At 32.6% G+C, this 72089-nt stretch overlaps 5 protein-coding genes across 11 annotated transcripts in view; 3 read left to right on the top strand and 2 right to left on the bottom strand.

Annotated features, from left to right (window-relative positions):
• LOC130799555 (uncharacterized) overlaps positions 1-6754 on the top strand; it is an 11100-nt gene extending 4346 nt beyond the window's left edge. For 3 of the 4 annotated variants that reach the window (XM_057662680.1, XM_057662683.1, XM_057662682.1), the window contains 4 exons: positions 2871-3913; positions 3992-4141; positions 5160-5345; positions 6498-6754. In XM_057662680.1, the coding sequence (XP_057518663.1) occupies positions 2912-3913; positions 3992-4141; positions 5160-5345; positions 6498-6578 (1419 nt within the window). In that variant the 5' untranslated portion in view covers positions 2871-2911 and the 3' untranslated portion in view covers positions 6579-6754. Of the gene's footprint in view, positions 1-2809; positions 3914-3991; positions 4142-5159; positions 5346-6497 lie in introns of all 4 variants that reach the window. The other variant, XM_057662681.1, reaches the window with a different exon arrangement.
• A 14447-nt stretch (positions 6755-21201) lies between these two features.
• On the bottom strand, positions 21202-22285 carry LOC130799256 (uncharacterized mitochondrial protein AtMg00810-like). The gene is made up of 3 exons (XM_057662361.1): positions 22106-22285; positions 21405-22032; positions 21202-21353 (listed from the first exon to the last, which is right to left on the bottom strand). Exons 1-3 carry the CDS (start codon positions 22283-22285, stop codon positions 21202-21204), a joined length of 960 nt encoding a protein of 319 aa, XP_057518344.1.
• Positions 22286-31339: 9054 nt separating this feature from the next.
• On the top strand, positions 31340-33447 carry LOC130799554 (organic cation/carnitine transporter 3-like). The gene has a single exon (XM_057662679.1). It carries the CDS (start codon positions 31562-31564, stop codon positions 33143-33145), a length of 1584 nt encoding a protein of 527 aa, XP_057518662.1. The 5' UTR covers positions 31340-31561; the 3' UTR covers positions 33146-33447.
• Positions 33448-43606: 10159 nt separating this feature from the next.
• On the top strand, positions 43607-44332 carry LOC130799255 (uncharacterized). The gene is made up of 2 exons (XM_057662360.1): positions 43607-43726; positions 43838-44332. Exons 1-2 carry the CDS (start codon positions 43607-43609, stop codon positions 44330-44332), a joined length of 615 nt encoding a protein of 204 aa, XP_057518343.1.
• A 2503-nt stretch (positions 44333-46835) lies between these two features.
• Positions 46836-62644, bottom strand: LOC130799553 (autophagy-related protein 2). 4 transcript variants are annotated; one of them, XR_009039290.1, is made up of 15 exons: positions 62336-62644; positions 61834-62092; positions 60448-61502; positions 60080-60228; positions 58421-58596; positions 55157-58327; positions 54957-55069; positions 53907-54108; positions 53129-53242; positions 52683-52790; positions 52431-52563; positions 49191-49393; positions 48190-48386; positions 47929-48104; positions 46836-47092 (listed from the first exon to the last, which is right to left on the bottom strand). XR_009039290.1 is itself a non-coding variant. In XM_057662678.1 (14 exons), the coding sequence occupies exons 2-14, from the start codon at positions 62035-62037 to the stop codon at positions 48032-48034; spliced, it is 5898 nt and encodes a 1965-aa protein (XP_057518661.1). In that variant the 5' UTR covers positions 62038-62092; positions 62387-62644; the 3' UTR covers positions 46836-48031. The 4 variants fall into 4 exon arrangements, 1 of the variants encoding a protein (XP_057518661.1); XR_009039289.1 differs by having other exon boundaries at positions 62387-62644; XM_057662678.1 differs by having other exon boundaries at positions 46836-48104; positions 62387-62644.
• Positions 62645-72089: the final 9445 nt, after the last annotated feature.

Genomic DNA, 72089 nt, shown 5'->3' with positions numbered 1-72089 from the left:
AATAATATTTGCTTCGGATGAAAATATTGATGTAGTCCTTTAGTTACAATATTGGAATCTATACCCAAAAAGACTTGATTCTTTTTTTTTTTTTTTTTTTTTTTTTTTTTTTTTTTTTGGGTATCAAGAGAGAAAACTTTATTAGCAAGTTCTCCTAGTTGTGGGAAGACATGAAGATTACTTTGTGTTAAGCTAAAAAAAAATTTGATTTGCACGAACAGTGAAAACAAAAATATATGAATTCTAGAGTTGGGTAATGAAAGTTCCGAAACGGCAAATGAAGTTCTAAGAAGTTTTCAAAATGGGTTGTAGTGAAAAGGTTTTTTTATGTATCGGTAATCAGGATTAAATACATGTAACCAATAATAATAAAAAATAAATAAATTAATGTGAAGCGATATTTCAATACATATTCGATTCTGGATGAAGTCGCCACTAAGACTTGTATTAGGACATAGCATTTGGAGTTCATGTTATATACCATAGTCATTGCGTTAGGAGATAACCGTGATTTATTTGGTTAAGACTTAGAGTTTGATGACATATATGTTTTCTTGCTTATGACTCTGAAGTTAAGATTGAGTTGTTTTTTTTGTGGCTTGTATGTTTAAATGGTTTATCATTCTTGTATCTTTCTTCAAACCCAAGCGTTTACATTGGAATCACGATCCATGCTTAGCAAGTCGACCGAAGATTACGTGATGTCCGCCGTGATATTTTGTTAGAAGGCCGATGATGCCTCTTTTCTATTATGTTTTATTGATCGTCGTTTTTTTATAGGCGTCAAATTTTAGGGTAGATGCTGCCGAAATTCCCCCACAATCTTGTTTGGAGTTTTCTAATCCTTTTAATTAAATCAATCAAACTTTAACCATTTTATTTCTTTATTCATCTTATATTTTATTTTATTTTTAATGTAACACTCGAATTTCCTCCGCTCCCTTGTGGTTTTGGTTCCGTATGGAGGGTCGGAAATTCAGGGGTGTTACAGGTTGCTTTCCGCCACCCTCCTTCTCTACCGTCGAATGCTAGGTTCAGGTATCTTTTTGTTTGTTAACCTTTCTTCCCTTCTCTCTCAATCTATTTCCTTGCTCTATTTTTATTCATTTTTCCTTCACTGGGATTATATTTTTAAGATTATATTATTTTTCTATTGTAGAATGATCATCTTTTGTGAATGATTGATCTTCTTATTGTTGTTAAGCTTTAGATCTGATTAGCTTTGAAATATTGAAATCTACAGTGTCTACAATCCAATTCTGCAGTTCATAAATAAGTTTAAAGATTGTAAATTACTGGTCTATTAGAAATTTGATGATTAGTGAGATTTAATTGGTACCTTGTGTAGTTCAATTTATATTGTTGGTTGGTGAAGAAAATCATGAAAGGGATAGAAGTTATTTGATAATGGTACTCAACTATGCAAAATCCTTAGTCTGAATTGTACTATTGATGAACCAATTTCATGTTAATGAACTCATTTAGTTAAATTTAACCAGTTTCATTTAGATGAGCCAATTCTTAATCCTTAGGTATATTTAGTATTTTTAGGGTTTGTTTTTTTTAGAAGTTAGGGCTTTTGAATTTTGTGTTATTTTGATGATTATAGTATATAGATGATTGATTATAGATGTATTATTCAAATTCGATGATATAGTGATTAAATAATACTCAATTAAAGTTTAAATTGTGATTAATTGGTTTGATGGTTCAAAGGTAGAATTATAGTTTCTTTTTTTAAAATTTTTAAGGGTTAATGTAATTTTTGTTACACACTTTAATGTAATTGTTTTAATTATTGACATAGCTTTTTTTTTCTTCTGTTTTCGCCCGCGGTAATAGAAATTTTGATTTGATTTAATTTTACAGCCCGTCTTGTATAAGACTGTCTCACGGTGAGACGACCTCTAAACAAGAGGCACATAAGCTAAAAGCTCCTATTATTGGGCTATTTAAGGCAAATATGAGGCATGTCTCACGGTGAGATGGTCTCATACAAGAATTTATGTTAATTTTATTGTGCTAGACTGCTAGGTAAATTAAATGCATCATCAATTTGAAACAATCGCTATGTCTTTTTAATCTTTGATTTTATTTGATTAAACTGTAACAATGGAGATATTTCTATTTTAACTTTTTTTGTTTAATAATATACGTGACTTGAGTAATCTAATTTTCTTTTCTCTAAATTGTTGACTGCGCTTACCTTTTTTTTTTTGTTTTTTTTGAAAGTGCCACCGTAAACAACAACAACAATAATAATTTAATTAAAAGTCTCGCTTCAATTTTCATTGTAAATGAAACATCATCCAAGCTAACATGGAAATAATTGTTCATCAGAAGACGAATTTAAAGCGAGTAATGTAATTTTTTTACTTGTGATACAAAAGAAGGAACTTTTTAATGTGATTGAAAGTAATGTAGATTGTTAGGAATTGGAAGAATTTGTGATCTACTGTAAATGACTTTACTCTAAAATTGACGCCTCCAGTCTTCACCACTCCATTAAATATCGTACAAAAGCATATTTTTTAATTTGTACTTCCTTTTATGCTCTACTAATTACCAATGTATACTTGGATAGGCTGTGATGTTATCTCAAATAATTGAAATAATTGTTCAATCTATTGAATAGAAATAGTGAGTGTAATTGTCATTTTGCAAATTGATATTGTTCTTGTTTGAGCGCATTTTCTAATTTACAATTCTCTGCCCAATTGGGCCCGTTTTCTTTGACCCCATTGTACATGCTTAAGTGAGTTTATATCTTTGTAACTGTTTGTAATGAGTTAAAAGTTCTTTGTTCTAGCCAGGTGAATGCTTTCAGTTGCTTAACTGTTGTGTTGGGCTTCTTTGGTGATAATTTTCAGATAATTAGGGGAAGATCTGATTTGCTTTGGTTTAGAGGAAAATGAGAGGAAGAATTGGTTTTTTTATTAATCCTAATGGTATAGGAAACAAAACAATTGGGAAGACAAATAAAATTCTTTCGTCTTCAGCTTTTTGCTCTTCTTCGGGTGGGGATGACTCTAGAGGAGGTCGAGGTCGTGGTCGCGGTCGAGGTGCCGCTGGTTCATCTACACCAAACTTTTTAGCTAGTGATCCTAGAAATAATGATTCAATTGAGAGACCTGGTGTAGGACGTGGCCATGGCTTAAGTAATCCTCTACCTTCTAGCCCCTTTCTTCCATCATTTAATTCATTTGTTGCGCCTAACCCATCACCAAAGTCGGGTTCAAATCAGGGTAGAGGTAATTCAAATCAACAACTCTCAGAGGCGGGAAATAGAGAGGTTTCGCAGCCTAGGAAGCCCATTTTTCTTAAGAAAGATGAATCAACGGGAATTAGCTATGAAGTTGACTCAGTTGCTTATATACCTAATCAACCCATTGGAGAAAAAAATCTTCCACAAAAGTTATCCACTGTGCTGATAGGAAGCACAGGGAGAGGAATCCCTGAAAGGAAATCAATTCCCGAAGATAGATTGATGGAAGAGAATAGGCATCTCAATCCAAGGCGAGTTGGTGCTCGTGCCATTGCGTTTGAGAGAAGGGGAGATAGTTCTAGTAAATCTGACACTGCCTCAGCAAGTGTAAAGCCTAAGCTTAGCTCTGAGGAGGCTGTGAAAAAAGCCATAGGTGTCTTATCTCGAGATAAGGGGGCTCGTAATAAAAGAGAAGGTGATCGAAGACGTAGGCATGAAAGAACAGGTGGCTCGGATGATGAGGATCGCGAGGAGGATGTGGATAAATTACTTGGTGTCGGTGATGATGCAGATGGTGAGAAACTCGCCAAGTTACTTGGGCCCGAGAAGATGGCTTTACTAAATGAGGCCTTTGAAGAAATGAGTTATGATGTTTTGCCTGATCCCGATGAAGAGGAACAAATTGAGGCATTTGATACTAATTTGAAGGTAAATGTCCATTTACTTATCCTTTTGTATATTTTTTTGGATGTTATGTGTCATTTTAACTTTACCATTGGGTAATAGATTGAATTGGAGACTGAATACGTGATGGGAGACTTCGAGAGAAATCCAGATATGTATGAGAAACCACCTATTCCTCTTCGTGAAGCTCTTGAGAAAATGAAGCCTTTCTTGATGGCTTATGAGGGAATAGAGAATGAAGAAGAGTGGGAGGTAAGTGCTCTTGTACTTAACCTATTTGCTTCAGAATTATATTGAGTGTTGTATAAATATATACATTGTTGTTTAGAGGAATAAGTTTGTAGCTTGGTCTTGTGTCTTATTATCCATTTTTCTTGTATAGAATGTTTGGTGTTGAAATATTTTTCTTAACTTTTTTCGTTGTTCTGGTATTCATTGTTCATTGTACAAAATGCATGTTAGATGAAAAAGTGTGGGTAAATTTGCGTTAGAATTTAGGACTAGTACATTTGCATGCACATAACATGTAGGATTTGATTATGTGACAAGATTCATTTTAATGTGAAGAATGTGAAGCCTTTTGGGACATAAGATGATTTCAGTTGGTTGACTGAATTATTTGTTCCAATTAGAGGAAAATGACAATGGATCAATTGTTTGTTACTTTAGGTCGGTATAAGTACCCTGTTTTTGGTGACCAGGGTTTTTTTCACCAGCAATGCTGGGCCTGTTAAGTTGAAGGACCACAGGAACATAGGCTATATATCCAATCCTGTTTTTGTCAGTTTGACTCTTTATTTTGTATTAGTTGACCGTGCAACTATGTAGGACACTCGTCACTTATTGTTACATTGATGCTTCTATCGTCATGAACAAACCATAGATAAAAAACATCAGAGGAGAAGATAGATATCATGTAATATATGTCACAAATAGGCATGAGATGCTCGTGAGTGTTGTGTGTGAGTGTAGGTATATTTTAGTCTATGCTCTTCTGTGGCTTGTGTGTGTATTTGGGTGCGATATTCGTTCTGTTTGCATTATCACTATTTAATCTAAATCTTTTTTACCATTGGTGATGAATGCACAGCTAAAATGTGCCTTATTTATCATCTCTTTTTGATAACTCCTTTCAGATGGCTGTTTCTCATGGCTTATAGTTCAGATGATTATTTTCTTGGCGTGTAGTTCAGATGGTTATTTTTCTCTTCCTGGACAATGCTCATTTTAAGTTAGGAATTCTAATAAGAGTATTTATCGCATTTACCAGGAAGTTATGAAGGAAACAATGGAAAGGGTTCCACTTTTGAAAGACATTGTGGATCATTACTGTGGGCCTGATAGGGTTACTGCAAAAGAGCAGCATGGAGAATTGAAAAGAGTTGCAAAGACCCTTCCAGCTAGTGCACCTAATTCCATGAAGAGCTTCACTGACCGTGCTGTTCTCTCGCTTCAGGTTAGTTTTCTCTCACAACCTGTCTTTCTAGTGTAACAGTTATGAGGCGATTTGGTGGACAGTATGGTTAGCCTTCTAGTTTCTACTATTCAAATGAAGTTAGCCGCTTTTCACCTTGGGAGGGTGTATGGAGAAAAGTCGGTGGGACCAAAACTTAATAACAGTTGAGGTCTTGAGAATATAAAGCATTGAAACAAAGCATTTGAGGGTCAACGTTTTGTTATTGCATTTATGAATGAAACCCATGTAACTTGAATTTAATATCCTTGGTTAATTTTTTTTTTGTTTTAATACTTTATTTTCTTAGTTAGAATTTTTGTGAAAATATTGGTCCATATATTAGAATAGTGAGGTTTTGATATCTGAGTGATTTGATTTATTCCCCAGACATCTATGGATGAGTGAACACCCGCAAAGCAATGCATAGTAGTAGTAAAGTCGATCAATTTACTGTATTCATATTCAGGGTGTACATGTACGGATGGACATTAGTTGTGTTTGTTTGTAGCTGTCTAATTAGTGGTATTTTTTTAAAAATGGTGGCTAAATCAAAGTCCAAGAAAATTGATTCTGGAAGTAAAGTGTGTTGAATTGCTGCATGGCCAATACATAATCAAGAAAGAGGGTTGTGATTGATTCAGTTGATGTATCCAATGCACACAACATTTACAGATGTTAGTGTTGTTAAGAAACAACGTCGATTTTGAATACTAAATAATGTTATGTTTGTGTTGGTCTTTTTTCCTTCAAATACATGACGCTGCAGCGGGGAAGCATTGTGCATCGAATATGGTCTTACATTACCTGAAACCTACATACTTTCTGACCTGCATTATCAAATACATCTTGAAGACTATTTTCACCTTTTGTTCTTGGAACACTGTTTATTTTCACCCTAGATACCTTAATCTTAACAATTCTATGGTGAATGTCCTCACTGTAGCGCATTCCTCAAAAACGTTTTTTTTTTTTTTTTTTTTTTTTTTAATTAAATTTTTTTTTTTTTTTAACATAGGTCTAATCCATGAATGACCAAGTGTGATGGTTTTGCAAATATTACGTTGGTCATTCCATCAATCCATGTAATGCAAAATTTTATTTAGCAAATTGGTTTTAGATTTCATTTTCTTATAGAACTATTATTTGATGCAGAGCAATCCAGGGTGGGGATTTCATAGAAAATGGCAGTATATGGACAAGTTGGTAGCTGAAGTTTCCAAGTCCTGCAAATGAGAAGATTAGTGAGGCTTAATCTATATTTTGTGCGTTTGTACTCTTCAATAAAGAGCATGTTCCCAATAGGTATTTTGTTCAATAAGGGTAAAATCAACGCGGCTTTCTTAGAGAACCGGATAGAGTATTTTTAATTACCATGGCCCTTTCTCTTAGGGGAATTTCACAACCATTAATATTGTTTTTGTTGCTTATTAGATGGATTATTAAGTTTTGACATTGTTGTTTTTTTATGATTAAATGGACTTGATAGTTCATATCAAAATTCGTAGACTTTAGGTGGTTATTGTATTACTATGTAGCTGTTAGAGTTAAGCATTGTATTAAAATCAAACTGCGATCAAAAATTATTACCTTGCATGAAAATGAATTGTAATTTACTCCCTCCACACCAATATAATTGTCACATTTTCTTATTTGACAAAATCATATCAATTGTCACAATTCTATTTGTTAATTTTTTTTACCTAAATATCCTTAGTTCACACAAGTAATTACGAATATATCCCTATATACATTATTTACCCAACTACACTTTACTACTCACCCTTCACTAATTATCCTTCACTACCTATCCAACTACCACCTTTTTAATGGATCCCAAACCACTCTTAATATTCGTGCCGAAGCAAATGAGACATTTATATTGGTGTGGACGGAGTATTATTTTAAATAATTTCACACTAGATTCGAAAATAATCAAACTTGAAACACCTAACTAAGATCCAACCTGATTTAATTTTTTTTGGTAAAGTCTCATGATCAATTTACGTTGGGGTTTTGCTATATTACGAGTCTTAAATTTTTCTTTCTGATTTAATTAGAATTGCATAATTGGAGAAAAGTTTGGATTATAAGCATTATATACAAAAGATTTGAGACATGGAGTATTTAATTTCAAATATGAAGTTTTATATGGATTGTAATTTGTTGATAATGCAGTTTGTTTTTAAAAATGAAGGTTAAGGGATTGAATATTGTTATTTTGACTTTTCAAATTTATTTATTATTTATTACTTCATATTGAAGATTATTTGCACTTAATTTCATAAATTAAATCAATTAGGACCTTATTATATGTTTCTTATTAATTTTATTTAAACATGTTTTTAATGGAGGAAGTAATTAAATAACAAATAGTTAATTATACTTTACGAATAACAGCAAAAGGATGAAATTAGTGAATTATTTATAGTGACTTCTAAAACCACTTAGTGTGAAAAATGACTCATCGTATTCATACTTTCACATGGAGGAAGTCAATATAAAATATAACATATAATTATTTCTATTGCTAATTTTATTTTTCTTATAGTAGGAATACTTAAAGGAATGAAAAAGTTATTTATTATTCAATAATCTATAATTAAATATTTAAGGAGAGAGAAAGTAAAAATTTTATTACAACCAAGTTTATTTGAAACTTTTCCCATAATATTGCCCAAAAAAAAAAATTAATTCCCACTTTGCATGAAATGGGAAACTTTTTTTCACAATACCGTCCACGTGGTACTTTTTTTTAAAAAAATTTTCCAAACAAAACCGCCATGTGAGATGGCGGTTTGCCTTAAGCACTAAACCGCCACATGAAGTAGCGGTTTGGTCAGGGCAAACCGCCATCTCATGTGGCGGTTTGCTCTTTGCCTGTGCAACGTTTTATTTTTTTCTTTCAATTCCCATAAATAGTTAGCGCAACCTGCATTAAACTAGTTCAATACCATCTATTCCATAATAATCAACTATGAACCAGCTTGATTTGAAAATATTGATTATGAAAATAATGCGAAGATATATTACAATCATGGAAAGTGATACAAGAAGTTCAAATCATATAAGTTGATACAAAGTTTGTTAAACTATAATCCCCTGCCCCTTTTGTTGTGCGCACCGGTCGATGATGATGGTGTATACTCGTCAACCTCTGCAATGACATTAAGAGCAGGAGCTTGTCGTTGAAGCTGGAGGAACAAATGGCGACATAGCACCGGATGTCGATGGATATCTGGAAGACCGACCTCGAGTAGATGAACGCTCGTGACCTCTTGTGGACTGCGTACTTGATCCTCCAGAAGAGCTACCTCGGTGAGCCGAACTCCGTGGAGAAGGAGTGTGGAATGTGTCATCTACCTCGCCAATGATTGGTGGAGTCGGAATGAGGTACTCATACCCCGCCTGACTCAATGCATCGGTCAATGACGCGTTAATGGAGCCAAAGGTTTGAGAACATAGCCGATACCCCACATCAACTGGCGATGTAGCGACCCCTTGAATCGTGTCATTGCACTGTATGAGCACCGATCGGATGCACTCAGCCTGTATGTTATCATTATATTGTTAAAAGAATCACATAAAAGTATTACTATTGTTATATGAGTGTTAAAAGAAGACGTACCAGTAACATAGATGTCGGATGGTAATGTGATCCTGGCTGCGCAAATGTGGTGTTGGTTAGGCGTAATATGGAGATACGCCTATACCAATTCATGTACGTACCAGAGCTATGACCGGTGTAGTTATCTCCTCGAACCAATTGAGATGCTCGGTCATTCCACGCATCTACATGTGATCTATGTCGTACGACGTAGTTCTTGTCCCCAGTCCTCCGATCAATCGCATGTAGTTGAGGTTGAGTGTCACAGGCATGCGGAATAACCTGCTCCAAACCGAATTGACGCATGACACGATCCGGGAGATGTAGCTCGACGATGTCAAAGCAAATAAGTGGACAACGCGATCTCCAAATCTCATGGCCCGATGTACATATATGTGGCAGAGCATCCATCTTAGTTGCTGTGTAAGGCTGCCATGTCATCTGTAATAGAAATCAATATACTCAGTAATATATACAATTTATTCATAACTAATACAAATAGTAAATGTTAATAATAATTTGCTCGTCCCGTTGTCGATCAAGTGCGTCTCTGTAGTAGACGAGAGTATGTGGGGAGTAGGACCTCGAAAGATATACGCGAAGCCAACTACAAACAAATGAACATTGTTTAATATTTTAATTTATCATAAAATAGTGAAATTTTGAATTTGAATAGTGAATTGAGTGTTGCTACCTTACTGCTAAAGGATCCATCCCATGACGATGCTGTGAACCTAAAACCGGTTCAAAATCCTCCGCGTCATCTTCCTGATCATGTTGCCGAGCGGGTCTTATCGTCCTAATTATAGGCCTCCCTATATGAATATGCTCTCACGACCATATCTGTAACAACATGAAGCAGCCTCCAATGTCCTTGGCACCCTTACGAGATGCTCGACATAATTTTATTGTGCGTCATTTAAGAGTGTTCCTAGGGATTACTCTATATTGTGGTTGTAAAGTTTTTCTAGTGTAATACTCGTACTCTCTACTTTCACCATGGTTAAATGGAAATTCATCACAAATTACATATTTAGAAAATTCATCAATCATATCATTACGATTATATTTAAAAGGCATACCTCCGCTGGGAATGTCCCACTATCAGCTTCCACTTGTGGTCCTGCTGCCGCTTGTTACATGAGTTTCTTTTGTGATTCCATACTTCTTTGCCAAATGTTTGTTAAAAGATCCCGTACCACCACCTAACACGTATTCACAAAACACAATAAATGAATTTTTAATACATTCTTGATTTATAAAATATAAATATCATGTAGTATAAAAACTTAAAAAGTATTTACCTCTGCTGAAATTGTATAAAACTAAGGGATTTACTCCTTGACTTTCACAAATTTGACAAGTGCATAAGAAAACATCCGGATTTTCGGTTGGTTCTTTTGTAAAATACGACCATACATATGAAACAACTCTACCACTAGGAGGAGGCATTGCCGGAAAAGGTTGTCTAACTGGTTTATCTTCATCTAAATTTAAATATAAAGACATACTCAAATACCACAATATATAAATAAATAATAATTTAAAATTTAATCAATTTGAAGAATAAAATTATAAAACCAACCGATACTTTGGAAATTGACTCGTTTACCACGAGCTTGTCTTTGTTGTTTTTGTTGTTGTTGTTGTTGTTGTAGTTTTTTTCTCGTTGATTCTTCATATGATCTCATTGATGACTGTCGAGATCTATGTATCCCAATAGGGGTCGTTGGTTCGTCTTCTTGTTCTTCTTCTTCAATTTGTATTTCTCTTTCCACTTCTTCTGCATAATCGTGTAATTCTTGGTCGTACCCTTCTGGATAATTTGGTTCAAAGTTATAATTACCCTTCTCATTGATGACTGTTGATACCAACGGTTCCGCGGTTCAGGCCGGTTCGGAACCTGTCGCGAACGGTTCCGGTTCCGGGATGGTTTCAAGCGGTTCGGGACCGGTTCAGTTCCGGATAACCCGCTCCGTGGCCATCATTAGATGTCTGAAACAATATAACTTTGCTGTTGTTGGATGTGTCAAACAATATAACATTGCTGAAGCTAACTATTTAGTTAAATGAAATCTTGTCTCTATTTTAAAAAATATATATAAAATATTTTCTCCGTTCTGAAATACTCTCAATATAATGATTAGTAATAGTATTCTTTGTTTAAGCTTATTTTACATATTGCGACTAATGTGAAAGAAAAAATTATTAATTTCTTAAATGTTACATCTTGTGGTTACACTTTTTACTATGATGATTTTAAGCCGTGTAATACTAGAAGGGTTGAACCTCGAGTCTTGGAGTCTAGCCAACTATATGGGTGATGGTCAAATACTTGACATAGATGACGGTTATCGTTGGGATTTTTTATGCAATATGTCTGCTCATTGTTTGCAGGATGAACGTCAAGAATCTCTTTCTAGACAATATAATTATAAACGATGATTGAGGAATTAACAAATGGAATTAACAATTGCTTGAGCGATTAGCTAGTCTTGCTCGTAATAAAGTAATTATCGATCAGAAGGTAATGGACAATGAGAAGACAAGTGGTTTAACAATTGAGGTTGATGATTCCCCTTCTTCATAGGGTAATATGGGTGAGTTACACTTTCCAATGAAACAAGGTGATAACCTTAATAACTCTGACTTGCCCATTGATTTGTCTTGTGATAGCTCATTTATTGTTCCTTTTATAATGGTGTATGAATCTTCGGATATGACTTGTGCTAATGATTCTTATGTTGAAACTTTGCCAAAGGAATTTTTGAGTCTTTGTGCTCAAGCCTTTGAGCAAGAGGTTGAGATTATGCGTTCATGTTTCGGTAGCAATAAAGATCTTAATTCATCTTGTAAGAGTCATATTGGTGAGGAGGTTGAGGAGTCACTTGGTGAATAATTTGCAGTTATTAACATGTTCATTGATGATGAGGAAGTAGGGTCGTTAGTGTCTGATGCTATTGATTCTTAAGATATTACTTCTTATGATTGTGTCTCCCCATTTCCCCTCATTCATTCACCACCAATTAAGCGTGAGTCCACCATTGACCATCCCAACTTTGTTAATGAGGAGTGTTATTCCAAGTCTATTTGGAAACGTGAATTAGATGCACTTGAGATAATGCTAGAGGGTAAAGGAGTCTATGATGATGAAACATTAGCAGTGATTAACTCTTTTGATTCTGAGTTTCTTCATCTTGAGACTTCTTCATGTCTCGAATTGTTTTTGGCTGAGGAAGAAAAGTGCCTAATGATTGTATCAACACCTTTAATTCATAAGAGTACTATAAAGTTTGTTAATACTAATTTTATTCATGATAATTATATTATTGACAAACTCTCCTGTTATAGTTTCTTTGACCATGATCCATATGTGCTAAATTGTATAAATGTGTATGGTTTTTCTAAATGTGCCGCTAGACTGTTTAACAAGTTGAAAAGGGCTCTCGCCTTTATTTTTGTAGTTGTTTTTCTTTCAAACTACCTGTAACGGACTGTTCTCTTCAAAATATAGGTTTAATATAATATAATAGTAAGTAATGCTAAAGCGGAAGTCTATCGAGCCGTGATTATTGCGAAAAAAATAAAACAGTATTAAAAAAAATTAAATCATTAAAATATAATTTTACATATTACATCTTACTTTAATACACAATTATCGTTATTACATACCCATTATATAAATTACATACATACTATACCCTAATATCACATAGACAATACAATAACTTCTTAATAAACCTCATGTAAAGTCACCTGCAGCATCTATTTCCATTATAAGGGAGCAGCCGATGGGAATCGGTCAGCTAATAAGCCGAGTATAAAAACTTGCCAGCATACAAGCATACAAATATGTGCATTTCAATAAGTAATATGTAAAACGATTTAAGCAATATAGAGGATCCATTTTTTTTTATGTCAAATTTTATATATATATATATATATATATATATATATATATATATATATATATATGTATATATATATATATATATGTATATATATATATATATATGTATATATATATATATATATGTATATATATATATATATGTATATATATATATATATATATATGTATATATATATATATGTATATATATATATATATATATATATATATATATATATATATATATATATATATATATATATATATATATATATATATATATATATATATATATATATATATATAAAACTTCTGGTCCTTTTGTTTGAGTATCAGGGCTTGATTTACTAACACTTCTACTTGAGTGTTAGGGCGTGAAATCCGATTAATTTTTTAATGAATGCAACACATATGATCTTTGTTTGATGTATGTAAGGGCCTGTTAGGATGAGGTAAACCAAAACCCCTAACTTAGTGGAAGTCGTCACTCCTCTAGTACAATGTTGCTCGAGCCATAGGTTAGGTTAAATAACCTTAACGTGTTCGCCGTATTTTACGTGCTGGAAAACACGTCCCACATTTTTTACATGCTGAAAGCATGGTTCGGCATTTCCTCACTATCAATCCTTTTTATTATCATGTTACTGTTTTCATATAAATGCAAGATTACAATAATATATAATAGAAATAAATTTATAACAATTTACATATAAATAATCATTTATTATTAAACTAAATCAAAACTTAAATGGGTCGTTAGTATTTATTTATAGATTAATTTTCAATTAGCTTTATTAATTTCTTAATAATCAATTTCTTGAATGTCTATTTACAAAAATTATTTAAAACAAAAAAAAATTCAGTAACAATAAAATAAATTATTTTTCCAGAATTATATATTTTTAACCCAATTTATGAAATTCCTTATTTTATGCGTGTTTTAGCAAAAAATAATACTATTTATACTGAACTATAATTCACGAAATTAATACAAAATTTATATATATATATATATATATATATATATATATATATATATATATATATATATATATATATATATATATATATATATATATATATATATATATATATATATATATATATATATATATATATATATATATATATATATATGTATATATGTACAGAAAAATTTTTGTTTAAAAATATTAATATTTACTATTTTAATTAAAATTATTTTATATTATGCGGTTTTTGAAAAATAAAATGAATAAATCATATAAATTAAATTACAACGACTGTATTCACCAAAATTTATAGAAAATTTAATTTATATATTATAAATACATATAAAATTTATGGGAGTAATTTTATGTAAATAAATAAACGTAAGAATTTATACCTTTAATAATTTCACTATTAACCGGTTTTCTTATTTGTAGAATTTCTAGCCACAAAATTAGCTTCCTCCCCTTGAATTTCTATAATTAATACTAAATACTATTATTAGGGAATTTTTGAGGATTTTTAGGAATTTTTGAGGATTTTTAGGAATTTTTTTAGGTTTTTAGAGATTTTTAAGGGATTAGTTTTTTTTTTTTTTTTTATTTCTTCCTCTCTCTCTTGTTTTTTTCCTACGGTTGTTCTATTGTATATTTATAGAGTTTAATTAATCATCATCATTTTTTTTCTTAATGTAGAAGCAAAAATTTAGAGATAAGGCAATGAATAATAAAAAAATGAAAATTCTTAATATTATGCCACCTAATTGAAGTCTTCCACCAACTCAAAAGGTTTTAAGATATTTTCTTTCTCTCTTTTATTATTATTATTATTATTATTATTATTATTATTATATTTCTTTTTTTTATCATAAATTAATATAGGAAATAAAAAGATGAAGTTATTTTAGGTAATTTAGCTAGACTTAATATTTAAAATACAATATAATTATTCAACCGAAGGAGAGAAAAAAAATGAAATTACCAAAAAAAAATAAACTTATAATATAAACCTAATATTTTATTTTAAGAGAAATAAACTATAAAAAAAATCAAGAACTTAAGAACGATTGGAATAAAATTCGAAAGGGCATTAAAAATAATAAAACGAAACGATTATTAAATTTGTCAACATATTTAAGATTAAAAGAAAAAAAAAGGTCTATTACACTACCTCTATTGTGTTGGTTTAAATTTTTCAGAGGAGTTCGATAAGATGCTAAGAGCTTTGTCGATGTCCAATCTTGAGCACAACAGTTGAGCTACAGACATTAAACAAGCGCTTTACGGGAGACAACTCGTACTTTTAGTTACAATTTTTTTAGTTCTTTTTACATTAGACTTTCCCTATTTAGGTGCTTTTATTTTTCATGTCTTTGTTCCTTTGCTACATTGTTAAGCATTGAGGACAATGCTTTTGATAAGCATGGGGGGAGTCTATGCATGTTAGTTGTAGTTTTTATTGCTTTTCTAGTTTGTTTTTATGCTTTCTTAGATTAGAACTTTAATGCTTTTGTTATTTTTTTTTTTATCTTTTTGTTTACCCCTACCCAAGAAAAAATAAGAAAAAAAGGGGAATTTCTTTTTAAAGTGCTAGCCAATGACCTGTGAAGGAGGTCTAGGCAAAAGGAGAGTGAATGTTCATCAGCTGCTATCGATTTTCATCCTTTACCACAGCATCTGCAAGTATACTTTTATTCCTATCTTTATCTTCTCTATAATTCTAGCTCCACTAAAATGTCATACCTTAACCCACCTAGCCATTCTCACTTAGATTCTCGCAGATCACCTTTATCAACCATTGCATGTAATTTGAGATATAAATTTTCACCAACATAAAGCCCCCATTCTTTTTTGTCCAAAATAGTTCTTGGATTGCAAGATCCAAGAGCTCCATTATTTGAGCCACATTGTTTAGAGTTTGGGTGATTGTTTGGTTTCATCATGTTGTGGTTGTGGTGATGTTGTGTTGGGATGGGTAAGAGGTTGATAAGGGTTTGGAATTTTTATGGGCTTAAAGTGAGATTATTCTATGAGAGAAAAGGAGATTAAGATAAGAAGTTTCTTTTTTTTGAGGAGCCATAAGGAGAATCGGTGTTTCATGTCATAAGAGGTAATGATGCAACTGACGGTGCTATCCTAGTTCATCATTGGAGTATATGAGTTAGCTTTGCATTCTCTTTTTGTGCTTTGATTTGCTTTATCCAGGGTTACTGAAGACCCTATTTTCTATAAGGGTTACTGAATACCTTCTTGCTACCCATGTTTTCTATCTTATATATTTTTGTACAATCTTAGCATTGCATTTATATTGTATCTTTGATTTTCACAGCTAAGTTTGTACACGTTGTTCATTGAAAAACGAAAACATGCTTGAAAAGAAAAAAAGCCCAGCTAGGTTCAAAACCCGAAAGGGCGGCCTAGGCAAAAGAGGCATGAGTGGGTGAGCAAGTGAGACTTGAAAAAATTAATGAGTGGCTAGGAATAAAACCCAAAATTAAGTTCCTTGGAAAAATGAGAGATAGAGATTTTAAATTTTTTCATCTCATTTGTTCTTGGAGCCGGCAACATAAGAAGTAGGAGTCATAAGGTAGGTATTTGGATAGGCTATATTGGAGGAATTAGTGTAGTATTTGTTTTATTTCCATTGTCTCAAAGAGTTACAAGGGGGTTGAAGTGTAGAGTTTTGAGGTGGTTGATGTTCTAGTACCTTTCATTGTTGTTGTGTTTGTTGTGTAGCAAGTATGGGCGGAAGTCATATGATTTCTTGGAACGCTTGGTCACACTAGGGGATTAGAGGAGCCTAGGAAAGGTAGGCATAAGAAGTAAACTAGGTTTGGAGACCGTATCTTAACCTTCATTTTTCATTGTCAACCTCGATTTGCTCGAGGACGAGCAAAGGTTAAACATGGGGGAGTTTGATAAGTGCAATTATTTGCACTTATTTATATCAGTTTATACTCCTTAATGATGGTAATTGTTAGTATTTTCGTGCTTATTTTGAAGATTTATGTTACTTTACTCGTTTTGGTTATACATGTTGATTTTGAGTGGTTTTGATTGTTTTAAGCATATTTCTTTGTTTTTTATTTCTTGTACTAGTTTAATCTTCCATTGTGAACTTTTGTTATTGTTATTAATCATTCCTTAATAATAAATAGTTTTGTTCTTCATATATTGTTCTTTGAATTAATTGTGGCGTTCTTTGGTATTCAATCATTGTTTTTCTTAAATTTGTCATTTATTTCTTTCTTAGTCATGTCTAGTATCATCTTAGAGTTTGGTTTTATTGTTTTTACCATGATTAGTGAGTAGATCCATTTTCTAGGGATAGGGTTTGAACCTATAAGTAAAGTATGATTTGATTCTCGAACGTGTCTAAGAAACTAGGATTAAAGTGGTTAAATTGTGCCAATTAACCCTAAATTAAATGTGCTTTGTCAGACTAGTCAATAGAACTAGCATGTGAGATTAGGATCGACTTTTCTTTTGGGTAAATTTTAGTTAAATTGTTATTAATTCGTTCAATAAAAATAGCGTGTGAGAATTGAATTAGTAGGGTCTGAATCTAATAGTTAATCAACAGAGCGAGAGTTTGAATTAACAGAATATCATATTTAACCACGTAATTAATCTGACATTTCATAGACTCTAATGAGAATTTGATCATACAAGATTTTGGGGGATTCCCGACACCCTAGATTTCTTCATCATATAGTTTAAACCCATTTTTTTATTGCATTTTTAGTTTGATAACTAAACAACCAACCAAAAATTTTTCTTCTCTAAGCAATATAATTAATCGAAATTAGAAAGTTTCTTATCCTAGCTTCCTTGTGTTCGACTTGCAACTACACGTACACCGTGCGCTTGCTGTTAAATAAAATTTGCACATCAATATGCCCCTGATTGAGGAGTCTCAAGTACATACCCTTAGTGTGTCTTCTATTGAGTCTCATTCTACACCTCTTAGTCATTGTAAGATGCTTCCTATCGCCCTCCATCATGCTCAACTTGATGCTTGTGATGACTTGCCAATTGTTTCCCTCCTTCCTCCCTTTGTTCGCTCTTCCTTCGGCTTTTCATCTCGTTATGTAAAGTCGATCTTTGTTTTGTTCCTTCTTTTCTTCCTGCTTCTCTCCCTCTTCCACTCCCCAACTTCTACTGTTGTGGGGAGTAAGTTTGATAAACTCGTACGGAGTTTGTCTCACTATATAGAGTGTCAGGTCTAGCTAATGACCTTAAAGAAGCGCTTGTTGGGAGGTAACTTAATTGTAAATATTGTTTTCGTTTCATTTTGCTTTTTTTTTTCTTCATTGCATTGCATTTTTGCTAGTCAGTGCTCACATTGGGTTTGTAGTGTTGTTTGTTAGTACTTGCAGATCAAAATGGCCATTAGCTTTGATCCTCCACAAGATTTATTTGTGATTGATTTAATGATTTTGAGAGGTTCAATGCTAACGGTCTGGGGATGGTGAGAAAGAGGAGAAAAGAGGCTCAAAAGGGCAATACATCAAAAATGAAGAATATAGCTCTACCCTGGCTTGGGGGAGGCAATCGCTCTAGCATTGCGCTTCTTGCCTCCACTTCTTCCAAGGAGCAGAGAGTTCTTTCCCACTATGATGGTGGTGATGGTATAGTGCTAGGAGTGAAAGCCCTCCTAGCCTGGGTATGGCCTTGTTTCCTCTTTATTATTGACTAGTGTATGTTTGTGTTGGTTATTGTGACAATCTTGTTGACCATTGTTTTAAACGATTCATCTTTGTCTTCTCTCTCGATTTTGTGGTGTTTTTAGATTTTGTTAATTTTTTAAATCAGTATATTAAATCTTCCATTTGTATATTGTATGTTTTAGGCTGAATTTTAAGCCTCATAAGAAATTGGATTTACCCATTACAATGATTATAATAATATACTATATTGAAATTATGTGTAGTCCTATTTTTGTGAGAAGGTATTCAGCTATAATGATCTTTCCATTTAGCTATGTTGATCAGCCCCACCAACAGCAACAACGAACGCATTTTCCACCATTAGTGGCAGGGGCTGCCTGCACCGCCACCAATCTTTGGTCCACCGCAACCACCTTGCTCCATTGTGACACCACCATCACATCAACCACTTCTTATCTCTAATTAATTATTTGTTTTTATACTACCCTTATTGATTAATTTCTTGTTTTTAATTAGGACTAGATAGATTACCGTACCAAGCACGGTTTATTAATTATTTAAATAAAAATTATTAATTTGATAAATGTAATTAAGTAATTATATGTCTTTTCAATTATTGTTTTATAGCAATGGTACCATTTCCGGTAATATAAAAAATAAAAAATAAAAAATAAAAAAACATTGTAATCAAAATAAATTGATAAAATAAATAATATAATTATCAATGGAACTTAACAAAATTATTTGACTTAAAATTATTCCCACCACCATTAGCGTATGAATATTCAATCCGCCACCCTTCTTCTCTACTGTCGAATTTATGAAACTTTTTTTAACAAAAAAACATTTCTCATCCCTGATATATAACCACATATCAATATGAGAGTGGTGGACCTAGGATTTAAAATATGGAGTTGCGAGCATAATAAAAGCGTCTTATTTCCCATCAACAAGCAAAACATAACTTTTTTTTTTTGAAAACAAGTAAAACATAACTTAAAAGACAACACCATAAATAAAGAAACTCAACATAATTTTGATACTTTATAAGTTAATTAAAATGATGATTTTTAATGTCATTCATGAATAAGAATCAGTCAAATCATACACAAATGCAAATACAAATTCTAATTCGGAATTGAAATTATCATAATTTAAAACAAATAAATTTGAAATCATCATAATTTAAAGCAAATTAATATTATAATTTATAAACAAATAATTCCCAAATCATAGACAAATAAATTGATTTTATCATTATTTATAGCAAATTAAAATTAAATCCAAATCAAATCATACTCAAATTCACAATACAATAGTTCATTAAACTCTAAATTCTAGTTCAGGTAAAAAGAATTCTAAATTCTAATTCAATTTTAATAATTTACCAAAAACTATCGGTAACAATGGAGCAATGGCGGCGGTAGTGTCGACAACAGCAACAGTGGTTGTGTGCCCGCTACGAGCAAGCGACAAGCCGTCAACAATGGTGCTGGACAGCTTGATCAGATTTCGAAACAGAGATTGGGAGGAAGAAGATTGAAAATGGGAGAATTAAGGAAACTAATAATCATTAATTTCCTTCTTTAATAGTCATTAATTGTACTTGCTTTTACAAAGTATTATTTATGTTAAAGTATAAATTAGCAAATGTGAATGTTGTAGCCTAGTGGTTTGGAAGTGTAGTTAATTATCTATGTTTTGGCAATAGGTCATGGGTTCGAGACCTAGATACTACTTTCTTGAATTTATTTTTAATAGGGATGCATATGCAACCTCATCACCTAAACTAGGTCCGCCTCTGACTTTCTTGAATTTATTTTTAATAGGGATGATATGCAACCCCATCACCTAAGCTAGGTCCGCCACTGAATATGACACAATATTAAAACCTTCTATAATTGAATTTCACTTATAAGGAACCAGTAATTACGACGCTCGTGTTTCAAACTATAAATCTTTGTGAGATACGTGTAACATCATAAAAATACGATCTACGATTTTAAAAAAATTGGGTAAGGTAAATGTTATTGGCAGCTTACTTAATTGCTTTCAACTTGCTTTCTTAATCTTTAATTAAATTTGTTTCAAGTTGCATCACAATAATTTCAATATTTTTTAAAAATTGTTAATGTGATTAGGTATTTCAGAAATAAACTGTAAAAAAATATTTAAAATACTATTTTTAATTTCTAAAATACGTGATCTAGACATGTTGTGATGCTACTGGACCGCAGAGTTGAGGTCATTAAATTTTATTTTTTTATTCTCATAGTTGCATAAAATCTTTAATAGGACCTATAGGAACTATGAATTCTTCCATGAGTAGTTATTAATCATATAACCAATATATATAAAGAACCCTCAACTAGAGTTGCCATATTTTCGTGAGCGAGTTATGTTAATAAACTATTTTAACAGTATTTTCTTAATATAAAATATTTACATAATATTTTTCCTAATACGCCCCGCAGTCAAAAGGGGAGAAGGACGAATGCTGAGACTGAATATAAAAGATGTGAACAAAAGAAGTGGGAGACCCTTGGTGAATATGTCTACATACTGAAAAGAGAAAGGATCATGTAAAATTTGGAAATGACCAAGGGAAACTTTCTCACGGAAAAAATGAATATCTAGCTCGACATATTTAGTACGTTGGTGATTAATTGGATTATGAGACATGTAGATAGCACTTATGTTATCACAATACACAATGGTGGCTTTATTTAGGTAATGAACAATGAAGCTCCAATAACAAATTTCTAATCCAAGCAGCTTCAGCGACAACATTAGCAACACCTCTATATTCGGCCTCAGCACTTGAACGAGAAACAGTAGCTTGTCGTTTAGAAGACCAGGAAATAAGATTGTCTCCTAAAAACACGCAGTAACCAGATGTAGATAGAAGTGTATCAGGTTACCCACCCCAATCTACATCAGAATAAGAAACCAATCCATAGGCAGGAGAAGAAATAAAATGAAGGCCATAACTTAAAGTTCCCTTGTTATATCGAAAGATCTTTTTTAGAGCCTGGAAATGTTGTTCCCTTGGATCATGCATAAAGAGACAAATCTGTTGGACTGCATATGATAAGTCGGGTCGAGTGATAGTAAGGTATTGAAGAGCCCCAGCAAAACGTCTATAACTAGTTGGATCAGTAACATGTTTACCACTAACAACACTTAATTTAGACTTAGCATCAACTGGAGTAGATGTCGCCTTACAAGAAGACATGTCTGCTCTCGCAAGAATTTCCCGAGCATATTTCTGTTGACATAAGAACATGGTATCTAAAGTACGAGTAATAGCTATGCCCAGAAAATACGATAGAGAACCAAGATCTTTCATAGCAAATTCAGAGCTAAGAAGCTTATTAACCTTTTGCCGTAGAGTATCAAATGAACATGTTAGAATAATATCATCAACGTATAAGAGTAAATATGCAACTTCAGAATCACGATGAAAGATGAATAGAGAAGAATCACTCTTACTATTCATGAAACCAAGAGACAAAAGGTAAGTAGCAAAACAATGATACCAAGCCCTAGAAGCCTGCTTAAGGCCATAGAGAGAGCGACGAAGAAGACACACGTGTTTGGGTTTACTAGAATTAACAAAACCAAACGTTTGATGCATATACACCGTATTTTGCAAGTCTCCATGTAAAAAAAGCATTCTTGACATCTAATTGGTGAGTAGCCCATTTTCGAGTAACATCAAGACTCAAAACAGTACGAATAGTAGTGGGCTTCACAACTGGACTAAAAGGCTCACCAATCAATACCATTTTCTTGCCCTTTCCCATTAGCCACCAAGCGAGCCTTGTATCGTTCAAACTAACCATCAGATTTTTCCTTATGACAAAACACCCACATACTCCGAATCACATTAGCATTAGGAGGTCTTGGTACCAAATCCCACGTATTTGTAGCAATCAAGGCATTATATTCTTCACACATGGCATTATACCAGTTAGGATCTTGAAGTGCAACCCGATAAGAACGAGGAATAGGTGATATGGAGGGTGAAGAGGACGAAAAGAGAGCTAAAGAAGTATATTTAGGATTAGGCTTGACAATCCCACTTTTAGATCTTGTATGCATAGGTGATGGAGGAGAAGATAAAGATGGGCTTGTGATGGGAACATGTTCTGAGCTGTCATGGCTAGCTAAACTACTGTTAGGTTGATTTGAAATGGGTGATATGTTCTAAATTTGTTGATCAGGAGAATTTGTATTAACTGAACCATTACTAAGGAGTGGTAATGACCCAATTGAAGAATCTAATCTACTGTTAGGATACCCAAGAATTTGTAGTAACGTTTCGTGCGACTGAACCGCAGTCGAGTCGCGTATTTCGTGCGACTGAACCGCGGTTGGCTCGCGGATTTTATGCGATTGGGTTTTTTTTTCGTTTTTTTAATAAATATTAATTTTATTGATATTATTATTGTTATTATTATTATTATTGATATTATTAATTTTTGTTTAAATTATTGATAAAAAATTATAAATTAATTAACAACTAAATTTTATTTAATATATTATTATTATATTAAAAATAATTAAACATTCAAATAAATTATTTAAATTCAAAACTAATTATTATAATAACACTATCATAATATAATAATATATTAAAATAAAATAATTTATTACAACATTTATTAAATAACAATAACTTAAAAATAAATTAATTTAACAAAAGAAATTTTATAATTCGAAATTCAAAAAAAAAAGGCTGTCGCAGGAAAAATCGCGAGCCAACCGCACTTAATAACACTATTATCACTTTAAAACATTAAATTTAAAGAAGAATATAAAAAAGTTAATAATAATAATAATAATAATAATAATAATAATAATAATAATAATAATAATAATAATAATAATAATAATAATAAAATTTAAAAAAATAAATTAAATATAATTATTTAAACAAAATAAAAATATAATAGTAATAATAATAACAATCACAATAAATAATAATAATAATAATAATAATAATAATAATAATAATAATAATAATAATAATAATAATAATAATAACAATAATAATATAAATGAAATTAATAATAATTTTTTAAAAAACGAAAAAAAAAACCCAGTCGCAAGAAAACCGCGGCAGGACCGCGGTTTAGTCGCAAATTTTTGTGCGACTGGGTATTTTTTTCGTTATTTTAAAAATTATTATTAATTTCATTTATATTATTATTATTATTATTATTATTATTATTATTAGTATAAATAAGAAATTTTAAAGGGTAGTAAAGTTGTAATTTTTTAAAATTAAGGGGCAAAGTCGTAATTTCATGAGGAAGGGAGTGACGATAAAATAAAAAGAAGTAGCGATGTTTGATAACTCCCTTTTTAAAAGCTACTATTATAAGCAATCATGAATGCCAACAATTCTGCATTATTAATCCGTACATCTTTTAATTGGTAATTAATCCTTTTATTTGTCAAAACTACAAAATAGATAAGATCATTTTTTGACGAATTTAAATAATGAATTCATATTCTTATAATATGTACACAAATTATTGTAAGAGACGGTCTTTTCGAGATACGCATTATATATATGGGCTAAATAGCCTAATTAATACAACTTAAAGAGGAAATAAGAATGTGGGCTTTATATTTTGAAGTCGTCACTCAGAGAGACGACTCTCACAACTCTCACAAAAGTAGCTATAACATGTATTAAAAAGAATATTTGGCGTATATATGAGATAAGTCTCATGTTGAGATAGTCTAATACAATAATTTGTTCAAAGAAATTTACCACCAACCACATGCACATAAGTACATTGGTCCAAATGCCGAGAATTCTATTTATACTGCAAAATAGATTACATTAAAACATACTCTCTTATTTTGATCATATGTTTAATACTAAGCACCGATCACTCTTATTTTGTATTTTATTTTTAATTTATATAAGTTAAAATTTAGTTGAATGAAATCTTATTTTAGTTATCTCAACGTAAATTTTATGAATTTTAACGTTTAATAATTTTTAACAAAACACAATTAGAAATTATAAAGCCAAATTGATCACTCAAAAACATAGCCAGTCTTCTCTCTCCTTCCTTTTATTTTTCTCTCAAAAAACCATACCATCTGTCATGGTATCACTTATTTAATTTACTTATTTATTTAAATCATTAATGTCATATTACCTTAATACCCTTTGACCTTTTGGATTGACCTTGACTTTTAGTCAATGGGTTTTTTCTGAATTCCCCAATCTCCTTAATTGGCCCTTGAGCTAGTAACCTTCAAAATACCCTAACTTCCTCTGGGAGGTAACCTCAAGATTGACCCAACTTCCCATTCATCCCTCATTGCATGGTTCTCCTTCTTTTGATGCTGATAACTGCCCACTTCCCCCATGATAATCAACCACCTCTCTGAAATAACTTCCCTTCCACCATTATAAATAAAGACAACCATCAGAGAGGAAGGGATCATCTGAGAATAACCCTCTTAATATTTCTACTCATACTCCATCTCATTAGTCTACCCACGTACAAGTCATCTCAACCCAAATATCCCTGCTCTTGCATTCAATCTATAATCATTTGTTCATTAATCTCACATCTCCGTTCTAACTTGAGCGTCGGAGGGGTTTTCCGGAAGATCACCCCCGGACAAGACTAACGTGTTGTGTTTCAAGAATTCAAGTCGCTTCCTTCCACAAATCGCCGCTCCTGATAACACTTTCACTTACGGTATTTCAAGTGTTTTCCACTTCCTCGTTTCATTACCGAAACACCATCCATTGTTAAGGCTGATAGAAAGCCCTCAATCTTTTTATCATTGCTTTTTTTATTTTTGTTACAAATAAAATTCATTCTCTCTATATATTGGATTTTAAAGACTGTAGTTAAGTCTTGTTATCAATTTGATGGCAAAAGGGAATATGATGTCATCACAAGTGTCAGTTTTGCTAATACAAACAATAGTATTATACTTATCTCTATTTCATTTAAGCCATTGCACACCAGATAAAACCCCCTTGGATAAGATTGTATCAAACACTAATGTAATAGAGGGAAGACTTCAGTATTAAATTTCGTTTTAATGATCGTGAGATTTTCTATATAGAAATTTATTTGATTAAAATCGTTATATATTTGATCAATTATTACTCTATTGTAGATAATATATGATATTTTTATTAATAGATTATTAATTATTTAAAAAAAATGCATCAAGAGTAACACCTTAGCTAAACAATAAAGCATATGCAGTTATATGCGCGGGAATCACATTGCATGTGAAACATTTGCTATTACAACTCATTAAGAAAACAAGATACTACCTTTAAGATTTGGTAACTAACAACAATGAAGACAAATCTTTCTTCCTTCGTCCTTCCTTCAAAATTGCAAAATTCATGATTACACGACGTGTTAAATTGATCGTTGCAATGGCGGATCCAGGGTTCGAAATCTCAAGGGGCATAAACCAAAGGCAAAACTTTGTTAGGACGGGTAGGGACTTTGCCCCTCCGAGATTTTCAGCAATTTTTATTTAATATACGACCGTCATTTTATATTTTTTATAACTCTAGCCCAACAAATAAAAAGCAACACAATTAAAGGAAGAGAATAATTAAAAAAAAATAATAAAAAACAAACTAATAAGTAATAATAGAATATCAAATTAGAAATGAAATTATCATTTAACAACTGAAAAAAAAAAAGTAATTGGGAGAAATCAACAAAATAAAAAATTAAGCATAACATCCTCAACTGAAGGATAAAGATTTGTTTTATATTTTAATTGATTTTCTTATCTTTATTAATTTTAATAATTAGTTTGAATAAGTGCATGTTTGAATCTTAAAAATTTATACAATAAAACATCAATTATGAAGATAGTAAAGAAATGATTTCGTAACAAAATGAGCGATGATTTTCTTACTAATAGTTTAGTAATATACATTTAGAGACAAATAGCAAAGACATATAGTGTCAATGAGATTATAAATAATTTAAATATTCTGTGGCTAAAGAGTGTCGAGCATTATTTTGATTCAATTTACGTTATAACTTTTGGTTGCAATGGATTAGCTATATATTAATGTCATTTAATTTATTTATTTATTTTACTCCGGCGCCGTAAAATTTTGTTCAAGTTTCATCACTGGCATCAACTAATAGACGAAATTTAGGCAGCGTTTCGTTTGTAAAATTAACAACTAATTTTTTAGTTCTGCAAAATGACAAGTAAAAGCACTATAAATTTATCAAAATTATGATCTTATTCTTGAAAGAGTTTCTCGTAATTAAGTAGTGTTTTCTAATAAAAGAATTCTTGTAATTAAGATCTATCATAATCATATGCATTACTTGATTAATAAGTTAATAACAATTTGAACTTATTTATTAAATTCATTCCTCTTTATTCAAAATAATGTAACTAGAAAAAAAGTTAAATATACTCAAAAAATAATGTGTATGTTGTAAATAAATAGTGGATTGATCTATTATAGTGCACGTTCTTTATTGAAGTCGTCTCACCGTGAGACTCTCAATTGGGTCTGCCTAAACTATTTGAAAAAAACAGCTTCTTATACAAGTGTGAATTTAGTTTCATTGTGTTTTTTATATTTTTACTGATGGGCTGCTTGAATTTAGTTTTCACACAAGACTAGGTAAAATTTTAAATACGATATACCATAAAAGGAAATGGAACAAAATAAATCAACTGACCTAATATAAAAGTAGGACAAAAAAATAAATATAACAAAATTACTAAAATGAGGAAGTATCTATCATCAAAAAACTTCAGTATTAATTTTACACTTTTACTCTTATCAATAGAAAAGTCTAATTTAAAATTTTAAAAAAAAACTTCTAAGGGCACATGTCCCTATAGGCATTAACCTACGTCCGCTACTGGCTCATTGTAGTCCACATGTGAGTTGTCTCATATCATAAAAAAAATATATATTAATTTATAAATTAAAGAGTATCTCCTACTACTACAGTTAGTTTTATAAAAAAAATTTTTTAGATTTATAAGTGAGTTACTTCTTCTACTCCTTATTGAATTGCCAGATCCCTTTTTTAAATTATATCGGGGGCTTAGGCATATAGTAGGCGATGAGTTCATTTGACCCAGCTCCCAAGTTAATTATTCCCACTCTTGAAAAAACATAGGTATATTTGTTAAGTTATGATGAAAAAAGATTTAATAAGATTATTGTATTGTACCAATTTGATATATAAATAATTAAATAAATATCTAAAATTGAAAGTAGTTTATAGTTAGAATGACATTTATTAATTAATTTGAACCAGTATTAATGTATCATAAGCTCCAAGTTTTTACCAATTGGATAGATAATGATTTGTGAGCAAAACCAAATGAATAATTTTCTAGAAACAATTTGACCAGAGTTTAAAGTTCTTAGTCAAATAGCATTATTTATTTGATATTTGCAAAGTTTCATGTATGCATCGTACTTATTTTATGATAACTCTAAATAAATAGACAAATTAAATAGTGCGTATAATTAATTATAAAATTTTCAGTTATACAACAGTAAATTTGTTATTAACTTTGACTCTGACTTTTCAAACTCACTTATTAATATAAGATCACCACTTATTCAATCACAATGTTGTTTGGTGGGCTAAAAATCAATAAAAAAAAACACTATTTACGGAGTTATTTTTATTTTATTCATATGTTTTTTAGTTTATTTCTAATTTTATAATTAAAGGCCAAGCTTATTTAATACGATGTAATCTTATGGATTCAGTTTTACTCACTCATTTTCATTACAGAACCTATTATTACGAGGATCAATCTCGAGTCGTGAGACTCTTTGGCTGCATATTCTCTTTTAATTTATGGGTATGGGTTGCCGCCTTCCTTTTCTCTTCAGACCTTAATTATAATTTTCAATGGAAGAGATATAGTGGGTACGATGATGTTAAACTTATTATTAGTGATACCATGGATTATCTTGGGGAATTACTTCATAACCAATATCGATGAAAGGATTGATAGCAAAGTGAGGATCCTTTATGAGGGAAAGTTTTAGTACACCTAATTATAATCCTTTGTCAGACTCTTAGTGGCTTCCATGAGGTCAGGTCTTTCAAGTACTTAAATCATTGCAACTCCAGCTGTTTGTGTGTCCTAGTTAATAAGACGACTCATGTATGAGCGTATGCTCGGAAATGCTTGAGGTGCGCCCGAACGTGCCAAAGGAGCGAAGGAAATCAAAGAGCATAGACTTGAAGCTTTCTCGTCCGTGCAAATTAATGCTTGAATGAGGACGAACAATCGAACAATTGATAGACTGCTTGCTCGAAAAAGCAATATCATCCGAGAAACTAGGTCACTCATCCGATCGTTATCTACGCATAATTTGTTCTATTTTTACAAAGGTTACGCTCGTTTGGGTTTAACAATTTAAGTATAGCCTGATTAATTCAGTTAGTCTTGTATTTCAAGCTCAACCCATTAAAGACTAATGTTTATTTATTGTATTCTTAATGTCTACTTACACTATCTTTAATGCTTACTTACCGTATTCTTAATGCATACTTTCAATATCTTAAATGTCTATTTAAATCATTCTTAATACCTACTTATATTATTTTAAAAAATATATAATGGATCCGCCCAATTAAAGATGATCTCTCAAAAAGGCCGTCTTTCACAAGAATTTGTGTAATTAATTAGCCCCAAATTACTGCATTCTACTCATATAACTTGAACCAATAACTCTACTCCTTTAAAATTTTTCATTTTGTCATTTTAAGTTACATTTGTTATTTTCTTAAAAAATATTTATATTTATATCATGCACAAATTTAAGACGTAATTAACTTTGTTCATTCTTTTTTAGTATTTTAATAATTTTTATGGTCTTTATATTTTTTTAATAATATCATTTTAACATTTTTATATTGCTTATGAAATCCACATTCTTTCCATTAACTTTGTTTTTATAGTATTCATAGTTTCCCACAAACTTTATTTAAACATTTTTTAAATAGTTATAGTCCTTATATTTTTTCCACTAATTTTATTTTATTATTTTTTAAAGGCTTATGGTCTCACTTATCATTCATCAAATTTATTATTTAATAAAATTTAGTAATAAGTTTAATTAAGTTTTTTTATTAAAATTAAGTAATGTTTTATTAAGTCATTAGGTGATTTGAAAGAATACAAATAATTTATCTCTCTTTGTGTAGCAAATAATGTTGTATTTTTCCATAACAATTAATATCTTATTAAATTTTAAGTAATAAAGATTCTAAAATATTCTCTCTTATAATATAGCCTTAAGGTCTGTATGTATTATTACCCATAAATATATATTCACTATCTAATCGATTGAACAAATCTTGCAAGAATAATATTAAGGAACAAAGAGATTACCTTATAATATAGGATTGAAGTAAATTGTTTATGTATTAATTATTTCATATATGAATACAGGATGTTTTTAAATTTTAGAAATGACCGAAAAATAAATATTCATCTCTAATTGATTTTTGAAAGATAAATGTATCAAACTAATTTTTTAATAATAAATTAAAAAATTCTATAAACGTACACCAAAAAGCTTGGAACACTTCCTCAATTCGTACACCCTAATGAAATATAAATGATAATTAGGACGGCGAATCTTCAAGTTTAAATCAATACCATGTACTCCCTAATCAAACCGACTCGTTTAAAATTCATTGACAAGCTGTTTATTACATTTAATTGGTCAGGATTTATCTGGAACTAACTTAATGATTATTTGTTCACATTCATTTCCCCACTACAAATAAAAAAAAATTATTTAAATGAGACGGTTTGTATTGAATTGAATTATGTATTTTTAATGTATTAAATTAATTAGTAATTATTTCAAAGTAATTAATTAGAAAGTTAAGTTAATTATATGGCTCAGTCTTATGGTAAAACGGTTTTATACAAGACTATCTAAATAAATAATATTCCATTCGTTTGTTTTTTCCATTTCATTTTGTATCGCTCTATTGTTGTTTCCTTAAAACTTTCTATATATATCACAAATTTTGGACATAATTAATCTTATTCATCCTCGTTTTTGTATTTTTTAATGTTTATGGACCGCACATATTTTTCACTAACTTCGTTTTAACATTTTTATATTTTTATTGTCCCCACATATTTCCCACTAACTTTAATATTTTCCACTACCTCTATTTTAATATTTTTTTGATTTTTATGGTCTCCACTTTTCGTTCATTATTGATTATTATTCAATAAAATAATATATACATTATCTAAAAGTTTCTATGTTTCTTTATTTTCATGAATTTTTTTTGGAAAAAGTACTTAGAATAATCCAGCATTTTCATTATTTTTCCACAATAAATCCACCTATTGATTAATCATGAATAATCCCAACGTTAGGGGATATTTACCTAGAGTAAACTTGTATCACCCGATAACCTGCTATAGTAGATATTTTACCAAAAAAGTAAAACTTAAAATTAATGTGAAATTAGAGAAAAAATTTGAAAATTAACATTTTTTTTTGATATTTTATTTTGATTTATCTTTTTTTTTAAAAAAAATAAAACTTGTTATTGCAAATCATCAGTTCACCGAGTTTACCATAGAAAAAATACCCAAAAATCAAGATTATTAATGGTTAATTAATAAGTGAGATTATTATAAGAAAATTATGAAAAGTTTGGATTATTCCAGGTATAAGAACAACTTTAAAAAACAAAGTAATTAATAATAATAATAATAATAATAATAATAATAAAAAAGAAGTATTAAAATAAATTAGAATCATATTCATCTCCACGTCAATCTTATGACTCACGTTTTTGACTCACATGCTTGGTCGACATCCCAGTTGATGTCTCTCCTAAAACACCTCTCTTCCCCTCCTTTACCTCTTTGCCCTTAAATACCCTCTTTTTTCCTTCACTTTTTCTCAGCCACCCAATTATCATAATCATAATCATAATCATAATCATAATCATAATCCCTAATTCTTTTCATCATAATCATCTAATCATCAAACCCAATCTTTTCAGATCCCAAAAACAAAAATCATGGCGGATTCATCTCCATTACTAACCAACCAAAACGGTGAACAAAATTCCAATTCTTATGATTACCGTCACCCAACCCGAAACAAAAACGCAACAGTCAACGATAAAATCGAGCAGTGCATCGGAAATATAGGCTTAGCGCAGATTATTCAATGCGTTTTAGTCTCCTTCGCTTGGGCATTTGACGCCCAACAAACCTTCATCTCTATCTTTACCGACGCCCAACCGTCCTGGCATTGCACGACGGGTGCGTGCGGTGACGATATATGCGCCGTCCCAGAAGGCGCCGCTTGGGCTTGGGACGCTCCAATCGACTCAACAATCGTGTCTGAATGGGGTTTACAATGCGCCAATTCATTGATTACAGGGTTACCCGCTTCGTCTTTTCTCATCGGTTGCGTCTTCGGTGGGCTCGTGTTAGCAACGTTAGCGGATTCATGGCTCGGTCGCAAGAATCTATTGCTAGTATGTACCTTAGCTATGTCTTTATCAGGTATCTTTACAGCTTTATTTTCAAGAAACATTTGGGTTTACGCGTTTTTAAGATTTGTTTCTGGGTTCGGAAGAGCCGCAATTGGGACATGTTCATTGGTTTTAGCTACCGAAGTTGTTGGTAAACAATGGCGTGGTCAAATTGGGGTTATGGGTTTCGTTTGTTTCTCTTTAGGATTTCTATCATTACCAGGAATTGCTTATTTAAATCAAGGTCTTTCATGGCGGCATATGTATATGTGGACTTCTATTCCTGCACTGGTTTATTGTGCACTTGTTATCTTCTTTGTTAAGGAATCACCCAGATGGTTACTGATCCGGGGCCGAAGGGAAGAAGCCATGGATGCGCTTAAAAACATCGCCACATTACACCAAAGTAGTCTTACTTTGAGCTTCTTCGGAGAAGAAGAAGCTCCTCGCGGAGATGACACAGATGTCTTCTCCGCGATGAAGATTATGGTGTCTAGGGCATGGGCCCTACGACGATTAATAACCGTTTCGTTTATATCTAGTGGTCTTGGTGTAGTTTACTATGGTATGCCCTTAGCTTTAGGGAACTTACCCTTTAATATTTATCTAAGTGTGTCCCTTAATGCCTTAGCCGAATTACCAGGATCCTTTTTAACGTTTGTTTTGGTTAATAGGTTAAATAGACGGTTTGCAGTAATTGGGTTTACTTTAGTGAGTGGTATCCTAAGTGTTTTAGTAGTGGTGGCCGGAAATTTTGCGGAAAGTAATGAACATATAATGGTATTACAAGTTGGACTTGAAATACTTTCATTCCTTTGTGGGGTTTCTGGATTGAACCTTATGTTGATCTTTACTTGTGAGTTATTCCCTACTTGTGTTCGGAATTCCGCCCTGTCTATGGCCCGTCAAGCACTCGTGTTTGGCGGGGCATTTGCGCCACCTCTGGTCGCTGCAGGGCGAAAAAACCCATTTATAGCATATGGAGTGTTTGGAGTGGTGATAGCCATTTGTGGGTCATTTGCGTTTTTCTTGCCCGAAACGAGAGGAACTACATTGGCGGATACGATGGATGAAGAAGAGGACAAGGCACAAAGGCTAGGTAGTTTCTGGGCAACTCATTAACAATGTTTGAGAGGGTGGGCTTATAGTTTTTTGTTGTATGAATTGATTATGATATGTTGTTTGTCATTGATTACTCAGATTTTTTTGTTTGTTGTTAGAGTGGAGTCAATTTTTGTGGGCAGGTAATACTAGTTGAACTATATAGTTGCTATAAGATTCCTAGGCCATGCTAGTAGCTAGCTCTTGCAATTGGATGATGTATTATATGTATTCTATGTACTCTTGGTGTATTCCAACTAGCTAGTATGACATGATCCACAATTTTGAATAATATAGAGGCATGATGAAGTATTCGTATCTTCTATATCTTTCTATGTGCTACAAATTGACAAATGACAATCTCAGTATTAGAGGTTTTTAAAACAACTCAACGATGTGATATTGAACCGACTTTGTAACTGAATTCGATTTAACTCGATTTAAAGATAGATTTACAATTATGTAAAAATCAATGTGAATATATTACCTGATTTTAATCTAACGTGAAACATTTAATTCAAAATCGACTCCATAACTAGAATAAACACTTTTACTATTAACTAATACACATGATTTAATTATGGTGTCTCTAAGGATGTTTCTTTAGGAGAAATGAGTTATGAGGTACATATGATTTGACAACCATGTCTCTAAGCATGTTTTTTCAAAAGAAATAATTTATATTAATGTTATCTTTTAAAAAAAATTATATAACTGTTATAGATTGGAGCTTTAGTCACTATAAAACAAATAGCTGTAGTCGCTTATAATAGTAATATGGGAAAGTATAAATAAAAATATCAAATTAAGTGTAATTTAGTTAGTGTTCCTAATCATAAAGTTTCTCTACAAATTAACAATTATATATAAATAATTACAAACTTTTAATATTGCTTTTAAAATCCTCCGAATATTTTGAATTTGAAACATCATCTAGGTCTCACAAATTCGGTTTTTAGCAATCTTAATTCTTAAATTATTGTATTTCTTATCCTTTCTCTTTGTAGAAAGCTCTTTGAAAGTCACTTAATTTACTCTTTTCAATACACATAATTTACTTGAGTTTTTTCACCAAATTAAAAAAACTTTAATATTCAGATGAGCGGGCATTATACTTTCTTACCGAACAGTTACATTGCACCTTCTTATTTTAATCTTTCTAGCGAGTTTGCCTGCGCAACACTTATGCACAATCATTTTTAAAAAATTTTTTACATTACTAAAGTGATCGTCTTTCTGTTTAGCTCCATCATTATTTTTATTACAAAAGAAATCGAGTATAATAAACTGATATAAAAGAAAATATCTAAAATTTGCGGCTGAGCAGTCCGTGACATAAATATTGGGAAACAATAAAAAAATTTGACGATAACCACTTAATTTGTTTTGGACGGACATTAATACGAAACTGTTAGAACTAGTGGCCAACTGGGCGTACATTAAGAGAAACATACAAAATCCAGTCCTTTGCTTTTTAGCTGTACGTCAATAAATATTTTTGAAAGCTTTTAAGTAGATGTCTTCACCCCGATTTTTATATAATTATTAATATTTTTTTTATATCAGATCAAATCGAATTCAATTACATAATTAAAAAAAAAAATTAAATTATCAAATTTGATTTAAGCATAAATATTTGCAATTATAAATGATAGATGCTGTCAATATGTACAAAGAACAACAGTCTGCATTTTGTAGTATATTATACATTTTTTGTGAAGATAATTTAGACGGTTGACATGGATCAAATGATATACTCCCTCCATTTAATTGTTGTTATTCTTAAAAGAAATATTCACAAACATTCAGAAAGATGAAATTTTTGCAATTAGAGTAATTAATAATCTAAATAGTTAAAGTATTTTATATTAATTTTAATTATTAGTGGAAAATATGTGGTGATTTTTAATGGTTCTGAATCAAAGTAATTGTCCTAAATTTTAATCATTCCCATAGAATGCCCAACAGCACATAGGGGTTACTTTTTCAGTAGTTTTAAAAAAGACCGTGCATATTGAAATGGAATGAATATAATGGATGAAGGGAATAATACAAATAGAGTTAGGATTATTTCCATTACTAAAAGTATTGGATAATTCATTATTTAACCTAATGGTTAGAGTTACTTAATGGAGAAAAATAAAGGGTTTTGAGAATTTTTTAATTTTTTATTTTAAAATAAATTTTAAAATGTTAGTATAGATGATAAAGAAAAAGTAATGGATTGGATCTAACTTTTTTTTTTTCTTGAGTTGAAGTAAATGGATCCTAATATTGTGTCCTTATAGTTCTACCTACATGGCTACAACAAAGCAGTTGAAATATTTTGAATGTTTGTAATTGGCTTTTAAAGGATTCATAATTCACGAGTATTTTTGTCATTTTTCAAATTGTTTCAAATTAAGCTAATTAAGTCCCTTAAAACTAATTAATCAGACTTATAGCATTGTATTGCACTTCAAATAAAATATGTGTAATGAATATTTCTTAGTCTTGAATCATTTTGAATTACGTAAGTAATTATTTTAAAATTATAAATGGTTATTTTAAAATTCTATTAAAAGGTTATAATTGATCATTTTAAAATTATAAAGTAATTACTTTATTAAAGGTTATAAGTAATTTTTTAATTATTAAACATACATTAAGTCAACTTAATAGAAATTTGGTTTGATAATTTATGTTAATCCAAAGAGAGCATTGCGCTACAAGTGTCGTGTCTCGTATAAAGAAAGCAAAAGAAAACGACAGATGCCTACATTCCAAAAGAAGAATAATATAGTTACACATGTAAATAAACACAGAAAACAACCAAGCATTTTGAGTAAATAATTTATAGAAGTTGAATTGATTTATTAATGGAAAATTATCAATGGTATTTTTGTGTTATTACACTTTATTTTTGGTATTTTTGTGTTTTTTCAATTATCAATGGTATCTCTAGCATTTCATGCTAATTACAACCGTAACATTATTCAAGTTTTTGATGTTATCTTACCGTTGAATCCTTTTAAAAACAAACCATGATCAATTTGTTTGAACATTGAATAATGTCAAGATAACGGCCAAAACTTGAATAATGTCACAGTTATAATTAGCGTAAAATATTAGGAGTACCATTAATAATAAAAAAACACAAAAATATCAAAAATAAATTGAAAAACACATAAATACCATTCATAGTTTCCCTTAATAATTAAATAGAAGTTTGTAACTGTTTTTTATACAATATAAACAGAATAGAGGACAGGTAACAGATTAGGAAAGTGCTTTGAAGTTGAAGTTTGTGCCAGCTCACCTAGTTTAGGTTTATCGGGTACAAAACAAATCCTCATTTTGTTCACTTCTATTATTATTATTATTATTATTATTATTATTATTATTATTATGTATTCCATTTCATAAATAAAGACTTTACAAGAAGTTGTAGGAAGTCGAGTAATAGGAAGTCGAGCAATAAGTTGAGCACCCACTTCCTTTCGAATACAAAAAGCTAGTCTGTAAAAATTGTATGCTCTAGACTTAATGCTGCTTAAGTTATTCAAAGAAAATGATGCAATCCTTGATAACAGTTCAAGCGCGTCTTCATCTAACTCATCGAAAGTAGAGAAAGTAAAGGGGATAAATTTGTAGCTATTCTCCTCACATTAGCAGTATATTTCTTTCTCTTTCTTTCCACAACATTGGCTAAAGAAGCACCAGGGGCCAAAGAGGAGACTCTTGAGTCCCACGCCAACAAGGGGTGACCCTCCAGTGACATCCACATATGCGTCTTTACCATGAAGCCAATTAAACAGTAGAAGATCAATTGGCCTAAGCTCTTTCCTTACCTCTGAAGAGAACCCCATTGGTACCTCTTTACGTACTGAACTCCCAGCTTTGCAACATATATCCACGAGCATGTCCCGGATCAAACTGTGGCAGAACTTCACACCGATCTCACCGGAACAATGAACAGTGTGATATCCCCATTTTTCCGTCCTATGAGTATTGCAGCTCGGGCATAAGCTACCTTCGGTAAACAAGAGAATAGTGAGTCGATAACATAAAACAGACCAAAACTAACGATGATTCAATTTTTGTCCCAAACCATCAATTGGGATCGTTAGCAGAAAATCTTGAGAATGAGTTTCAGTGGAACTAAAAATGGCAACTTGTTTTGGGGTGAGCATGTAGCTAACACAAGGCTTTTCTTAACAACACTAAAATAAGCCTCTGCCAGCTTTTTCATCATATGTGCGGCAGCGGGTTCATCAGTAAGAGTAAAAGTGTTGGTGCCACAGAGATCACGAAAGAGAGCAAGAGCCAGTACGAAAGCCAAACCCAGCGAAGAAAGATCACTGTTAGCCAAAATCTTAACTTGGAGCGAGCCGATTTGAAGACGAGAAACTAGGAATGCTTAGTTAATAGCATCACTTGTCGAGTAAATGCCAAGGCCACCCATCTTGATGGGGAGGTTGGCTAGCCTCCACTGCCAATCTCCAAAATCTGGTCCAGAGGCCATAACTATCTTCTCCAAGAAAGTGCGCAAAGCAAGATCAAACTGAACTTGTGCTTCTCAAAACGAATCCGACGGACAAATTCTCAACGCATAAGATCATCATCATCATCATCATCACCATCATCATCATTAGTTGGGGTACTTTCAGATCTTGTAAATCAAACAAGAAAAACAAAAAACAAGTATGAATTATCACAGAGATAATTAAATATAATGTTTGACGTCATTATATATACTACCTACGATTTGAAATACTTGCTACACAAGTATTTTTGATATTGTTCATTATTCAAGTTATTTTATATTTATCGGTTAAAAATTATGCAATTACATACTCCATGTAACCATGATTATTAGAATCTCAATAATAATCTATAATTTCACAATTCTACGATCTAAATTCAAGTGCCTAATTCTAATTATAGGTAGGATTTTAATGTTAGATTAGTTAAAAAAATTAGGTAGTAGGATCATAAGACGGTCTTATAATCCAAAAACTCAACGATCCGATCATACAAGGGTGGTATCAATTATTAAAATGTTTTCTTATGCTCTAGATTTGACCTACTTATAAATATCAGTTAAAAAGATAATATCATTTGTATATTAATTCGCAATTAAAAAACAATTTTCATTAAAGGTAATTAGTTTCAAAACATAAAATATGAAGTAAATTTTAATCACAAATATAAACTTTAAAAAGAACATATATAATTGATAATTATTATCCAATAGCATATTAACGCATATTTGTAGGATCATACGATCCTACAAGCCACTTCTACCGATTTATACCTCCTCATTGATTCTAAATAGGATTTTGATCCTAATAATCTTACTTGTAACCTTAGGACTATATATATATACCTCCTCAACAATTTGTACCTTAATTGTGTGCAAAAACTCATTAAGTTCTAACTAGCGCGTTTAGGCCATATACTTTTTCATACCTCAGTCTCATAAATGCTCTAGAAAAACAACTAACCCAATTTTTCATAGAAGGCATCCTAACCATCACACCTACATAGGTAATCCATCAAGTATTTCTCACTAACACGACCATATAGGCTATGAAACTATTAAAAGCACAAAGATCAATTAAGTGCTTCTCAGAAACACCATTATAGAGGCTGTAGATTTGTACGAGAACTAATACCACACGGCATACAACACACGACAGAGAGATAGAAAATGTAGTGCATGTTAAGAATCATATAGTTTTGTTTGACGGAAAAATTATATCTACCACCATAATGGTTTAAAAATATATATGTCAATCAACAATTAACACACTTAATTCACTCAAATTCTAAACATTAGTAAGATTTTCTCATAATATTGACTAAGTTGATATACATGATTAAATCCTTAGATACAATATTAGAACTAACTTAAACTTTCTCAAGGCTAATATTTAATTCTAATCCACCATATATAATACTACCTTTTATTCATCTAAAATGGAATATTTGGATTTTGCACTAAAACCAAGGAGGGGTGGGAGACCACTTAAAAGTGAGAGGAAAACTCTCTTTTTCCACAAAGGGCATTGATATTTTTGTGTTATTGTATTGTTGTAGTAAGGGCAAAATGATAAAAAAGAATGACAAAAATAGAAATGAGACATTTTCAGTGAATTAACCCAATAAGAAAATGTCTCATTTTAGATGAATAGGAGGTAGTATGAATTTAAATTATAGGAAAATCATGAATAGATTGGATTATTGTAGGTAATTGTATTTAGTTTTTAGTTTAGTTTAGTGAAACTAAATTTATAAATTTATAAACAAAAAATCAGGCCTCGGAATACTTATAATACATACCCTAATGCCTGATCAAATAAGAATTATCACTATTTTGAGCAAATTCATAAGAGCTTATAGAAAATTTTGTAATGAGTTAAATGATCAAAAGGTTCATATGAGAAGTGGGCCAAAACTTACATCTGAAAATCAACATGAATTATTACAGGTACAGAGTATCATACCAACAAAAGTTTTTTTTTTTTTTTTTTTTTTTTGTTGAAAACAACCAGAGCTGTTCATTCGGTTGATCAGGTCAGTTTCGGACTGGTGTTATTCAATTCCGTTGGATTTCGAATCGGTTATTTTTCGGATAGTTGTTGTGGCGAGTCGCACTGGGATCGGGTCGGTTAGTCACAGTTTGGTTGAAGATCAATTATTCGAGCTATAGGGTTTGCATTGGTTCGGCGTCGGTTGAAGTTCGAGTCGAGTGTCAATCGGTCTCGGGTTGTCATCGGTGTACAATTTTGGTTACAGATCGGGTTATGGTATTTTTTCAAATAAAATTCGACTACAAGTTACTAATTATTGTTGATCGAGTTAATATCAGATTAAGTTGCTATTAATTTTTTAATTGATGACAAGATTCTCTTTACTTAAGGGAAAATAGTTAAAATGCAAATCAATTAGTAATTATTACTTTGTTACTTTTACTTGTTTGACTGTAACTTAAAATATAAAGTTCTATCATTTTTCATCTAATTTGATTAAAAAAAGTTTAATAAACATTGACCATTGATTATTACCTCTAAATATATGAAACCATGTATTTAATTTATGAAAATATTTATCACTTTATTAGATTAACTAATAAGATGATTGAATATTAGTCGATCATATTTCTATATCAAAAATTGGCTCAGGTTTACAGTTGTTCGATTAAAAATTAGTTCGGATTAAATCAGTTGTAGCCGAATCAAGTTCGATGTTGAGCATTATTCGGGTCGGGTATGACTCGGTTCGGTCACTGTTAGGTTCGAGTAATCTCGGTTAACAATTATGTGTCAATTATAAAAATCGATCACAGTTCGGGTTCGGTATTCCCATTTTCGGTTGTCAATCAGTTCGGGAGATGTCGGTTCGATAAACCTCAAAAAGAAACACATTTTTGGGTCGGATAGCTTTCGATTTCGTTTCGAACTTTCAGGTCGAATCACATTTGAACAGCTCTAAAAACAACTAATAGTCTATTACACATTCCAATAAACAAGTCATCAAGGTCGTTCTGTTGCCGGCTTTAAGAAGCACATAACAGATATGCACGCATATCTTCATAAAGAACATTTATAATTATACCGTTAAAAGATGGTAACTGACTATGGATCAGCTTTGCTAACTAGAAATTATGTATTTTAATTGCATTTAAACAAAGTACTCGTATGTCTTATTCGAAATGTAATATTTAATCTAATACACAAAATTATTTTTTAGACTGTCTCTGAACCATGTGTGCATAGTTCAGAGTTAAAGACATTCCATGACCAAGTTCAAAACCAAGAAAAAGACCAAACAGATGAACCAAGAGAGCCAACAGGCAAAATGAACTCAACAGCAGTAGCAAATTCTCAAAACATTAAAGAATCGCAACAGATAAAGGAAAGAACCGCAGCAGATAGGAAAACTGCAACAAATAAAGAACCATCTGCCTGCCAGCCTACCTTGCAACATCATCAGAGCCATAATCAGATGAACCAGGACCTGAGCAACCAAGGGAACATCACCTCTGTACATGGACCAAGCCACCAAGGCTCAAGGACCTAGCACAAGGAGGTCCAGTCAGCTGATCAGAATACCTGTGCATAGCTTTAGTTTCTAGTTTTTGTTTTAAGCATGTGATGTATGGCACGTGATGTAATATTGAAGGTAGTTAGAAACTAGTCGTTTTGAGCCTAGAAACCTATATATAGGATGCTCCTCATTGTACATAAGGAGGGAGGACAGATTTCATTTGATATTCAAATTTCTCATTTTTACAAAATTTTCTAAGTGTTAAAATCCTTCCTTTTCTGTCTCCTTGTGTGTTCGTTTGATTGTTCATCAACCATTGCAAGAAAATGTGGAACACTTTCTTATTTTCTAGATTGTGGAACAATCTAGGGTGTAGCACTTCATATTCCTTGAGTGAAACTTTGAGGGAAGAGTGTGGAGTCATCCCAAGTGGTGAGTGAAGCCATTAAGGGAAAACTAAGGGTTGGCCTGAGAACCAAGAATTGGTTTCTTGGGTTGATTAGTGATCACATTGTGTAATTGTGAGTCATTCAACATTACTACCATTGAGAAGGCTGATTGTATGCAAGACTGGGAGTACCCCATCTTGGTGCAAATTGGTATCAAAGCGTAAGTAACGAGAGGGCACAAGACACCTTTGTCAAACGTTCTAAAACATTCTGTACAGGAAATCAGAGAAGACTAAGAATTTCAACCTACACATAAATCTGGTAAAATCGTTCCAATCTATTTATTTAGATTACATGCAATTGTTTATCTAAATACAAGTAGTATATATTTAATCAATTCAATAGTTTTTAGAGTATAATTCAATCTCTGATTGAAATAGATGATGCGATAAAGAAACTGAAAAATCGTTTTTTGAAGTTTGTTTTCTTCTGTTTAAGTTTCTGTGGCTATTTGATTTTTATTGATTGTTCTGTTGTTTTCCACATTTAAATTGTATCTCATTGCATCATATTCATTAGAAGTAATCACCATTAACATCGTAGAATCAAATATCTGAAAACACAGTGCAATTTCAGCTTTCTTGTTTCAAGTCTTGATTGTTGTGATTGTTTGGTATTTTCAATAATTACAATTCTGCTTCATTGTGCATGATTACATTTCATTCATACAACAAATCTTGAAGTAAAACTCAAAAATCTTGGTATCATTCAATATTGTTCTGTGTTTTCATTGCTTGTTGTCAGAAACATCAACATCTTAATCTTTGTGATTGTTGTGTTTAACATTTGTGTGCTGGTTTTAGCTGTAGAGACTTAGAACCATGGATGCTAGAATAGATGCCTTAGAAGAGACTTTACACAGGATACCCAAGTTCTGGCCCAAGTTGGATTAGGGAACTGAGAAAGACCACCCATTGCCAACCTGATGACCAAGAGGATAGAACAGTCAGGATAGATATCCAAGACTTTGATGGCCAATCCAACAAACCTAAGACCTACATTGAATGGGAAGCTAGCCTGGATAGGTATTTTGAGTACCAAAACACCACACCTGAGAGGCAATACAAGTTAGCCAAATCAAATTAACCAAGTTAGCAGCTGTGTGGCTGGAGGGTATTCAAAAGCAAAGGAGAAGGGAAGATTGGGCTAGAATTGATACTTGGGATAAGCTGAAGAAACATTTAAGAAGGAAGTATATGCCTAACAATTACAAACACCAACTGTATATATAGTGGAGCACCTTGAACCAAGGGAGCAAGCGTGCTAGTGGGTACATACAAGAGTGGGAGAAGTTGTCTGTCCTATGTGAGATCAATAAGACAGATGATATGAAGGTAGCTAAGTTCATGGCTAGATTGAGGGAAGAGATCAGGAAGAAACTCATGTTAGTGCCTAACCTTGACCTACAGCTGGCATGTAACATGGCTACTAATATTGAGCAGACTCTCACCAAAAAAAAGGTGACCAACAACAACTACAATAGGACACCTAGAAGCTTTCCACCCAAGAACAATAATAGTCCACCTTGCCTACCTAAGAGGGATAGTCAGACCCCTAGAACCTCAGGCAAGGTAGAAGTGCCTCTGAAGAAAATAGTGTGCTTTAAATGCCATGCACATGGGCATTATAGGGATGCTTATCCTAATAATAGGGCCTTTACTGCACAAGAGTGGATGCACATCAGGGAGGATACTAAACCTAAGGTCATGTTTGTAGCTAAAAATGGGGGAGAGGAAGAGAGTTGGCCTTCAGTACCCAGTGATGAACCTGAAGGGTCTTATAAGGTGACTGGATCAGGGAGGTTAGTGAGGTATGAGCATAACACAGAGGATAGTGATTCTGAAGAGGAAAGAGAGAGGGTTTTACCTGAGGATGAGCAATATATATTTGATAATCAGAAGAAGCCTACATACCACAATTGAGGAAAAAGAGACCAGCCAAAGAGAGAACATATTCCAAACCAAGTGCTGGGTGAAAGAAAAGGTGTGTGACCTGATCATTGATGGGGGGGAGTGAGTCCAATTATGTGAGTTTAGACCTGGTTAGTGAGTTGAATCTGAAAACTAAACCTCACCCACACCCATACAAGCTTAAGTGGTTAGATAGTAAGGCTAGTGGATCAGTGAACAAGCAATGCCTTGTAGGGTTTGTCATAGGGTCATACAAAGATAAAGTCCTATGTGATGTGTTAGAGATGAGTGCTTGTCATGTGCTATTGGGGAGACCTTAGCAGTATGATAGGAAGAGCTTACATGATGGATTCACAAACACCTACACCATTAGACATGAGGGTAAGCTGAAAGACCTGATTCCCTTGCCACCTTACAAAGCCATACTACCCCCTATTAGGAAGCCAGTTCACCTGATGAGTAGGAAGGTTGGTGAGAAGGAGCTTAAGAATAAGGAGGTTATCTATGCTTTATTCACTAAGGAAGTAACCCAAGCAGCAGCCATACCCCCTGAGGTTCAACTATTGTTGCACCAATATCAGGATGTGTTCCCTGAGGATCTTCCCAAGGGTTTACCACCTATTAGAGGGATAGAGCACCAAATAGACCTTGATCCTGGAGTAGCTTTGCCAAATAAACCAGCCTACAAGACCAATCCCACAGAGACTAAAGAGCTTCAAAGACAGGTTGAAGAGTTGTTGCAAAGAGGGTATGTGAGGGGGAGCCTTAGCCCTTGTGTTGTACCCACACTCTTAGTGCCTAAAAAGGATAGAACCTGAAAGATGTGTATAGATAGCAGGAATGTCAATAACATCACCATCAAGTATAGATTCCCCATCCCAAGGATAAATGATATGCTTAATGAATTTTCAAGAGCCCATTGGTTTAGCAAGGTAGATTTGAGGAGTGGTTATCACCAAATCAGGATGAAGGAAGGGGATGTGTGGAAGGCAACCTTCAAGACCACGTATGGGTTGTATGAGTGGTTGGTCATACTCTTTGGGTTTACAGGAAACAAAAAGATGCAGTGGAGCAAACAAGAGACTTGATGAAACTGTACAAAGTAATCGAGGACAACATCAACAAAGCCAATGAGAAATACAAGCTAAAGGCAGACAGGAAGAATCACATCAGGAAGCCCCTAGAGGTTGGAGACTTGGTCTGGGTTTATTTGAGGAAGGAAAGGTTTCCACAGCTCAGGATGAACAAACTAATGCCTAGAGTAGTTGGCCCCTTCCATATCATTGCTAAATATGGAGACAATGCATACAAAATTGACCTCTCAGCAAAGTACAACATCTCCAGCACCTTAAACATAGGAGATTTTCAACTTTATCAAGAGGATCAAGAATTGAGGGCAATTCTTCCCTAAGAAGGAGGAGTTGAACCATGTGTGTATAGTTCAGTGTTAAAGACATTCCATGACCAAGTCCAAAACCAAGAAAAATACCAAACAAATGAACCAGGAGAGCCAACAGGTGAAATGAACTCAACAGCGGCAGCAAATTCTCAAAACACTAAAGAACCGCAACAGATTAGGGAAAGAAACGTAGCAGATAAGAAAACCGCAACAAATAAAGAACCATCTCTCTGCCAACCTACCTTGCAACATCACTAGAGCCATAATTAGATGAACCAGGACCTGAGCAACCAAGGGAACATCACCTCTATACATGGACCAAGCCACCAAGGCCCAAGGACCATGTTGATAGTGTACACAGCCCACTGAGGACCTAGCACAAGGAGGCCCAGTCAACTGATCAAAATACTTGTGCATAGCTTTAGTTTCTAGTTTTTGTTTTAAGCATGTGATGTATGGCACGTGATGTAATATTGAAGGTAGTTAGAAACTAGCCGTTATGAGCCTAGAAACCTATATATAGGATGCTTCTCATTGTACATAGGGAGGGAGGACAAATTTCATTTGATATTCAGATTTCTCATTTTCACAAAATTTTCTAAGTGTTGAAATCCTTTCTTTTCTGTCTCCTTGTGTGTTCGTTTGATTGTTCATCAACCATTGCAAGAAAGTGGAACACTTTCTGATTTTCTAGATTGTGGAACAATCTAGGGTATAGCACTTCATATTGCTTGAGTGAAACTCGGAGGGAAGAGCGTGGAATCATCTCAAGTGGTGAGTGAAGCCATTAAGGGAAAACTGAGGGCTGGCCTGAGAACCAAGAGTTAGTTTCTTGGGTTGATTAGTGATCACATTGTGTGATTGTGAGTCATTCAACATTACTAACATTGAGAAGGCTGATTGTGTGCAAGTCTGGGAGTATACGGGACCCCATCTTGGTGCAATCTCATACAAGAATTTGTAATTTTTTTTTTATGAGTTGAGTTAATAAGACAAAAATTTAAATTGTACGACTGATATTTAAAGTAAGAAAAAAATATATGAATGAGATTTAAAGAAAATAATGAAAATTTTTATTCAAAATAAAATTGGAGCAATTAAGAGGGATAGGGAGAGTATTTCTTAACATGTTTTAAGTATGGCAAAGATTTTGAAATAGTTAAGAAATCCCTTATATAATGAACATAATGAGACAAAATAAATACCAAAGTTTAATGTCAAAGTACTTTAAAACGTACGAACAAAGAATGAAATGAACGCTTTTCTTAGGTATCACTCTTTTATTCAATATATGAAATCATCAATATTTACACATCTTGCATACTACTATTTAATTTACCGTTTCATACTTCTCTTTCTTCCATGTTTTGTTCTTTGGACATAATCCATGGTATCTTTTTACTTCTGTAGCTCACTAGGATTGACGATAACAAATCTAATCCTATTGATTTGTACTCACTATGTTTCAACTTTTCCTCGCAAAATCATCAAATCATAATCCTTTTAAACCTTCCATATCCAATGTCAATTTAAACGCCCTATAAAATCATTTAAAGGGACAACATAGAAAACTTTTGAAAAAATATGTTCATTTGAAAATAATGAAAACTAAAACCGCTTGTGGCTTAATAGATAGAGCATCTGCATGTTGAACAGTCCACATCTTTTAGGAAAAAAGACCCCCCATCCGAACCCTGCCTTGTGCGGGATACTAGAGTGTCCTTTATTTAAAAAGAATTAAAAATTAAGTACCTTCTGCTTAAACTCTCTAATTTGAAATTAGTTTATTGTTAGTAGCGACGAACAAAAGTAAAACTAGTATACAAAGTTAAAAGCGAGAAAAAAAGTCAAAATAAAAGCTTTATTAGTTGTTACTCACAACAAACTATCTAAAAAGATTAAAAGATATATTTGAAACACAATTCCAATCAAACCTGGAGATGCATATAAACAAAATACTGTACACCTTAATTTACATGGAGCAAACTATGTACATTAAATGGAAACCACATTCTAGTTTGAAGAATGCCGTTTCTAAAGAATAAGGAATTGAAAATGCTCTTTCGTGCTCTGATAATTCAATCACCAACAAATGAATATTTACAGTTCATACAAGGACTACCTTTAGCTATTCCAAAACCAATGGAGAAATTATATGATCCTAACACAGAGCCTACGCCTGCACAAAAGTATCTCAGATTTAGAATTTTGGTACTGAAACAGTAGAGCATCCATAGTGCAGAAAATTTCAGGTTTCAGTAGCCCAGCTAAGATTGGCATGCACAAAATACATCAAGCATGGATAAGTATATGAGACGGATCAAAAATACATCGAGCAGTGGTAACCTCAAATCAAATATCAATATAATTCTGATTATAAAAAAAGACAACAAGCTGAACACAAAGTTTATTGCAAACGGTCAAAATTCGAATATGTATGGCGCACTAACTACTCGTGAGAGAGACTGTCTCTCAAAGAGATGATCTCAAAACAAGAAGTCCACGTTCTTATTTTTACTTTAATTTGTATTGATTGGGTATTTAGCCCATATATTTAATGCGTCTCTCGGAGAGATTGTCTCTCACAACAATTTGTGATGGCGCACAGGGTTGTTCAATGGGCCAGATAATGGTCGGACCAGACTTAAGTAAATATGAGCCGGATTGGATATGGGCTTTAAATAGATCGAGCTCTAAAAGCCCAGTCCGACCCAATCCGGCCCATTTTTGTTACCAAAAAATATTTTAATCACCTCAATGACATTGTCATTTATAATATTTAAATTACCATTAAGTATACTATTTACAAAGGCCAGTTACCGAGAACCTTTAATAGCCCGTTCCATTTTAATTATAGAAGAGCCCATCTTTGGTCCGGTCCATTTTTGGCCCGGCCCTTACAAAGCTCTTCATAAAATGGGCTGGATAAGGGCTCAAATGGGGGCCTGACCCAATGAACCGGCACATGGATCGAAGAAGAAATATATTCAGAAATAATAGCTTAAATTAACTCACATGAGCAAGTATGCAGAGAAGTCATTGCTAATTCCGTCCGTGAGATTCACTACATGGATTCTCAGGTAGCAAAGAATAATCACATGATATAACACCAGTAAGTTCAACGTTTCTCCAAGGAGCGAGATGGCCCCAAGTACTTGTTTAGGGATTCTTCCTTGCGTTCAGGATCAAGGCTGCTAATACATCAAACATGGATGAGTACTTGAGATGTGTCAATAATTAACTTGGATGAGTCGAGGAAACTAGAATTGAAAGTACCTATTTCTAACACCAACAAGAGCACGGTGTAGAGCTTGTGCAGCAGCAGAAGCCGGAGCTATGGCTGCAACAGGAGCTCCCCTAACGGCATCCATAAGAGCAGAACCTGCACCCCCACCATGCTGATATGTTTTCATGGGCGCATGAATCAACGCAGAGGCAGTCTTTCCTAAGCCATCACTAAGACTCTCATAAGCCTGTTAAAATCACAAACTGATACCATATTACAACAAACTATTGATCAATTAACACACTAGCCTATCTAACTCTCCCGAACATACTTAATAAACCTGACAGCTGCAACCAAGAGTATGAGACAATTACATGTCAAAGAGCGCTTTGGCAGTTGTGAAGCTGCATTGTTTGTGTAGGTTGTGTGTATACATCAAACATAGCACATGAAGAGTATATCATCAAATCATAAGATTGACAAAGATAAATGGCACAGAATTCAGTTGTCTCAAAGTATATATCAAAAAACAGGTTTCATTATGTATAACCCAAGAATTTAAAAAAGGAACTCAAAAAGAAGCATCAAAAAAAACCTGCAACTTTCAATAATTATACAACATTCCATAACCCAATGCCATTAAGTGGCTCCCACCAAGGGTGGGGGCTTGGGGGATCGAATGTACGCAACCTTACCCTTGTTAGTGATAAGACCATTAGAATAGCCCATCTTAGTTGAGTTCATTACCATCACAGTGATAAAATGGTATATATTATCGCTCCAATAAACATAAACAAACATAAAAACTGAGAAGTGCTCAACAATTTTAAACAAGATCACCTAGATAAAAGCAAGACAACAAATATTAACTACCAAAAATGATCCTTCACAAGGTTTACAGATTTTCTAATGCAAAACAAAGTATCGCTCAAATGAAATCAAATTTTAATTCGAATTACCATATTAGGAATTATATGACAGTTTGACAGAATTAAAATAAGCAGAACTTCATTTAATTGAGTTAAAAAAAACATGGCATACAAATGTTAACCTGTCGAAGTCCATGCTGAGCATCTTCTGGCTGACTAGGTCCAAGCTTCGTCTGGCGATTTCTTCTGATAGGATGAGGTAAAGATGGCTGCATGCGTGCGAGAATGCATTCAGCATGGAGCAGAATCTCCTGAGTTCCTGCTGCCAGATGCACACCAAGTCCAAGAGCTTCAACTGAGATACTTCTGAGAAACGCAACGGTCCCTGAAAATTACCAAGCGAGATAAACTTTGTTTAGCAAAGGGGAAATAGCTAATGTGGATAAGTACCATGTGAGAGATGAAACGGAGCCCATCCTCCCTTTCCCTCAAAGATCAGATGACATGTATACTTTAGAGGAAAAGTTCGCAGTTCATTCATAATGGAAATATTTGGTGAAAAAATAATGCCTTTGTATTTATATTTACACTTACAATACAAATCCAGGCTCCAATTGGTTCACATTCAGGTACACATTTAAGGATTTAACACAACAAGGATCAAAACTCAACCAGTATAAATTTTCATTCTGGGAAACGTGATCACCCATCCCCCAACTTTGTTCTCTTTTGTATTCCTCCCTCAATTTCCTAGATTTTTTTTCTCGTCTTATTCACACTCATTTTTCTCCTCAATGTGTAATGCTCCAATTAACATGGCAATAGTCTGCCAAAGAGAAAGGTTCCAGCAACTGGTGAGTTCTGAAACCCTTGACACAAATCTCACTTCTCATTCAATGTTGCCACAAGATGGAAGACCTCAACACCACCACCGACTCTTTTGATTCAGCCTCTCCAGTATTCAATATGGGAAAAAATAAATAGCTCTTCCTGATACACATGTTTTTCGTACATTATAGCCTCCGTTTTTGACCCATTTTGATACTATACTTAAGCTATTTTAATTTGGTTCCGTCATTTTATTCATTATTTTTGCGGATTCACACTTTTGGTATAGTATTTGTGTCTTTCTTAGCATTTTGAGGTATTCACACACTTTACCAAAACTTTGGAGCACATAAATGACCAAAGACCAAGACCCAAGACCTCAGAGCAAAAGTTGGAAAAAAAAGTCGCAAAAGTCCTTAAAGAATGGACAAGTTGACTCATGGTCGACCGTGTATCCTTGCAAAAATCCGAATTCCAACATGTTAAAAACTTTAGAAAAGCAAAAAAATCTGAAATTGTGAACCAGTCGAGTACGGTCGACCGGTCAACTGGTTCTTTGCTGCAGCCCATTTTTTTTTTCATTTGCAATTTGTTTGTATTATTCCTATTGACCACTTGTGCCGTGTTTTTTCATTTGCAATTTGTTTGTATTATTTCTATTGACCACTTGTGCCGTGTTCTAGACCATGTATAGCTGCTCTTCCCCACATTTGGCACTGTCCACTTCTGTTTAAAAGGTTGCTTGTGGATTTCCCTTGCAATCAAGGCTTGTGCAAGTGGATGGAGTGCTCATTTTCGGCTTAAAAAGCCCTATTTTCTGGTTTTGAAGGAGGCAAGTTTTCTGAAAAACATTTTTCATAGTTTCTTAGGTTGTAGAATCACTTCAAATCACTTTAGTAGGGTAGAGATTTGGGAAAGACTTGGTGGGTGATTGACAACCACCCTTCTTGAAGATCTCTAGTCCATTGTTCTTGTAGTTTCAATTTCAACCAAGTCAACTCCATGTATAATTTCAGTAACTCCTATTCTCCCTGTAGTTTTCGATTTAAGTTAGATATTTATAGCATTTTTGGTTAATTACTTGAACTCTTTGAATATGATTGATCTTCCATGTATGTTGTCATTGATTTTATGGCTTGTGAGTAGTTTATTCACTAGGGGATGGTTGAAACTCATCCCAACCATGTTCATGATGATAGGAAATTGAAGATGGAATTTGTGAAGAATGATTTTGGCGAATTACATGGGTTGATTATTATGTGCTACTTGTTGGCCACTAAGAGTGTTAAATTAATTGATTCTTGGTTGACAATTGAAAGATTGAACAAGGATGACATTACCCATGTGGGAAACTCACTTACATTTATTGACTATTGAATTTGATTGTGGTTATAAGCTTGCTTTATGCTTGCATTGGCAGGACAAATTTGAATGCGTGATTTTTTATGCTGCTTAGTAAATTGAAAGATGAATCAAAGTAGAACTCTTGCTTCCCTAACACCAATTTGAACTCACGTTTGCTGATGGTGTGTTTGGTGAGGAGTATTGGCTTGGTTAATTCTAGGGCTCTTGAAAGAGAGTCTAAAATATCAATCCAATGATCCCTAAAATATCCCTTTTATCCTTAATTTCCTTGAAAGCTTTGTGATTTAGTCATGACATGTATTGGGTGTGTTGAAACCCTAATCCCTGAGTGTTTGTCTCGTACTGTTATTCTTATATCCAAGTACAATCAAACAACCCCATACAAAAAGATTGGCCTAGATTGCGGCATGAAAATTGTCTGATTGATCCCCTTAATCATAGTGGTGGGTTAGGTGACTTAATCTTATTCTTGTGTGGTCTTGATCACCGTTTAATACAACTAGAAGATCAACAGTAGTTGTTGCAGAGATGGAAAACAAGAGAGGACTAAAGGAGAAAGGGAGGTGGCAATGCTGGTATTAATTGCAAGAAAAAAGAGAAGTGATGTGGGTCAAGGAAAAGATAACTGAAGTGACAAGGAGAGAATACAAGGAAGACAGGGGCTAGAAAATTTGGTGGCGATTTGGCTAGTCCCAAGTGTAGCGATAAAGAACAAGAATTCATGTGGACGACCTCAATCTTTTACGATTAATGCTCTGACATTATTGTTATTGTTGTTGTCTTCCTAGTCCTAAAGACACTGGCAAGATAGGAGCAGTCATTTTCTTGATGAGCAGATTACAAAAGGATAAAAATGAATTATACATGATGTATCTTAGATTCCATCGAAGGTCTATCCCCCAGAAAAAAACATATCAACAAGCAAACACAAGGGATACAAAATGTCCTAACTCATTCTTAGTGAGTCTATTTCAAAACAAATAAATCGACCATAGGAAACATTAAATGCTGTTTCATGGAACCAGTAATCTTATCCATGTGTCAATCATTGATGAACCATATTCATTTGAAAAATATAAAGGATCAAAGAAAACAAAACTGAAGAGGGAAAAAATAAAAAGAACCTTAAGAAAAGCATAGAGTTAGATAACAAAGGTCTCTGACCAATTCAAAGCAGATAACCAATCAACTTGATAGGAGATAGACAAGAAAGCTTAAAAGCAAACTACCTCTTTGTAAACCCTTCACTAATCTATTATCCTTCTTGTAATTCTTCACCGGCAAAGAGACCAACTTTGCAGCACTTGAGCCCACAGTAACAAGCGATCGAATAGCAGGAAGACCTTGCAATAGCTTATGGACCTACATTTTTGTATAAATAGACATCAATTTACATTCAATATGCACAATGTCAAAAGGATACCAAACGCCAGAATCACAATGCAATTCTTTGTGATTGAAACCAACGAAAACCAAGCTACCTGATGTTGAGAAATATCTTCCAGCCATTCACCAGCTATTGTTTCACATACATTGGCCCATCCATAAATTCCTGCAGCTTCAACATGCTTAAGATGCAGCACAACTCCCTGCATGGAAAATTCATAAAAATTTCCTCTTTACTCTCAACAGTAATTTTTTATCATTAAACAATCATATGTTCATTACATAGCCACAATGGGTGAATCAGTTCATTGAATGATTCAAAATTTCAGTAAATAAGTACAAATCCAAATGAAAGAAACCAAAACTTTCTTCTCAACTGCGCTACAATTTCTTCTCTAATTTCATTTCTTTCTTCAATCTAAATTAAAATCTAATCAACAAATTTTAAGATGTTCAACAAAATCAAATCATCACATCACCATATCCAGAAAACCACATTTACCAAAAACAAAAGTAACACAGTCCACATACTAAAAATCACCTTCCAAGGGACAAGGTTAACAAGCTCCACGTACTTCCCTCCACTTAATGCCGCAAGGTCAACACGGCTAGGACGATAGTCAACTCGAAGAATAATAGGCCAGATATCAATCTTCTGCAAGAATACATTTATTTCACCAGATTAAACATTGAGTATAGGAAATTCACACTAAAAGAAATAGCACAACCACATAATGTTCAAATTAAAAACAATTTGATTTTCATTTTTCTGTAGAACAAAGGACTAAAACAATAATCTAGAACCCCCAATAGAAAAGTTTGTAAGATGTGCAAGAAGTTCTCATAAATCAGTTAAATTCCTCTACTGAGGAAATTGCACATATTTTAATATTAAGTTAACTGAAAACTGTTGCATACTAAACCATAGAACACTAAACCAGTTATTCTCTCCAACCCTTTACAATTAACCATGTTGCGTTGCTCGAAGGGAAAACCAAAAAGAAAAAAGTACGCTACAAGTTCAATTAACGACAAACTGAAGAACTCTCTTACCACTCCCTAACTTTGCCAATGCTCACAAACCAGCTAATTTCACCACTAATCTTCACAAAATCCCTGAAGTCCTCTCAACTGACCAGTTAGCACTGAGCAAGTTTAACACACTTAGATGTTCCACTTTTTAAAGTATAATATAATACAGTCATCTACATAAAATGATACTGGGGTTGTTACAGCTCGTCTGGAAGTGTAAATCAAACTAGTTCAGTTAAGAAATCAAAATCTTGGATAACAACAAAAATACATAGACTAATACTTGCCTGAAAAAAGGGGAGCAATGCCTCATCAGCAAGACCTTTCAACTTACTCTCTTTAGCTAAGGTTACATCTGTTGAACTAGAATCTTTGTCATCGTCCTGAGAAGGCTCATCTGTTGGATACTTGCCCCCAAAGAAGGAAATCAGAAAATCAAGCTGGCTCTGATGAAGATGCAACAATATAGGGAGAGCAGCTAGACGTAACCTGCATACACAGATATTGTTCAGAGTTCTCGTAGTCCAAAGAAAAAAGGATTTGTGAAATCCAACAATATAGACATTTTAGATTATCAACTAGTATTTAGAGAAAAAAAAAGTCTTCTGATAACAGGTAGATAATTAATTTGCGAAAAATCAATATTAATAGACAGTACCAGTATAGAAACAAGAGAACTATTTGAATACATCTTGGCCTTCCAAACTTTACCAGTCATGTCATACAAATAATGTGAGGAGAAAATGTATAAACCAAACAACAAAAGTTGAAAAGTAAGAGCATTGCAATATATCAATTAAATCAAAGATGCTGAATTTAATCATGAATTCCAGCAACAATTAATTGAGAATGGCAAATTGTGTACTGTGGCAATTGCAATAATACTTCCAAACAGTTTCTCCATGAAAAATAGATACATATAGTAGCTTGTCTCTTTGCAATGGCCAGTTCCTCCACATTAGATAGCCTGATGCTGCTAAGATGGCTTCATTTAATAAATAAAAATCTTTCATTCGTGTGGATAACCTTGAACAGGAGTTATTATGGATTGGGTTAGATATTCACACTTCAAAAGACCTTCAAGATGTCATATGTTCTGATACAAGACTAAGAAAATTGAACAGTCAAAAGGGATACTTCCCTATCAAATGAATCCTTTCCCTTATGAATTTGAGAAGTAAGCACACCATACAATAATAGTTCACTAACTCCATAAATAATCATTTTCTCCACACAGATCAGATAAAAAGGTGGGGTCTAGGGGCAGGGGTGGGAACAAAACAGTGTCATTAGATGGAAAGTGACAAGTAATAGCACAGACAAGTTCCATATCATACCGATACTCCTCAAGAGGAGTCATGGGATCTGGTCTCACAGCTTCCAACTCAAGCTTCAATGCCTTTGAAGAAGTTTGTCTAGGGCGTTCCTTAGATGAATAATATCCAAGCACCTTGTAAAAGAGAAAAACTTAGTCACTAATTATGCCACTTCACAGAACAGCACAACAGAAACCTGATAAGAAATCAAAAGGGCATACCTGCCACCAAGGAGCACTTATACTTCTGTCATAAAGGTGAAGATCTTGGACAGAAAGACAAAGTTTAGATACACACAAGTCACCATCAGGAAAGATATCATAATGAACATTCATATTAGATAGAGCAAGCTCTAGGCAAAGAGTCTCATCCCTTCTACATAGGTGTTTAGAATACCGGGTAGTTCTTGGGAAGTCACACCAGTCGGAACCAGCATACATCCGCCATTTAAAGTCAACTTTATTTAGAAGTAAACGTCCTTTGTATCTTTGGCAAAGATTCTCTTCCTTACAATTATGCTGGTCTTCCTGTAGCTGTTCTGAGTCTGATTGAGTAGTTCGACCTTGAATATAATTTTCAAAAATACTTAAGGAGGTATTGCCATACCATCCACTTCTACCTCTTTGAACATCCACATAACCCTGGCTCTCCAAATTAGATGGAGAATCACCTTCAGAAAAGAAGCTGTTACTTGTTAGTTCTGATAATGATCTTAAATCTGATAGACAATAACTTTCCATAATCTCAGGTTGCTGTAGAATTGATGACTGGCAATCTTCTACATAATTGTCACATACATAGTTGAAGCTATGCCCTTCATAAAGTAGACCTTTATCACTTCCACGTACTGTACTTGATTCAGAGCTATCAAATGAGCTCGTGGTTTTCCCATGGAACAGAAAGGCATCTTCAGATATTTCATCCATCAAGCTGAAAAATCGAGATTCAACCCTCGAACCTGGATGAAGTTGTTGCACCTGCATTGTCCTTGAGGAAGAATTGTTGCAGGTTTCCAATACTCCTTTACCATCATCCTCTCCCTGCACATGTTTATGAAAGTTCCATCTGTTTTGCAAGTGAACAAGTGACTCCTCCATGTCTGGAGCAAAAACCTGCTGGAGTTGAGAAGCCAAGCGTATTAAACCAAGTGTTGTATCGTGACATGTACTGAGAACAACATGAGATTCTGAACAATTCAATTCCCAGTAAATGTCATTTTCACAGTTGATTCTTAAGATTGCATCTACCAGAGCTTCCCTAGCAACTTTGACATAGCCAAGCTCACGTAAATGATCAACACTGTATTCACCCACGGACTTTTCCTGCTTTGACGATTCATGAAGAAGGAAACCCACATCTCGTAATCTGATACTATAATAATTGTCTAGACTACCTGCTATTGTGGTACTTGAAATTGTCAGAGATGATGCAGCCAGAAGACAAGCAATATATGGATCACATTGTTTATCATCAAGGCTAACAGATATATGAGACTTAGGATTCAGACATTCCCCACTGACTTCCAGCCCCAAAAAATAAGGCTCATAACTCAATGCACTATCTGTAAATTTTACAGCAAAGGAAAGCACCCCAGAATCCCTCTTCTGCGTGTTACAATCAGCTACTTGACCTTTTTCAGGATATGACAAGCTAAAGAAAGAAAGGATCTTATCTAGCCAATCTAAACGGCCTCCAGGTGCAACAATAGTCCAACATTTCAGATCTATCAATATGTAATTATGGCTATGCTCTTGGTCAGTTACATGCACAAAAACAGTGCCAGCATGACTGCAGGACAACTCAGTGGAACCTTCTCCATCTCTTCGCCCATTTGAGCCATTGGAACAAGAAACCAGAAGGAATTCCTGATCTGCTACTGAAGCAATAGAACCCCACAATTTCCCTTCATCATGGGATATCCTAAGAAAACAAGAATCGCTAACAGAACCAACATTAGAAACAAAATGCAACTGAAGATTCTGGATCTCCAGATTCAAATTGCTCCAAGAACCAGGAAGTTCTCTCTGCAATGAACTTTTATAGGAATCTCCTTGATCCAATTCAATATGAATTTTCACCAGAACACATTCCAGAAGGACAGATGATTGGGTTACGCTAGTGCTTCTTCCTCTATGTTTATAAATTGTGTCACCATCTACACTACTTAACGCATCCATGGCCTGACTCAAAAGTTCAAACAAACATAAATACTGAGACCTGCAGAGAGTAATAACCGTGACAGGTAAACAAATATGTAGACAGAACTTGGAGCTCATTATCAGCTCCTTCCGTTTGTGAGTAGACAAATCCTCCTTATCTTCTCTGGTTAATACAGAGGCAAACTCATAATCGCTGGTGGCAGATGACATTTCACTTGCTGATTCATCCAATGTTGCTAAACTCTTTGCAATCTTCATAATCCTGGCACCAGTTACAGCATCTTCATGCCAAAGCATATTGATCATAACCACCCAAGAAGTTCCATCCCCAAGGGACAGAAATTTTTTAGGACCAAATCTCCGACTATCCAACTCAATGGACCTACCAGAATCATCAATTACAGCTCCAGTGATATGGTAAACATCAAGATTAACAACACGTAGAATCACTGAACGAGGAGGTGACGAAAAATATTTCTTCCGAGATGTATCTTCTTGAACAAAACCAGATTCTTCCTTCAAATTCTCAATATTTGTCGGGCAAGAGAAATCCAGAGCTATAAATTGATCAAAAGAGAGATAATTTCTAAAACCTCCACCATTCTTAACGGGGAAACATAGAAAAATTCTAGCATCAGGAAGAAATATGTTTCCTCCCAAGTATCCCTTCCCAGGCGTTGATGGTACAGTGGAATGAGAAGGTTTAAGCTTGTCTTCAAAGAGTTCAGATGAGGCACCCCCAGGTTTGTTCTTTCTGGAAGAGTTCACAAGTTTCCTTGAAAACTCCAAGGCCATATTCACCAAATCAAAGTTTAACCACAGTATGAAAGGTGGAAGTATTAATGAAAAGGAACACCGCGTAGTACAGTTATCCCCAGAGGATCTTGAACTCACTGCACAAAAGCATCGACTTACACCAGAAGTCTGAAACAGGGAAGCTTTTACTACATTGCTGCTGCAGGCAGAGTTTTGTTTACATGATAAATTAAATGGAGTATTCTGGATCTTAGATATATCAATAACTTCCATGCTTGATGGCGCAGCAAACTTGCAACTTGAAGGAAGAACACCAACAACTGTATCTTGCAAGGCTCGAATCATAAGAGTCTGATCACTTAAGTCCCTCTCGTTACCAAGCAAACAGATATCTATTGAATCCCCCTTCTGCATGAAGAGATCATCCAAGAAAATATGTTTGACATTTGCCTCCATTTTCCACTCTTCAGGATATACCTATTTTTGTTACCAAATGCTGAGAGTTTAGAGACAAATAAAAATTCAAAACCAAAAACAAATGAGAATACAACTTCAAACACAAGTATTTACCTGGACATCTATGACTATGTCTTGCCAATATAAACCCAGATGACGAACATCAAAATCAATATCCACTAGTTCATCAGCTAGCTTGTGCTGAGGCAATTGGACATCATCAGAAAAGGATAAAAGTGTTGAAAGGCCACCAAGATTTATCTTAAGATTCATTTCCACATGCTGCTGCTCTGTGCAGAGAAAAAAATGGAACTTACGGCAGTGAATCATGCATACTAACTTGCTAACAAGATACATGCGAAACTGAGATACTAAAAATTAAATTTTCAAATCACAAGCAGAAAAAGCAATGAGAAGGTGATTACATTGTAATGAATTGCAATCAAAAACTGAGTATTATCCTCCAGTTAAGAACTAAAGTATTCCAATTTCGCTGTGTGCAAGCAACACATTTGTGTTAAAGACCTTAAAATCGATTTTTTGACATTCATTAAAAACATGATGTTCATTTTGTAGTTCACAAGATTCTTATTCTAATTCAGCAAAAGGCTTCATTATTAATTTCCTCCCATTCTTTTAATTGTAACACGGGACAAGCCACACAAAAGTAGATGAGAGATAAAAGAGGGTTGATAAGATAAGAAAATAGATAAAAAGTTAATCCAAAAAGGAACTATGGCAAGTAATTTGCGAATTCCATAACTGAAAGTGTAACAAGTAAAAATACAGAATCATAAGCAACACAAAGTATGAGACCAGAACAAGAAAAAGCACTCATTATCAATATTGCAAAACTGCTAATGACACCAGGAATTCAAGAGGCTATCTCAAATATTGAAACCATGAACAAACATGCTATCTTTTTTCTCCATTTCATTTATTCAAAGGGTTTTGTGCCTCTAATCATACATATAGTATCGATCCTTAAGAACTCTCATAGTGTAAAAATGCGGTAACGGTTGCAATCATGGTAACGGGATGGTAATTCGGTAATTGGAATGATGTGGTTATAGTAACGCCTAAATATCAGTCGAAACCGTAAGATATCCATTGATACAGCCTAAAACGCGAGTTTTTTTCACCTTTACAACGCAGGGAATATCGGTTCGTATATTTTGAGAACCTTTACAACACAACTAATGCGATGCAGCCTTGTTTTTACACTATGGAACTACTGCCTCTTTCCCCATGAAATTGCACTCATTTGGCCATTTTTAGTTGTAAGATTAATTTGTAAATGGAAAACAAGACACATAAGTGAATGGAAGAAATGCGTAGATGAGATGAATGGCAAGAATAAGTTTGTCGATGAGATCAAAACAAAAGGGGGTGAGACCATTGTCAAAAAATTAAATTATGCAATGCAAGTGAGACAAACACTTATAGAAATAGGTGCAAATTTATAGGTACATATGGAGTATTTTTAACACTATCCAAAAACAATAATGATACATGTGCTCCTATTGGTTACACTACAGCACCAAGGCCTTCTTTAAGTTAATAATAGATTATAACTCTCATCTAAAACCTTCAAGGAAGCGGCTGAATTCAACATTAAAAAAAAAATTTAATAAAAAAAAGAAAGTTCCGCCTAGTGGAAGTGTCTTTGACAATCCAAAATGGGTGAGAGATTAAAGAAGGAAAGAGAATGAAAAGAAATGTGCAACATGTACATAATGTAAAAGCAAAGAAGTTAAATGAATGTGAACATACCAGTAGAAACATTTAAAGCTCCAGAAGCAAGATTTGACGCAGCAGTTACAGCACTGAAAACAGAGCACGTCCAGTTCCACATTCCACTGCAACCCAATATCAACTGGGAACTCCTCATCTCATCAAAACATTCGAAAAATTGATCAACACTGCAAACAGAAAAAGGACAGCTTGATTTAGAATAAAACCAAGAGAAAAAGTGTCATTCAAGGACCCAAAGCCGACCCTAATCTTTTGGGATTAAGGTGTTGGCATTGTTGTCATCAAGTACTCAATATGCAAAACATAGATATGTGAAGATTCATCAATATAACATTTTTTGCTTAACTAGAACACTAAGGTTAAAAAAAATAAATAAATAAGCACACCTGGCTCCTAAATTCGCCTCTTCAAGTCCCTCATTCTCAAAGCTTCCAGTAGAAAAGGGCACCCAATCAGATATGAATTGTGACTCTTTCAAAAGGACATCTGTAACCAATTCTTCCCTAATTGAACTCCACTCTGGTGTAAGGCTCTTGTGAAACATAGAAGAAGATGAAGTAGACGTAGATGAACCCCTTTGAGAAGTTGAAGCATCAATAACTGTGTCTGCAGCAATGTGATTTTCCTGATCAACCCTCTTCTTTTCATAGCTCTCAAGCAACTCCCAGGTAGCTAAAATCCACTTTAGAGTACTAGGATGCAATTTTGCAATTACAGTATCCACATTAAGTTCTGCATCCACTTTGCGAGTATCCAAAGAACCATTCTTCCAAGGAATGGACAGCTTCATAGTACCACAAAAACCAGCTCTTTGCCCAGTCAACACAGGTTTAGAAGTATTAGATGGAAAGCAGCTAAGGGCAGCCGCCTGAGGAGCTGGATATATTTCATTGTAACCATTACGCATCTGAACGAGTTCAATAGTAACTCCTTGAAATTCAAGAAAATTTGTGAGGTGACTTATACCCAGAAAATCCCCAGCATTTGCACCCTCAGTTGTATTCCTATCCTCAGAAATACAAGCTCCACATTCAATTTCTGCAACCCGCAATACTAATGCATCATGGGAACCATCTTTTGAGTTTTCTTCTACACAGGCATCAAATGCAACAATCACATTTTTTATTTTGATACGGAAACTAGTTAGCAACCACTTTACCATTTTAGCAACTGTCTTAACTCCTTCGTGAACATTGACAGAAGCATCTAAGGACTTATAGACCATATCATCTTCACCCTGTCCCATGTCATTATTGACCCCATAATCTTCATTTGAACCATGAGTTCTAGCGACCTCATTTGAACTGTCATCACAACACAGACAAAGCACAAGCTCTAGCTCATCCACCTCAACTTCGCAACCATCACCATTCCAAGGCATTTTTGCCACCAATGAGTTGATTGATCCTTCTTTAATCCTAAAGATTGACGCTTGCAGCAACTGAAAGCAAGTGAGAAACTTACTATAGAAAACACATCATATATAGAAGGTTTAACATGCCATCAGTACATATAAAATATTACATAATTAAAACAAATCTAATTGTCACGAACAGGTTCTGCCAACGAAAGTACAAAACTGATGAAAAACATAACTAAGACAAATTCCACTTTCATAAATAGCACAACATTGCCATGAACGCTGCATAGATAAAATAAAAACATTTGTAACAGTAACCAATTAATGCAAAATAAGAGTATAAACATAAGAATTCCGTCAATTACATACAAGTATACAACCAAGTAAAACGCTTCCATAATCAAAAACTTACTTTTTCATTAAGGTAATCAACATTAAGAGCGAGATTAGTGAGCTGAAGTAAACCAGCAGAAAGTTGAACATCAAGTTGATCAAGATCGATATCGCCATGAATGAATTGGCCGAGCTTCTTCTTCAACAAAAACTTACAAAGTCGTTTGGCAGCGAAACGAGACAGAATTGCCTCTGCCGACTTAGCAATATTCCATGGAAACATCTTTTATTAGGATTTTTCTGATCAGAACTTATGTTACATTGTAATCACTTGCCACCTATTAATAATTCATAAAAAGATATAAACCGGTCAGAATTGTACTGAATTAAGAGAATTGCACAAATTTACAGTAAACTTAAGCAAATCAAAATTGAATTTTATGGAAGCATCTATAATTAGGGTTTTTCTGATCAAAATCTCAATTCCATATTAACAACAAGCCACCTATAAACAAATTACAAAAAAAAAAAAGATTAAAAAAAGAATGATGAGAATTGGATTGAATTATAAGAAAACACACAAATTTGTTTGAACAGTAACTTCAGCAAATCAAAATTGGATTCCATGGCACCTCTAAACCAAAAGATTCGGGATAGGCGGCTACGGCGTGAATAGAGGCGGCAGGAGTTTTGGAGGAATTACGGCGGCGAAAGATTGATTAATCCCGGCGTAGACTTGATGAGATAAACGTTTTAAGTTTAACATCAAATATCTGATAGAGTAATAATAATAATAGTATATATACTTAGTAATAATTCACATGTATAAGAGGATAAAGGAACGAACAACCCCTGCATAGTGGCGAAAGCCTTACTGGGCTTTTTTAGATTAGGTTAATTTTACTTTAATAATTAAAGTTCCTGTCACATAAAATTAGCTCTCCCTAGTTGTTTATAGTTAGAAACAGCGATCAAGTAAGGGGCTTGAACTTGATTGAAGAGTCAATCATTTAAATGATATATTGAGTATTAATCAATTTATTTTTTATAATTTTATCACCCTTTTAAAAAAGAACTTTTTGATTTAAAACGATTTTATTGTGAAACGGTCCTAAATGGGTTGATGCAACTAAATTAGTAAAGATAGAAAATTACGTAAAAAAATTGAAAACATAAACATAAGCATAAACATAAAATAACTCAATCAATTCGTGCAGGAACTTCTCTTTTAACCATCTATCTAGAGCCGAGGGAATCTTGGCTCCATCCTCCTTTATGAGTATGGGTTGACGTCTTCCTTCCTTTCACAGACTTTGATCATAGTTTTCTATGAGCACGATACACTGGGTATGATGATAATGATGATAAAGCCGATTAAAATATAGAATCTCAAGCACCAAAAAAATAATCTTCAAAAGCTATTTTTGGGGACTGGGGTTGGTGATGCAGCACAATATTATTATGTTGACCTTGTGATGCCACAATCACAATACCAAAGTGCTCATCCTCCTCATCAAATTTTTGAATGAGAGGCTTGAATATCTGCAACAAGTTATGCGTCAATTTGATGATTGCCTCAACAACTTTTACAAGAGCATACTAGTAAATAAATAGTCATCTTAACAATCTCTTCATCATCAGCATCTGATCTTCTTACATAAATCAACTTTTCTGCATTAAATCATAATCAAATTATAAATTTGGTTTTTTTATTACCCCAGAACACAGAACATAGAAGTTTTGCTCTAGTTTAATCCCAAAGTTCTTTAATTTTTTTTCACAGTTATTCATAAGCAAAATATCTTAATCATGATCTGGTACACAATAACACAACGAAATCATATAGTAACATTATAGTAACCTTGTTCAAAGATAACTCATTTAGTTGAAAAGAACACACTCAAGATGGCGGAATTGCAGGGCTAATACAGTAGATTGAGGCTCGAGCAGACTATGGATTTATATTACAAACTACCCTTTCTATGGCTCTTCAGGAATATATTCTTATTAAAGACACAATTTACATAACAAAAGCAACTATGTCAAAACCACAAATCTCAGCATATTTAGTATAGAAATCTAAGGTCTTTTCTAAGTTTTCAAAAGTCATACCAACAATAGGCTTTTTGTCAAGATCACAATGAGGAATCCACACCGTAGAACCATTTGGAGTAACTTGTGTAATGGTTCTTAGGGTTTGAGTTCCTATATAACATATCAAAGGTACTATGTCATTTAACTAAGATAGTAACCTTGCTCACAAAGAATACAGTAACAACAATGAAACTCAGAACACAGTAAGTTCCCAATTGAAAAAGAACACAGTAACACAAAAAATTAAAATTTCATAATACTTATAAAATGTACCTTCAAATTCAACCAATTGAAAAAGTGAATGTGATGATTCCTTTTCAGGGAGGGCAGTTTTTTGTGAATCTTCCATTGTTAGCACTGTAGAATAATTATAATTGAAAAAACAGTAACTTAGCATATTCATAGTATCCTTTATTAAGAACATAATAACTTTTAATAAGGTTAAAGTTCAATAATTTCTAAGAAGATAGTAATCTTGATTACAGAATACAGTGACAACACTAGTGGAAAAAAACGTATTTGCTGCTCATCATTTGCTGCGGTTTTTGTATATTCGCAGCAATAAATAGGAAAAAGATTTGAAAAAAAAAACAACTAATTGCTGCGATTGGCTAGGGCCCGCAGCAAATAACCTCATTAATTGTTGCGGTTATCATTAGGACCGCAGCAAATAAGCCAAAATAACCGTTCAAATTCAGCACAATTAAAAAACAAAGCATTTATTGATGCGGTTGGCTAGTGGCCGCAGCAAATAACCGTTGTAATATTGTATACAACACGGTTCTTCATCACAGCCCGCCATTTTTTTCACAAAACTCGACTACATACACAACGTTTCCTCTTCTCAAACCCATTGAAAAATCGTTCGTGCATTTGCTTATTCTACTGTGTTCATCTTCCTTTTCATTCACAAACCCAGAAATCAAACTGTTGTTCACAAACCGTTGTTCATTCAAAACCGTTGATCTACTGTGTTCATTCAAAAACCGTTGTTCACAAACGTTTGCTTGCTGTTTCGTGCATTTGCTTGTTCATCTGCGTGTGTGTGCATTCTTCAAAACTGTTTGAAACCAAAGGCATTTGCTTGTTCATCTTCAAAACTCACGAATTAAGGTATTATTTCTCTTTTTTATATGATTGTTCATCTTCAAAACTTACGTCGATTGTTCATCTTCTTTATTCGTTTATTCACTGATTTGTTTTTTGAAGTTTTTCTAATTTTGCTGTTGTTGTGACCTTTTAATTGTTATTCAACCAAAATTTTGTTGGCTGTCGCTGCTTGCTTCTGTCTTGCTTCATGGTGAATCACGTTTATTGTAGTACATGATGATAGATACTACTTACTAGATAGACTATGGCATGTATTGTGATTTGGTTATAGTTGTGTTAGAGAACTACCCACTTGTGATCATCGTAGAATTAAAATTGTGATTTAACATTTCGTAAAGGTGCAAAGTCATGAATTTGATTACCTTATAATTAAAGTATGACAGAAATGCTTGTAATTAATACACAATGTTCCTCATGTGATTCACAAAGAATCAACAATTCAAACTATATACTTCTATATTAATGTTTATTAATATGATTAAAAGGAAAAAGATAAAGGAACTAGGGCTTGTCTTATCTAAACTACAATAATGTTTCATCATTTCAATATTTATTTATGTTTCTTGATTTTTTTAGCAATATGTAATATGTAATTGTATAATTCAAAAAATGTGCTCTTATACTTATATCAAATGTCGTTTTATATAATTGAAGGTGTTTTTTTTTCACTTGAGTTTCACATTATAGCTATATAAAGAGTATAAACAAACTTAGGAGTATTAAAGCTAATTTAGTGTTAGTTATTTTACCGTGTATTGAATAGATTGTATTATTTTAAGATATTTCTATTTTCTATTCAAATTTACTCTATTTATTCTCTTTATTTATGGAGTTTTGTAAGGGTTTATTATATATATATATATATATATATATATGTGTGTGTGTGTGTGTGTGTGTGTGTGTGTGTGTGGGGGGGGGGGGGGGGGGGGGGGGGGGGGGGGCTATAACAAAAACTTGTACATTACACAAGCTTCTATATATACTGGTCACTAGTTTGCTGCTGTGTCAATTTCGCGCGTAAAGTAGGTCAAACATGGTTTGTTATGCACAAAACTTGGCACACAACACTATTTGGCATATATTATTGTTTTGAAATGGTTAGAATTGAAAATAATAGTCATATGCTAGAAATTAGGTGTTAAGTTGCGATTTTAAGGGTTTTTAAGCGTTTTTGTCAATTTCGCGCGTAAAGTAGTTCAAACCTTGTTTGTTATGCACGAAACTTGGCACACAACACTATTTGGCATATATTATTGTGTTGAAATGGTTAGAATTGAAAATAATAGTCATATGCTAGAAATTATAAGTTAAGTTGCGATTTTAAGGGTTTTTAAGAGTTTTTGTCAATTTCGCGCGTAAAGTAGCTCAAACTTGGTTTTGATGCGAAACCGGGGCTGATTAAGGCCTTGGTTATGCAAGGATTAATGTTGTGCGTAAGCTTTGATTAATGACACAGACAAAAACTACAAATGATCATGAAAAGAACACGAAACAACCACAAACACTTAAACAATTCTGATCTAGCAAACTGTCGAGCAGCCCTCCTTCAGCTCAGCTTCTAGGAGTCCACGGGGATTGTTAGAATGCTTTTAGGACCTTGATAGCTAGATCCAAGTACCAAGATTCCATTTCCACTTTAGCCTAGGTCCTGGATGCATAGGTTTGATCTCCACGTGTCGTGCAAGGTGGTCTGGTCACTAGTTTGCTGCTGTGTGAATTTCGCGCGTAAAGTAAGTCAAACATGGTTTGTTATGCACGAAACTTGGCACACAACACTATTTGGCATATATTATTGTTTTGAAATGGTTAGAATTGAAAATAATAGTCATATGCTAGAAATTAGGTGTTAAGTTGCGATTTTAAGGGTTTTTAAGCGTTTTTGTCAATTTTGCGTATAAAGTAGGTCAAACATGGTTTGTTATGTACGAAACTTGGCACACAACACTATTTGGAATATATTATTGTGTTGAAATGGTTAGAATTGAAAATAATAGTCATATGCTAGAAATTAGGTGTTAAGTTGCGATTTTAAGGGTTTTTAAGCGTTTTTGTCAATTTCGCGCGTAAAGTAGCTCAAACTTGGTTTGTTATGCACGAAACTTGGCACACAACACTATTTGGCATATATTATTGTGTTTAAATGGTTAGAATTGAAAATAATAGTCATATGCTAGAAATTAGGTGTTAAGTTTTTAAGCGTTTTTGTCAATTTTGCGCGTAAAGTAGGTCAAACCTTGTTTGTTATGCACGAAACTTGGCACACAACACTATTTGGCATATATTATTGTGTTGAAATGGTTAGAATTGAAAATAATAGTCATATCCTAGAAATTAGGTGTTAAGTTGCGATTTTAAGGGTTTTTAAGTGTTTTTGTCAATTTTGCGCGTAAAGTACCTCAAACTTGGTTTGTTTTGCACGAAACTTGGCACACAACACTATTTGGTATATATTATTGTGTAGAAGTTGTTAGAATTGAAAATCGTAGTCATATTCTAGAATTTACGTGTTAAGTTGCGATTTTATGCGTTTTTAACCGTTTTTGACACTAACATCTATTTTCTCTTAGTGCTTTCAACAACCTTCTTCTTCTGTTGACTATGGCTACTACGCGCTGAAGTATATGGACGATATTATAAAATCCATGAAGGACTTTGGAGTCGAAAATATAGATGCCGTAAGTATTTGTTACGTTCTTAATTAAATATATTATTGGTAAAATCTAATGTTTCTATATTAATCTTTTATTTATATATTATATATAGGTTTTAAACGACATTCCGAGGGAAACACGCCCTTTGAGAAGTGAAGAGATGCGCGAATTAAAAGACAAGATTGCCGCGTATCTTGCTAATATTTGTCCTTGATAAATTGTAATTAGTATGGATTATTTTTTATACTTTAATGTATATTATATATATATATATATATATATATATATATATATATATATATATATATATATATATATATATATATATATATATATATATATGTACGTACATAATATTATATTATATATACGAGCGAGAGTTTATTATTACAAAGAGATTATTGTTGATTATCTGTGATTATCATTGGATTAATCACTGTTATTACATTGTATTATTATTGGATTATTATAAGGATAAAACGGAAAAAAAAAAATTAAAGTATTTGCTGCGGTTTTTGCCCCTGACCGCAGCAAATAACCCACCATATTTGCTGCGGTTTTTGCCCCTGACCGCAGCAAATAACCCACCATATTTGCTGCGGTTTATGCCCCTGACTGCAGCAAATAATGCCCTTATTTGCTGCGGCTTTGAACCGCAGCATTTAAAGTAGGACATTTGCTGCTATCACTATTGCTGGGGGCCAAAACCGCAGCAAATAAGGGCAAAAAAACCGCAGCAAACGATGTTTTTTCCACTAGTGCAACAATGAATCCCAGGAACACTTTTTAAAATCAAACTTAAAATAAAAAACTATAATCAAAACATGACTTGAATCAAAACTTTATAAACTCATAAACCCTAAAAATCGAACACAGTAACAACAATGAAATCAAGAACACAGTAACACATAAACCCTCAAAATTAAAATCAAACTTTTAAACACATAAACCCTAAAAACAACAATTTATAATCACATTGAACAAAAACTAAGAAATCAATCAAAACAAATCTGAATTTATAAACACGTACACACAAGAAATCGAAAACAAGTGAAGATTTTTCGCAAACTAAGAAATCAAGAGAAGAGAAAGATTTTCGCAGAAGAAAACGAAAACTAAGAAATGAAACAAAACAAATCAAAAAATAGAAGGCAAATAGTAAATTTCTAATTTGCATACCTTAATTCAAGAGAAGAGGAAGATTTTCGTAGAAGAAATCGAAGGTTTTTGGACAGTTTTGAAGGTTTTTCGAAGAGTATAGGCTTGGAAGAGAAAGGCGCTATTGTTCTTCAAAGGGACGAATCAAAAAAAACGAATCAGCCTATTTTTCTTTTCTTTCCCTATTTTTCCGGTTCGTTATCCAGGCCATTAGATCTTTGAGAAATTGACGGCTCAAAATCCTTCTCACCCTTCTCATTTTCATACCCCTTTCTCATTGGATCCTTCCCCTATATATAAATATATATATATATATATATATATATATATATATATATATACATATATATATATATATACATATATATATATATATACATATATATATATATACATATATATATATATACATATATATATATATATATATATATATATATATACATATATATATATATATACATATATATATATATATATATATATATATATATATATATATATATATATATATATATATATATGTATATATATATATATATATATATATATATATATATATATATATATATATATATATATATATATATATATATATATATATATACATATATATATATATATACATATATATATATATATATATATATATATATATATATATACATATATATATATACATATATATATATACATATATATATATATATATATATATACATATATATATATAAATACATATATATATATATATATATATATATATATATACATATATATATACATACATATATATATATATATATATATATATATATATATATATATATATATATATATATGTATGTATATATATATGTATATATATATATATATATATATATGTATATATATATATATATATATGTATATATATATATATATATATGTATATATATATATATATGTATATATATATATATATATGTATATATATATGTATATGTATATATATATGTATATGTATATATATATATATATATATATATATATATATATATATATGTATGTATGTATATATATATATATATATATATATATATATATATATATATATATATATATATATATGTATATATATATATATATATATATATATATATATATATATATATATATATATGTATATATATATATATATATATATATGTATATGTATATATATATATATATATATATATATATATATATATGTATATATATATATATATATATATATATATATATATATATGTATATATATATATATATATATATGTATATATATATTTATATATATATATATATGTATATATATATATATATATATATATATATATATATATATATATATATATATGTATAACTTTGTATTGTTCCTTCTGATTCAATGACATAAAATCAATCTTATTTTTCCTTTCCATCTTCTAACATGGTATATGTAATAGACCCAAAATTCTTAATCATAATCTTCCGATTAATTATTCCGAATTTTCAATTCAAATCTCTAATCTTTTGGTTATCCATTTCAAACCATCTTTAATTCCTAAACCTTTTCCGATTTTGTAATTTCTTTCAAATATTAAACTTAAAAAAATATTATTTTGTTTAAAATCTTTTTATATGCACTAAAATATTATTTTATTATTTTATAGTACGAAAAGTAAAATTTTATTATTATATTCATGGTTTTGTAAAACGTTACGTTTTAACTTTCTTCCTTAAACTAACATTACTACTTATTATTTTAACCTTATAACTTTGATTTAATTATTTTATATATAAAAATGAGTCGTATTTTTATTATTAACTTTAAGTATAGTTTAAGCAAAATTTTCTAAGTAAACTACGTATTTTCATTATCAAATTTACCCATTATTTTAAAGTATATTTACTTGTACATACTAGAACAAAAATTTGATGAACCAAAATCCTTTCTATAGTAACCCATGATGTTTATCATTTACACAAGTTATCACCATTTTCTTACACAGGCTAAAATTTTTCTACACTCCAAACTCTTACACATTCACTTACACACTCTAACTCTTACACATTCACTTACACACTCCAAATCACTTACACAAGTTAACCTTCTTCTATACTCCTAAAATACTTTTTCATACAATCTAATGAACTACAAAGTTGCCCAAACCTATTATAAATACCCCCCTTAGCCATGAGATCACTTACACCACCATCATCAAATCTTTCTAACATTATTTCTTATATTTTCACTTCATTTAAATCTTACTACCTAAATACCTTTATTATTAGTTGAAGAAATTCAAGAAGATGGAGCTTAGAACACTCTTTATTTAGCTAAATCATCATCATTATGGAGCATTATTAGGTTATTACTTCGGGTACTTAACGTATTATTATTTTTGGAGTTTGGATTTAATTATTTTGGGAGCTTAGAAGATCATCATTATTTTGGGAGTTTGGATTAATTATCTTTGAAGCATTATTATCTATCTTGGAGGGTCTTATTTCTTATTATTTTCCTAATTAGTACTTAGTACTAATCCTTGGTGTTAGTATGGTATAACTTCTTACCCTACTCTTTTTGTGGAATTTTACATTATATTTACTTTATAATATATAAAGTATGAAATATGTTGATAAGTTTTAGTAGGAAGTTAGTCATGATCAAGATTATATTAAGTATGTGTATGCTAAAAGTATTTTTAGTATGTTAATTTAATAATCTTTGAACAAGTTTAGGAAATTGGGTGCAAAATTATATTCTAGTGACATTAAGTATGATTTATGTTATAAACTAGTGCTAGTATGTTTATGAACTAAGTGCCACATTAGGAATGTTATTATTTTCTTTTATGTTAGAATTTTTATTAATATGTTTATGTTAGCCTTCAAACTAGTTTATAAGGTAGTAAGTTATTTTATGAATGTATTTTACTAAGTATGATTATATTAAGAATATTGTTATTATAATTTATTTTGAGATTTAAGTTTATCCTTAAAGTTATAGTAAATTTCTATGTTATTGCATAAAGTTTTTATTTTTGTAAGTGGTTATGCTAATTATTTAAATCTAAAATTTAGTATGATAAATTAAATTAAGTCGTTCTTTTTATGTGAAAAGGGCCCAAAACACTCATAGGCGATTCGACTACTATCATATAATTAAAAAAAAGAGTTGGATTTACTATTTTAAATTATTACAACTATTTTTGTGATAATAATAAGATAACAATTTAAAAAGATATTTTTGAAAAATTTTTATAAGTTATTAAATATTGAAGTGTTTTTCTTGAATACATGAGATTTCATAATAAAA

Source organism: Amaranthus tricolor, chromosome 14 (genome assembly GCF_026212465.1).
Source record: "Amaranthus tricolor cultivar Red isolate AtriRed21 chromosome 14, ASM2621246v1, whole genome shotgun sequence".
NCBI classification, from domain to species: domain Eukaryota; kingdom Viridiplantae; phylum Streptophyta; class Magnoliopsida; order Caryophyllales; family Amaranthaceae; genus Amaranthus; species Amaranthus tricolor.
The sequence above is the reverse complement of the archived record's forward strand: the minus strand, read 5'-3'. Positions and strand labels throughout refer to the sequence as shown.

Bases quoted from the DNA above. Each gene is read 5' to 3' on its own strand.
- LOC130799256 (XM_057662361.1), bottom strand. From the start codon at position 22,285: ATGGGAAAGGGCAAGAAAATGGTATTGATTGGTGAGCCTTTTAGTCCA. The intron at 22,033-22,105 runs GTTTGGTTTTGT...GGCCTTAAGCAG, and splicing joins ACGGTGTATATGCATCAAAC to GCTTCTAGGGCTTGGTATCA. The intron at 21,354-21,404 runs GTGGGTAACCTG...GCGTGTTTTTAG, and splicing joins TTATTCTGATGTAGATTGGG to GAGACAATCTTATTTCCTGG.
- LOC130799554 (XM_057662679.1), top strand. From the start codon at position 31,562: ATGGCGGATTCATCTCCATTACTAACCAACCAAAACGGTGAACAAAAT.
- LOC130799255 (XM_057662360.1), top strand. From the start codon at position 43,607: ATGGGGGGGAGTGAGTCCAATTATGTGAGTTTAGACCTGGTTAGTGAG. The intron at 43,727-43,837 runs GTGAACAAGCAA...AGACCTTAGCAG, and splicing joins ATAGTAAGGCTAGTGGATCA to TATGATAGGAAGAGCTTACA.
- LOC130799553 (XM_057662678.1), bottom strand. From the start codon at position 62,037: ATGTTTCCATGGAATATTGCTAAGTCGGCAGAGGCAATTCTGTCTCGT. The intron at 58,328-58,420 runs GTAAATACTTGT...TAACAAAAATAG, and splicing joins ACATAGTCATAGATGTCCAG to GTATATCCTGAAGAGTGGAA. The intron at 48,105-48,189 runs GTACTTTCAATT...ATGTATTAGCAG, and splicing joins CTTGTTGGTGTTAGAAATAG to CCTTGATCCTGAACGCAAGG.